Genomic DNA, 60948 nt, shown 5'->3' on the forward strand with positions numbered 1-60948 from the left:
ACGGTTTATACATGCGCTTCGGCTCGGAATAGACTCCATTTCCATTCCCATGACTACAAACTTTCATCATAGTTGTGGTAAAATGATGTTTCACAGCACACTCTCAAGGCATACAGCCCAGATGTCCTTTTTTTTCAAAGAGCATAACATGATCCCTCCTCTGCAAGACCCCTGTCCCGGGGAGACCCAATAAATAACATTATGAGCTCATTGCAAATGGTAATTAATTACAGAAAGGGGATCCCTACAGAAGAAGCCATAGAGTATCATGACACCCAGTCGTCCCTCAGGTCCCACTGTCACCTGTCAGGCCCATGCTGGGCTTGTTTTCCCACCAGTAACCTGGTTAGTGTTTCCTGCTGGGATGTAATGGAACCAGAGAGGTGCTGGACAAATCAACACATTAGAGACCGGAAACAGTGGCTGTCCTGCTAGTGTCTGTCTTTTTTTTTCCTCTGGCTGTTGTACAGACTTTAGCGGTAAATCTGTTCACATCTGAATGTGTTTAACACAACATTTCCTCTACTCTGAGTTCAATTAAAGATACATAAACTTCGAAAGCATGCTGGTCTTATGGTTGGTGCACTTATTTCTGTTCTGAGAATATTCGCATTACTCTGTAACTTGCGTGTGATCATTTTCAACAGCTACAAGTTGTTCTGAAATTTCATACCTGGGTGAGAATCTTGAAATAGTAAAGCATATCTTGTGTGAAAATGACATCCTCCATGATAGATTTTCATAATGATCGGTCACAACTAAATAAAAATATACAAAATAAACAAGATAAACAATTTTAAATTATATAAATATATAATTTAAATATAATTTAAAATATGAAACAAATTGGACAATTCACAAACTATGCTTTCTCAGTTAGCTATATGGTAAACTATACCTATATTTAGCAATAATATTACAATCATAACCCACCCTCTGTCATTAAAGCTCTGTCCCTCTCCTCCCAATCCATTTACTACAAAACAGGAACCCCACAGCAAAATCAACACTGCCGAACTAAACACAACAGGTGTCCTTGTGGGAAAACCAACGAAGGTCTGTTGTCACCACCCAGGGAGCTAAATTTACGAGCAGCTCTTTGAGAGTGTGAAAAACAAGTGTGCGCTAAAGAAAACTAAGGCACTGGATTCAAAACAGAAATTTCCAATTATATCCAAATAAAATCATTTTTTTGGTTCTCTTTATTCCATGAAACTGTTGCCATGAAGAGAAATGTAGCAGAGAGGAAACGTGCATCCTCTGTATCTATCTCCAATTCTACAGAAACCACTTCCTTATTACCCACCAAAAAACAAGTGTTTTCCTTCTCTTATTTGAGCCTCTTGTTGCTCTTGACCCAGAGGGCTTGATTTCTCCCTCTGAGGCACACAGGAAACAGACCCTTCACCCTGAATCACCCCTCTATATATCCCATCCCTCAGCATGATCCTTCTCTGTGTTTCCAATGATTTCATGTGACTTGAGTGAATGGGCCTCTTGTGGGGTGATTTAGCCGTGAATTATTCTCTATCTCTCTCCCAAACTCTATTTATCTTGCTGTTCTGTATCTCTAAAACTTGCACTGTTGTCATTTTAGTCTCAGATAATCTGAGTGGTCCACAGAGTCAGACTGCGGTTTACACCGGGTATTAAAGAAACACTTTTTTTGAAAATAGGCTCATTTTCCAACTCCGCAAGAGTTAAACTGTTGAGTTTTACTGTTTTCGAATCCATTCAGCTGATCTCCGGGTCTGGCGGTAGCACTGTTAGCGTAGCTTAGCATAGATCACTGAATCTAATTAGACCGACCGCAATGATATTACACAGCGCCTGAAAGTAGTCCCCAGCTAGGTAACTAGTTATGATATAGCTGGGGACTACTTTCAGGTGCTACGTAATATCATTGTGCCTGCTGCACCCATGGTACGGCAGCAAAGTTCCTCGATTATCGGCCTGGATAATCGCAACTTTTCATTTTCCGTCAGTCTCAGTACACGATGTAACTACAGAAGAGTCAAGTTTTAAATAGGAAAAATATTGAAACTCTTTGGTCATTTTTGAGTGAGATGCTAACGGTCTAATCAGATTCAATGATCTATGCTAAGCTATGCTAAAAGTGCTACCGCCAGACCCGGAGATCGGCTGAATGGATTCGAAAATGGTAAAACTCAACTGTTTAACTCTTGGGGAGTTGGGAAATGAGCCTATTTTTAAAAAAAGTGGAGTATTACTTTAACAGGGATCTTAAATGCCTCTCCTGTGACTGCATGTGGTCGGATTTCACCAAATCTGATTTTGTGTTGGTAATCAGTCACTACATCAGCGTAGTGCATGATGATAAAGTAAACAATAGCATAAAATAAAATGTTCATATTCGTTCCAAGTACACTTTTTGTAAATTTTCATCTGAAAAGTACAGTTTTAATCTGAAAAGTTTTTTTCTCTGTTTTAAGTTTTAAGGAACCATTTGGGTATTGAACACACTGGGATGTGTTATCCTTTAACAGAGTATATTATCTCTTATCACTGAGCAACTCTTGTGTGACTCGGTGGTGACCTCTTACCCTGCCTGTATCTTCATCTGTCCATCTTTACCTCCCTTAGTTGTTGATTTGAATCCATTATCATCTTAAATCACTCAATAACACTGTCTAGCAACCCTTGAGATACTGAAAATCCTCCTTCTAATCTAGAGCGTATCACATGTCAGGTAAACTAGCTCATGTGGTCAGACATGAAAGTCAGAAATGACAGCCACAATCATCTACCCTTTACACCCAAACTGACCACATTCACCCTGATGGTATGAAGGCCTTCAGCAACCCTGAGAAACTAAAAATCTACCCTCACACTTTCTCACGATAACGTCTTCTCATGAACGCTTCCCCCTCCCACAGATTCTCCCTCCTAATTCGTCTTCTCCTCCCTTACAGAATGATCAAGGCTTGATCGACCGACATCAGCATGTTGACAGACGTTTAAAGACGAGATCAGCGGACCAACAGGCACAACAGTCTCCTTCCCAGCATTCCCTTTACCCATATCTCTCACGCAAATGTGCAAACGCCCAGCACTCCCTTTCTATGTGACCCCACAATGCAAAGCTCTTCATGCACTGAAATTATTTCATGGCCAAAGCATTAATGAGATGATGTAATTTCACACAACCCCCCCACCCACCCACCCACTCCTCCCAAAACTACATTTGGCAACACCGGGGTATTCCGCTGACATCAATTCATGTCAGACGAGGCCCCTGAGCACCCAGATGCACTCAGGTCCTGTAAATAGAAGAGTGTTGAGCTAATTTGAAGTGTATGTTGAAGAAGCAACAGATGCAACGCTCATGACAAAGAGTCTTCAGAGTACCGCAATGGAATGCACACACATGCATTGTGGTTCTCTCGTCAACGCACGATGAAGACTGACAGAAGAGAGGAAATTGTTGAATAAAGTCATCTTTTTTTCCCCGTTGTGCACAAGAAGCATTCCTGTCGCTTCATAAAATTAATGATGCCCTTACTATGTTTCTGGGCCTTGAACGTGGTAGTCTATGGAAGGTCAGAGAGCTCTCGGATTTCGTCAAAAATATCTTAATTTGTGTGTAATTTGTAGGTCTTACAGGTTTGGAAAGACATGAGGGTGAGTAATTAATAACAAAATTTTATATCCCTTATACATAGAAACAATCCCTTTAACATGTTTTTTTGTTTTTTTTTTACTCAAATTGACTGTTAATTATTGCCATAGCATTTTAACATTTTAGGTCAGCTCATGGAAAAGTAATTTCACAGCAACATAATGACCAGGACTTTGAGTTAAGAAAGTAAATCATGTTGATTTTAAATTAGCTTTACACAGCTCGGGAGAGTCTGATAGTGTTGCTGTTGGTCGTGTCTCCTGAGGTCTCCCTCTAGCAGACCATAAAAGGCCCGGGGCATGACTTCCACCATACTGTAGCTAATTACATACCTCTCTGATCATTCATCTGCATGATGTCAGCACGTCCCTTCTGTGTTCAGGGATCTACAGCAGAGTGAGTTGACCATGATATGTCTCCCAATTTGAAAAGGGATTATGTATAAAATAATTCGCTTTTTCATGAAAAATGTGAGTGGGCGAGTTAGATTTTCTTTTAACATGTAATTTGCTGTGGCCTTCTTTGTTTTCCTTTGGAAATGAAGATGTCATTTGTTAGGTAATGTAAAAAATATTTGGAAGAGATTACAGCAGTATTGTTTTCAAAAGGCACTTCAGCACCACGAGTGTTTACATATCAGTGTTGTCAGAACAATGGGAGGCACGGAGACTCATGAAAAAATACAAAGAAAGAGATGGCCGGGAATAAAGATGAAAATGGATATGTGAGGCAACTTTTTTTTCCAACCAGTGAGAAATGGTTAGAAAGAAGACCTCTTCCAAGCAAGGTACAATTTACACAAGAATTTACACATTTGGAGCATAGCAGGCAAATCCCTGAAAAAAGTCAAACTTTAGTTTGCAGTGAGAGATATAAAAAAGATAATAAAAATCAATGTGCACTTACTATAACACCTATTTATGCATTTTAATGCTGTTATAGTGAGCATGTGAATCTTGTTTATAAACTTAATATTTTTTACTATGAATATGGTTGACTCCTGTGACCATTGTCTTATTATTTTCCTCAGGTTTAAGTCACTTTGGATAAGAACATCTGTTAAATGAATACTTAAATGTAGTGTAAATGTTTTTGGATGTGTAACATGTTATTTAATGATCAGATTAAAAAAAGTATTTAAAAAAAATTGTACTAATGTATTACAGTAAAAAATAACTTATTAATTATAAAATTATATAATTATGATAATAATTTTATTGGAATCAAATCAGACTATAAATACAAATTATTTGACGTATTGCATTACAATAATTTGAATTTGACAGAAAAAAAGGCTTAATTTTAAATCAATTTTGAACTGAATGATCCTATAATAATTTTAAAGCAATATATATATATATATATATTTTTTTTTTTTTTTTTTTTTTTTTTTTTTGAATGAATGAATGAATTAGTAGAATGAATGAATGAAATATGACCCAGAGATGTTTTTGATAGTTTTTGTGAGATTTATCCTTTCACACAAACTCTTCGCTATAAACCTATTTTTCTTTTAAAGAAACTTTTCTTCAGCTGACGTGCAGCTGTTTTCTGGGTCCTCTTGGAACAGCTTGACTATGCTGTCATGTTCAGCCTTTGTTAAGTTCCTCTCTTATTTTCCTGCGCGATGGCTGTGCGCCTGCAAATGTATGACATAATTGATTTCGTATGGTTCTTGCTGTATGGTTCAATAGTACCTCTGCTGCATCGCATAAACATCTCTATAGGGCAAAGACCATTTTAAAATGTATACTGTAACATAATCAATGGTAAGTTGGAATTTGATGTGCATATTTTTGTCAATAATGTGACAGAAACTCCCCTTGTGACATGTGAGGGTTCAGTGCTCCAGGTCAACCACAATTTACATCATATGGGTGGATCTTCACTGTGTGATTCATAGATCTCCCTCTGCCTGCAAAATGAGGAAGTACATTGCAACAATATCTGCTTCTAGCCCCTCTTCTGCTCCCACAGAACAGAAATCTTCTTTAGAGAAGGAAATGTAACTTACCACAACTTCCTCTCACAGCTCCCTTAGCTTGCTAAGGGAATATTTATGAATAAATATACACTCAGAATTTGGATTGACACTATGTGTGACTTAACTATATTCTATTTAATGAACTGCGAGGAAATGAAAATTCTAACAACCATGTTTTTCATCAACCACAGTTACTGTGTTGCTATAACCACAAGGAACAATAAAACAAACAAAGGAGCAAATGGTTGTTAGAGGCTAAACTGTTTACTCATTCAGAATGAGTCACAAGCACAGTTCAGTGCACAGTACTATATGTCCAACAGGTTTGTCTCCACTCACCACTGTTTCTTCAGCTGTCATGGCAGCCTTTGTGTTGTTTCCTCCTTCATTTGGAACAAGAACATGAAGTTGTTTCCGTTACCTGTGAAGAAAACTTTCTAAGTTCCACAAGAAGACACTGAATGGAGAAAGGCATGTACATATGTACCTTATTGAGTTGTTCAGACCAAAATCATTTTTAGGAATGGTTCTATCATCAGGGAATGACAAAAGTTCTGAGATGTTGCTAACATGTCACTGTGTGGTCGCTATAGGGTTTTCTGGATGGTTACTATTGTCTGGTTAAAGAACCAATGCAAAAGTCGGAATAGATTAGATTAGATTAGATTCAACTTTATTGTCATTTATGCAGAGTACAAGTACAGAGCTAATGAAATGCAGTTAGCATCTAACCAGAAGTGCAAGAATATAGTGTTTTATATACATATAAGTGCAGAGTAAATGAAGATATGATTTACAGAATGTACAGTGGAATTGCTATATACAGTATTGAGCAGAGTATATACAGAATATAAATAGGAATGCAATGTAGGGATTGTATGTACATTATGAACAGAGCAATGTAGGATTATATACATTATGAACAGCAGAAACGTGAGAACAGTGGTAATAAATACAGCTGGATGAGTGTGCAAAAATATTGATAGAACAATGTATTCTATGCAAAATAGCAGTAGTGCAATATTTTATAGAAATAGTTTACTGTGCTTTGTATAGTAACAACTTTATACAGTTTATATTGTAATAACTTTAACAATGTGCAGTCTGTGCAAAATATGAGTAGTGCAAATGCATGTGTGTAAAGTACTGTGATCAGTGCAGTAATAATAAGCAGGTGCAGGAGTTAGATTAGTGGTGTGGCGTTCAGAAGTGTCACAGCCTCGGGGAAGAAGCTTTTCCTGAGCCTACTAGTGCGAGAGCGTAGGCACCTGTAACGCCTGCCGGATGGAAGGAGGGTGAAAAGTCCATGGTTAGGGTGAGAGGCATCTCACCCTAATATATATAATATAATATGAATATTCATATTCTCTAAATATGGCTTAATTACCTCTTTTAATGCATGTCTGTGGTATTGTTTTCTGGTTTTATTGTTTGCCAGGTCATCATAAATCAGATCACTTATAAAAAATACAAGCATACCTCATCTCGATAAGTGGCATGATTTGAGTTATCATTCACGTCTCTACTTACTTACAGTGTGAGAATAGTTACATGCTTAAGTTTACTAAAGATATATTTAGTAATGTAAGATCTATTGTAATAGTGATTCTTGCTCTAGCCAGTGTTGTATTGTTAACTTATACAAAAAATAATAATCTATAGTTTTAGGTAAATAAAATAAGGCTCAAATAAATAAAATAAAAAAATAAGATTAAAACTTTTTTTTTTTTTTTTTAAGTGAAAAAGTGCGAAAGCAGCTGGTACTTGTCTATGTTGGCTATTTTTGCTGTGCGTAATGCTCTGAACACAGCAGAAAATGTTGGAATGTGTACTAAATATCTACACAGTATTTTGCAATGAATGCCTTTGAAAGCAACATAAAACATCACAGCAAACTTGTCTATTGTTTTTTTTTGGGGGGGGGGGGGGGGGGGGGGGCTGTGGCACGCGTGGAAACACGTATATTCAGATATTTGGCTTTAGTTAATTTCCATCTGGATGTAACTGTGGTTCCGCTCCTAATCATGTAAATTAGACATGATATGACAAGTCTGTTAGCATTTTAGTCAGTCATTTGAATAATAGTTTGAATGAAGGTTACTGATAGTACTTTCTAGGGCGGTGCGCTGGGAGGCCACGCCCACAGTGAGATCTCATTGGTCCAAATGAATGCTCCACTAAACAATAAATGTGTTCTGATTGGATGTCTTCGTTTCAGGTTGCCTTGTACCTTGTATATTAACCGTTACAGACAAATTAACCGGAACTGAAAAGATATTTAAGAGTTGTTTAGCAATCAGTTTAAACAAATAAAACGACTCACATTAAAATAATAATAATAAAAAAAAAAATTTTAACAAACAATTTTTAACAACAAACAGTGGTAAAATATATATTTAGGAGTCTTGGACCTTTCCAACGATATATAGTTTGTCATGATTAGATTAGGATTTAATGGTGTTATATTACCATTAAAGTTAGGCGTCCCGTATACGGGACGGTGACAGTTAAGGGTTAGATAAAAATAGGAAAAAGGCAGGAATTCAAAAATGTCAAGGGTCACAAAGCCAATGACCTTTCCTGTAAATGTAATACATTTTAAGGCTGATGCTCTGAATCATTTTCCCCCATGCTTCTGCCACGTCATATTAAAGGATGTTGTTAATCCACTGAAAGCATTATTTGTGTTCCTTACGCATTCTTCATCTTATCTACACAAACCTGCTACTGAATGTTCAAGTGTTCTTATTCACATCATACTGTTTGGTTATTCATCAAATACATGTGAACACTTTGGCATTTCCTTACTGTTGCATTGTACTGCACAGTCATTGGTTCTTACTCTATCTGTATTCCTTCAGCTCTTCCAGCTTTTGGAAGCGACACAATGGTGAAGCCAAGCCTGGAAGTGATGGATGACTGACAAATCTCCCTTACCGCTTCTTGATTATTTCTCAGATCCTGTTATGTGCTGACATATTAGTATCATACATGCAGCAACATTATGAGCTATGTGCCGGCAGTAGCCTATTGATGATATTAATAAATTAAATAGATAGAAATAAGCTTTAAAAAGCACAATAACTTCCTTAAATAGTTATAATCAAAGATTTGCCATTGTATTCTTTCAGAATGAAACCAAGTCAGTGTATTACATAGATGTATGATTTGCAAAAACCCATCAAAATCATACGTGAAAAGCAAATAGCAGTGGATGGGGACATCCTTAAAGGACAACACAACATTTCAGCAATATTTTAGGCTGTGTGTGGCAATGTTTTCCACTGCTAACGCATACAGGAAGAGACACCCCTGAGACAAAGAGGCATTTGGTCACTGTACCCACCAAGCTGTTTCCTCCCATTCAGGGGATAAAGGAAAATGTCATTGTTCTCCAGGCAAAGCATGAAGTGATGTTGAAAAGTTGGTTGCAATTTTATTAGCGGTCGCCAAAACAGATACAATACAGACTTAACTTCAATTTGCATGATTAACAGACACTCGCTTAATGCCCCCCTCCACCCTTTACTAAAATTAAAAATGCACAAGGCATACTGAATGTTTATTATAGGCCTGGTCTTTCCCTAGAAGCAATTCCTCACCAGGATGTCAGCAACTTTCCTCAGGCCATCCCTTCCTCTTTCATTCTGAATAACTGTGTGGAACATTAGAGACGTTCATGTGTTTATTGAAAGCCCTGTATGGTTTCACAGCATGTCGGTGATGATATCATCGTTACTCATATTCTTGAACCAAAAACAGTCTTGTGCGAACATTAACATGATAAATGACTAAAGGTGAGAAAGCTGAGCAGAAAGATGGGGTTTCTGCTGGTTTTTCAGTCAGCATCGTGTGAACAAACAGAAGATGACTGCAAACAATGAGGTGCTGAGAATCTTGGGATGGCTTGGTAGGCCTAATTTTTGACAGAAGATAGATAGATAGGGGAATCTGGCTTTGTTATCAAATGGACAAAACATGTCAGGTAACATTGAGCTGCGTCTGAAATATAGATAGATAGATCTGCAGTTCATCTACAAATACGTTTCCCAGAACTACCATGGATTATTTTTGGGCAATAGCAAAAAACAAGGGCAAGGAGTGAACAAGACAGAAAAAGTCATCCCCTCATGCAGCATAAGGTTGCAGGTTTCCTCCAGGTTTGCCAGGAGCTTGCTTAGATCTGTTCCATTCATGGGAGAGTTTCGCCCTCTAGTGGAACGGAATGCTTTGTGTTAGATGCAAAGTTTAATTTATCAAATGTGGTCTTCTTAAAAAGCTTTACTCGATTTTCTATTAAAATGTGATTGTTTTTACTAAATATTTTCAATTAAATTACCTCAAAATTGTCAAAAATCATAGCATGTGATATGTAAATAAATTACGACTGAGCCTGGAGAGGATATAACGGACGACTTGGAAACCATATTTTATATGAATGTCGGTTGGTAGGTAGGAGATTGTAGATAGTGTCAATGCTCCATTTGAGTGCTAGGTGGCGGTAAAGCACTTATAAGTTTGCGATCCGCCGTAAAACAAGAAGAAATTTACCACAAGTTAACAGGTTTCATACTTCGACACTGTAAAATGTGTATTTTAAGGTTATTTTCTGTGATTATCACTGTCGGTTGAGTTTGTATTGAAACAGGACCATTCCTGTTCTGCAAGGTAATTTTGATTCCGTCATGAATACTGTTAATATATAATTTCATGCAGCTCAACAAGCTCACATTGAAGATGGACACAGTTGTTTTATTCATTTTATATTTTATTTCACTCACATTTTCATATAAAACTTTGTATGTTTTGTCTCTTCTGTGGGCAACAGTTAGCATAAGTCACTCTTACAGCGTAGAATTCAACTCCATTCAGCATTATAATGAAGCGCCTCTAACACACAAACATAAACGCATACAATCATAATGTAAATTGGTTTTCAGTTACTGTAGTGGTCTCAAATCTGAGTACTTAAAAAGGAGGTGACATGGAAAAAAAATATATATTTGACTAAAAGATACTTAGCGTTTTAGCTACAGGTACATTAGCATGTGCGACATTCGGGCCTCCTTTTAAAGCCAATAGTTTTTAGACCACTGGACTTGTGGATGTTCATACATCAAAATAATGAACTACAAACAAGACTGACTTTCTTCCATGTTTTGGTCAATAGCAGGCCCTTAGACCACCATTTTTAAGGATACGTCAGTTTCTAGCTCAGACACTGCTACAGACAAAACTAATTTGAGTGCAGGAATGTGTGGAGGTGGCATATTCTTCCACGTGTTCAACACAAAAAAAGACCAAACACACGTAACCAATACATCAAGATCATTCAGTAAACTGAGACATGCTAACATACAATGAGGCAAAAAATAAAGTAAGAAAAAAACACTTTATAAACAGTAACAGTATAAAACAAAACAAAATCCTTCTTGTTTGATTGGTCATTTGCAAAACACTTAATTATTGCAGATTAGGTCATAATCAAACTTAATTCTTGGAGCTTTACAATGCTAAGCCATATGAGGGTGCGCAACCATGCTAACAAATTCATGATTAGCCTCACATGCTCCATTTTAGCTAATGTAATCACATAATGAAGCATCTCCTTTACTCAAGACTAAAGGGTGTTGTAAGGGTGAGAAAACTTGGAAGCAGAGAGATAACAGCAACATTTGCATTTACAACCAACTGTGGATTTTTAACATTTCTTTTTTCTTTCTCTACATAGACTCTACATATAGTGTTAATTTGAATATGTAAAAACTAAAATAAGAGCACCTTTTGAAATATGATGATCCATACTGCAGTCACAAACATTGGTTCATCTGACAAATCAGCATGAATCTTTCTGGCACACGTGCAAACATTCACACATACACACACACACACACACACACACGTTGGTTTTTGTGGTTTATGGGGACTCTCCATAGGCGTAATGGTTTTTATACTGAACAAACTGTGTGTGCTATTGCCCTACACCAACCCTACACCTAAACTTAGCCCTCACAGGAGACTTTGTGCAGTTTTAGATTTTCAAAAAAACACCATTTAGTATGTTTTTTAAGCCTTTTGAATTACGGGGACATAGGCAGTGTCCTCATAAACCACCTTCATATTGTAATACCTCTGTCATACCCATGTCATTATACAAATTTGTGTCCTCATAAACCACATAAACATGCACACACACACACATACTGCAAAATGACGAATTTCTTGGGTTCCTTACATTTAAATAATTTAGCAACATCACAGAACTCATACTATTTGAAGACATTTTTTTTTCATGTAACCATTCAAATTATTACTTAGTTTTTAATGTTAAACAGAAGTGAAATAAAACAGCTTTAACAAAGCATCTAAGTTAAATGTTCATGAACATATTCTAAAACGAGGGATGAGAGAGGGATGGACTATGAAAATGTAACAAGGAAGAACAGTAAGGATACAAAGGCAAGAAAGATGGTCTTCACAAGGTGTAAATGAGGGTTTGGACGTAAAAAATTAGGTGTTGCTTAAATATCAGGACTGGTTAAAACAGTGACCTAGTGAGTTAAATTAAAAAGGCCAATGTGTAAATCAAAATTACAATATTTAATCTCCTTGTCAGTATATAAAGGCCAACATGACGTATAAGATCACCTTGGATTTGAAGTACTGGATTTAAAGGTTGAACTTATACAGGTCAATCTCACAAAATATGTTAAGAACACACCTTTGATGGTGGTAAAATTGTAAAAATATATACTAATACTAAAAAATGCTATTTTTTTTCTTTTGAAATGTGACCTGGATGTGTTTTCATGAGATTCACCCATAAAATATCTTTTGTAATCTTTAAAGGCTTGATGTGCAATAAATGTGTATGATCTCATTCACTCCTGAAAAATTAAAACACACCCAAAAAAAAAAAAAAAAAACCCTAAATGATTGTAGATGACCATATTCACACACATTGTCCTCGCCCTAACAATACAAAGCGGTGGTAAATAAATAAACGTCCACGATCTGGGACGGTATAGGCTACAGCTTCAAACGGTGTCAGGTCAAGACTACGATAAATCAGTAAAGAACTGCTGTGCCAATGGCTTGCACATTCATTCATCCTCCTGATTCCCTCTCAGCAAGTTCAAACGAATCAAGATTTCAACGTGCATACAGAGAACAAGCAGCTTTTTCACTCATCTTCATGCTAGCTCTTAGCAAAACACTTTTACAGTACATCAAAACCAAGTATTTCCAGGATTGTTGGATCTATTCACAGGAAGGATGCTACAAACAACACCCTCTTCTAAAATTAGCAGCCCCTTTTCTTAGCGTTAGCATTAGCCATATGCATTACTAATGTTGCATTCACGCCATGAAAGAATTACCATAATTACAGGATTCTGAGTATTAGAAACCATTCAAGGCCTTCTTTTTTTTTTGCAATAAGTAACAAAGCTGTGCGTGGATACATTTTGACGTTATGAGCATTATCATATAAACTGCGTATATGAACTGCTAAGATTTGTCATCTCATAATTGTGGTAATTCTGACAAGACATGAACATAGTGTTAGTATATACCCTCCTGACAGTGCCAATAGTTGTTGGGGTGCAGTATCGGAAAGTCTACAAACTGGAAAGACCATACAAAGCGCTGGATAATCCTGAAAATGCTTGCTCCTCGACATAAAGGCCACTTTTTCCCACTAGTATCAAGTAATAAACTTATACCATACTGGAAAAACAAACACTTGTTGTCAGATCAGGATCTCTGCTTTTCTTGTTTCTTTTTTTTTAAATAAATTATTCAATGTTTTTATTTTTAATAACTTATTTTACCACGGACAACCTACTTCAAACACAGTACATGCTTATCTCCAGCTAAATTGGATACAAACCCATGAAGGTGACTTGTTTCTTTAACATTTAATAACATTATGCAGTCTTGTAACATCGCACTGTGTGGAGTAGGCTTTCTTTGAATTTAACGACTAATTTGTGCAAAACATCTGCAGAGGTGATGGGCTCTACACTTCTGGAGGAAGTTGTACTACCTTTTCATCCAGTGCCAGGCATGTCTCGAGGCATTCCCCGTCATTTGAGGCCTGTTCTGGACAAAGTTGTTCTTCGTCCCCATCCTTGAGAGGTGGAGGTACTTCGACAGACAAGCTCTTGGCCGAATCCTGCCCGCAGGTTTCTTGTTTTTGCCGATCGCTCTCCATATCTGGATCCCCACCTTCGCTCACCACCTCCTCTACTTGTGCAGGAAGCGTCTCAAAGGCTGCTGTCTCTACATGACCTACCTGATAATAGAGGACAGAAGCAGGGTCTTTGAGCAGCCTCTGCTCGGTCTGTTCATCCGCATGGTTCTCTGTAATACACAGCAGGGTGGCACCTTCAGGAAAAGGCCCTTCTAGAAGGACTCCCTCAACACCTTCCATGCCCTCCATTCCGGCCTGGCTGGTGAGGGCATCCTGCAGGAGGCAAAGGGTCGGGTCAGTGGTCTGCGCCTCCTCAACCTGCTGCTCTTCTTGTTCCAGTCTCCTTTCCCGTTCCTCCGCACTCTGTAGGTGAAGCACGGCTGTTTCGTTTTCACGCTCCAGGCTGTCACATTGCTCCTCTTGCAGCTCCTGAACACTTTGGCTTTCCACCTCCACATCCGAGTCCAAGGGAGAAAGAGACAGAGATGGAGAAGAGACTAACTCTGTCTCTTCCCCACAATCCTCTCCAGACCTTACACCCAACAGGGTTCTCTTTTCCAGGTCAAGTTTCATGATCGTGTGAAGATAGTGGGTACGCACACGAAGAGGGTTGAACTCAATGCGACCAGCTGTATTACCACAACCGTCACGGGTGCAGCCACATGGGAAGGACATCCGATCCACCTTTAGAACAAGGTAAAAGGGAAAGAGCATGTATTTTATTTGAATAGCCTAATAGGCCAATTCAAGGGTGTCTTATCCTGCTTCTGGAGCACCACCTTCCAGCATAGTTTAGCTCCAATCCTAATTAAACACACCTGAACTAGCAACTCCCAAGGTCCTTAGGATTACAAGAAACTTCCAGGCAGGTCTGCTGGAGCTAAACTCTGCAGGAAGGTGGCCCTTCAGGAGCAGGATGGGATACCCCTGGGCCAACTGGACTCATCTTAAGTCTGACTTTTAAGAATACCATGTGCCCTACCTGGCACTTAATTCCAGCTTGGCTGCAGCCACAGTGCCGAGGGTCACAGTAGAAGCGGCAGTCACAACCGCACTCCTCCCGGGACACACGTATGGCACGCAGCTCAGTCTTTTCTCTGGCATCTATGCGGGCAATACCCGAGGCCCTCAGTAGTGCCCGACGCCTCTTGGTCGGAAGAGGCTGCAAGAAGAAGCAATCGTCCACTTCTACACTCTCAACATCCAGATCCTCATCGGATATGTCATCCAGGGTAAGCAACTCTGCTTCGGGACAATCCACAGTTCCATTCCGTGTCAGCTGGGAAAAGTCAGGTAAAAGAGATCTTAAAATCAAAACAAAATGGCTACCCTACTGCAAAGCAGAATCCATGACACACAACTAACCTTTAACTTGCGAGCATTGAGCTTTTCTTGCCGTAGGTGTTGACGCAGCACATGCTTGTGGCTGCTCTCTTGTTCTCGTGCAAACTCGCCAAGGGTGTAATGTCGTATAGCACAGTGATGGCGCGCCATGCCCAGGGAGCTGCCACCCTGACTGGGCACACTGGTGAAGCCCTGCCTTCTAGAGAAGTAATAGACTGTCACTGCGTCAAAGCGTACTTGCTTACGACCTAAAGATGCTTTGTGTCTTCTAAGAATGGAGGGGGCTGCAGAAACAAGATAAAGAGGCACCGTAAATAATAATGTTTTGGTCTATTGCTTTAGTACTCAATCTACGCCTCCTTAAATGACAATACTGTGGTTCAAACCAAGTCTCAATTTATCCCAAAAGAGTTTTTTTTATCTCAAGGTTTGCTCCATTAGCCACAATGCCCAAGTAGGACATGTTCCTGAAACAACATCCTTTGTTGGTCTTTGAACAACATTTCTATAAAGAAAAAACTAAAAACTTAAACTTAATATACGAGCCCTATGTCACCTTTATTTATATATATAGCGCTTTTAACAATACAGATTGTGTCAAAGCACTTAACAGTATCAAATTGGAGGATAGAGTGTCAGTAGTGTATAAAAATAAGATTATACACTCAATTTTCAGTTAAGGCATTTCATTATTGAATTTAGAGATGTCATTGTCTAGCTCAGTTTAGTTTAAATAGTATCTGTGAAATCAAATTGAAGATAATCGCTAGAAATTAAGTGTCCCCTATCCATAACCTATCACTGGCATCTGTGGGAAATAATTAATTGATAAGAATGTAGTTTTCTATAGCTATAATACTAACCCTAACCTTAAATCTACTCCTAAAATCTGATTGTTTAAAAGCAATGTTGCACCAGAAACATCATGTGGCTCTTACAAACAAAATAAAATGGCCAACTTGATTGCAGAACTGACTAATAAGGTTAGCATGGTCCACAGACTGCCTTCATCGTATATTTCTGAAAGGGAAATGTCTAAATGTGTACCTATGTGTAAAACAAAGTAAATACAACAGCTGTCACACTTAACACTGAAATGTTCTGATTTTCAACTGCTGCAGTAGTGCAAATGTTATATGTGGAATTAGCTCAGGGGCTAGGAACAAAACAAAACACAGGGAAATTATTTGAGCACCTTAATAGACTTCAGGAAGTTGATAGAATAGTGAAATTAAAAGACTAACTTATGATGTGTTCTTACGTGTGAGAGAGCTGGAGGGAGCATTGAGACTGTCGCAGCTATCAGCGCTGTCACTGCTAGAGATGTCATCATCCGAATCTTTGGGTGTGGAACACTGCGAGCCGCTGTCCACCTCCTCGAATCTGCGCTTCAGGCCACGAGATGACACTGTCTCCATGGAAACACTGCGTCTGGAGGCATTACAGATAGGTACATGCTTTGTCCAACAGACTGACTGGCAAAATTTAAATATGAACAATCATGACAAGAGTGTACATGGCAAGTAGGATATGTATCTGTCCAAGAGCAGCATTTTACTTAAGAAATGCTTTTGAATACACTTTCTCATACAAGTTATATAACACAATCAAAAATACTGGATGGATACAAAAAAAAAAAACAATTGTACTTTTGTTAAAACAAACCTAAAGCTTATTCCAAAATCTACTGACAATGAACAGTGTACATTTTCGGACTCCAAAAATTTTTGTGAATCAATATGGTGCATATCTTTATTGCCAATAGATAGAAATATTAGATAGATAGATAGATAGATAGATAGATAGATAGATAGATAGATAGATAGATAGATAGATAGATAGATAGATAGATAGATAGATAGATAGATAGATAGATAGATAGATAGATAGATAGATAGAGTTTTGACATTAATATTAATAAAAAACAAAACCGTAATTCCTCAATTAGTGTTAAGTTACAAGATTTCAAGTTTTATTAAATTAAATAAATTAAAAACATATAACACTTAAGAGGAAAAACAATGTGAAACCTGGCCAGTAACAGATTAATCAACAGCTGCAGTGCTGAAAATACCTAATTCTGAAGGTCAAAGTGACCAAATGTAACACAAAAATGCAACAAAAAAGGCCACATCATGAGGCTTATGCAATATCACCTATTTTACTGCCTAATCCTTGACATTCACTTTCTCCATCCAGCATGAAAGTCCTACTTAAAAATCATGAAGCCTGCAAACATCACCATGGTAACTGGTTTAAAGCAATAGACTTGGAAACACTGCATCCACGTTTGGGGTCTCTTTCACCCCCGTTGAAACCTTACAAACAACAAGCCCTTTGCAGGCTGATGACGAGACCAGTTCGGTCAAACCAGAGAGGTCACACAAGGCCGAGTCGGGACGTTTGATCAGACCACCTCCTTAGCCTGAGGGAGCGGTGTAATACGACTGCTTTGAGCGGCTCCATGCCTGATTTTCTTCATGATTAAACACTATTTTTAAACAGTCAGTGGCTTTTTGCTGGGTTGAATGAGAACAGTTTGGCGGTGGCTTTGAGGAAATGTCGGCTTTTTCCATGTGAAGGAGAAAAAAGATGGCTTATGAATTATGGCTGACAATTAAACTCAAAGCATAATGGATTTAATCCCACAGATTTGTGAAATCCATAAAAACTGGATTAGTTTTATGAACTCTGATAATGAATGCTAAGCAAATAGCAGTAGCCTAACTCAATTTGAGTATATGAATGACTTATCGATTCATTTTTATAATCATTCATTCAATAATCAGGGCAGGTAGCCTCAAATTCAAGACACATACATGCCAATCACCTATCGCCAGCAAAGAATGCGTTACGACCTTGAAACATCAAAAACAACTGCGAAAAATAACAGGATGTTGAAATGAGATGAGATTGAGTATACGCTGCTTTACGCATCAGTGTCTGACACACAGTGTGCTCCTCTTGAATGAAACGTATCCATAGAAACAAGAAATGCTAAGAAACGAGTCCATTTTTGCTTGCTGTGAAACCGACCTCACTTTCATGTGTTCCTTTTATAATTAATGCTACCGTGGTGATGCAGTAAAATGCACAGAAATTATGTGGTGATGTACAAGAAGCTGCAAGCAAATAATGCAGTACGTCTGCCAATTACTGTGCGTTCAGTGAAGCGTGCCAAAATTTCTCCTCAGAGCCAAACTTAGAGCACGTCACTACTATTGGACACCATCAGGTACACTCATAGTGTCTTAAAAGCATACGTTCTAACACATATATATATATATATATATATATATATATATATATATATATATATATATATATATATATATATATATATATATATATATATACACATATACACATATATATATACACATATACACATATATATATACACATGCATATGGTAAAGCAATACAATTAGTGACAACAGAAAGCTTTGCAATCCTACCAAACCTACACAGCAAAGGTTTGTAAGGTAACGGATCTCATTCCAACCCAAAATGGTTGAGGTGTTTAAGAAGATTTCATGTATATAAAACCTAAATAAATGGTAACAAAACAGCTGAGCAAGATGGTATCATCATGACCGGACATAATAATCTAATAATCTTCATTTTAAAAGCATTCATTTTGCAAACTGAGACTTATTTTATAGATGCTATATCATACGTCAAGTACTAAAACTAGTCGGATATGCAATTTCCTGGCACTAATCCTGGGTAAGATCAATTTTAAAAACATGTAAATAGGTCATTAGTCCTTGATTTGTGAGTTATGATTGTTGGCAAATGGTAAGAGGCTTTTAAAAGCACTTTTTCACCCTTTTATCGTGCAAAACTGGCAGGACTAGATATGGGCCTCAAACAGCAAATGTAACTCAATGCACATTAAATAAGTGCGAGACGAACATCATGCAGAGGTATACGTAGGATAGTAGCATGTTTGCATATCCCAAAGATGTCAGCAAGAAGATAAGTGGTATTAATTTCTATGCCATACAGGATCCAGAGATGCTCCATCTTTATAAAAATAGCAGAAAAGAAAATCCATCTTCGATAGCATTGGCATATGATGCCAGAAACTGAAGGAGTAGTTTCTGAATGCAACACAGGTCATTTAAAAACAGGGATGCAACTGCAAATTTGAAATATGTTTGCAGATACCCTGACACACATCCTATGGCCTATTTGATGTGGACAGAAAGTGTGAATAATCACCTTACAGTACTGACTACACATCAGCCTGTTTGACTGGTCTGCACTGAAATAGCCCATCTGAGACAAATGACACATAAACGACGTCTTTCATTTCCAGCATCGACGAACTCTGCGTAGGTGACGTTGCAGTTTCTTAAAATGCGAACATTATTCCCATTCTTTAGATGCATCCATGCACCACTTCCATCCACAACCAGCAGCTGGGAATTTAAAGAGGTCTAGCGATACAGAAAGTGGAAGATTTATTACAGTATGACATCACACTTTGCACTATATAGTCCATGTTAAATAATTATTTTAGCAAAAATGTACATCTACAAAACAGGTACATACAGTAAGGACACTATTATAAAACATGACTGCATCTGCCATGGTATCATTTAATCCTATAAACTAGCTAGTATATCATTTTAGAATAATAGTACTTGTTTAATAAATAATAGTGAAGAAGCAAATATTTGTCAGTTATTTCTACAGTAATCTATAGTTTAGTGTTTTAATGGAATTTGAACAGTCATTTGTATTCATTAATTTTACTGTATTGTAATATGGTATTTATAGTAGTAACTATTCAAATAATTAGGTACTTCATGCAATGGATATTATTTATTAGAGATGTAGCATGTATTCCAATTGTTACTAGTTGTATCTTAATAATACTTGCCATTTTGACTAGACATTACCCAAAAATCTATTGTGACTAGTGAAATAAATGTCACTTGTATAGGTGTAGGTATAGGTGAAAGTGTCTCAAACTAGCAAATATGTACTAGTAAATCTAGTGCAGATACTAATAACAAAATACCTAATGAATAAGTACAAGCAACAAATCTAGTAAAATACTAGTCACGGGTAAATAAATAGTCAACACCGAACCACATATTTCACCAGCACTGGATTAATGGCTAGTAGCAGTGAAAAAGAGTGTAATGAAACACTACTAGTAAAATAAGTGCTAGTGAAACAATTAGACACTAGTTAGTTTAAAGGAATATGCCTAAATTTTAAAAAGGCTTGCCACAATGTGACCCAATATGATTGGGATGACACATCACATATGGTCTGTCCTATGATTTTATATTCTTTACTGGAAAACACAGACCCCCTGTCTTGTCTTATGACAGAGCAGAAAATGGCATGCTGTGTTGCAACCGGTCCAATGATCAACCCGTTTTTCCTCGTAGGCTGAGCTGCATGGGAAAGACAGGCAGAAGTGAAACACAAAACCTTTCTCATTAGCTTACCTTGGGCAGAAATAGAGAGCCTTTAAACCGGCGAAGCTGTCGCTCGATTCGCGCTTCCTTTATTTGGATGGTTCTTTTCTTTGGGGATTTTGAACCTATTTCAGCTTTAGACTTCCACAAGGTTACAAGATGACAGACAAAAGCGACTTCAGCCCATCGAAATGGCCAGACCAATAAGAAATTGCAGTTTATTCACGAAGATATAGTGATGTCCGAACATTAAAGCATCGTAAACAATGAATATTAGTCTTGACATAGACTACCAATGGGGCTATACGAGCATTCAACGTTGCAGTCAAGCTCTGTAAAAATTAAAACGGGGCAGACGAAGGCAGACAAGGACCTTATTGATTGAAAATGACAAATCCCGGCGCAGATGCATCCAATAAGTGCAGATAAAATCTTTAGGTGATCCTTTAAAATGCCTGCATTCAAAAAGAACAAATAGAGCCGATCCTTCGGGGTTTTTTTTCCCTCCGAATAGGTGGTTGTGTTCTGCGCTATGTTTAGACAAATCGCAACGTTATATTTCCACCCCGAAGGAAAGACAAAAACAAAAATTTTGTGTAGTATTCGTCGGCCCGAGGACCCTATGGGCCTCTCTTCTGCCCCGGTTTGTTACAATGTAACAATAGAGGAAGGAATGCCGCACGGGACACATATATACTTATTGTGACGTCATCGAAGTGCCGGCGTAGAGGCTGCCGGGAAATGTAGTTTTAAAGAGCCTATTGTTAGCATTGGGAGCTGCGTTTTCTTCCTCGACAGGAAAACGGATATTGTTTCTCAGCGCGGTTATATTTGGGATCAAGGCGTGTGAAGCAATAAATAGCAACTGTTCCTCAAACAAACGTCCCATCTGTGACATATACACTAGGCTAGCTGGCCCTATTTGTAGTCTTTGTTTTTTTTTTTTGACAGCTCGGTTTCCATGGAAACTAAATGGGGTTGATTTTAAACTGTACTAGCGAGAGACTACCAATGAAAAATTAATTACGAATATAAAAATATAGGTGGGTAAATTTCACAAAGATTTAAGAATTAAATTATTCATTATTATTTTGTCATAATAATAATGAAAAAATACTGATTAAAAATCTTAAAAATGCTTTTCATTTCCTTTATGCAAAATATAGTTCTGAAATGTTATAAGGTGAAATGCTACCCAGATACATTTTTGTGAAATTCAAATTCGTTTCGAAGCATTTTCACGCCATAAATGCCCACAAAGTTCTTAAAATGGTTGTAGATATAGGGTTGTATGAGTAAAAAAGTTAATACAACATAAAACAAAACAGCTCATTTCAAGGTAAGTCATTTTAATCATTGCAATGACAAGGTAAAGGGTCACAACAGACAATACCTCACGTCTTTACCATCTTGGTCTAGTCTGCGTCTAGCACTAACCACGGCCACCATTTCTCACACAGTGAAAGGTTTTTCCCCTTTACCCAACCTGAAAGAATATAACATCAGTGGTCATATCCAAAAAAAAACAAAAAGAAAGTAAAACATGATCTCTCTTTTATACCATAAAATAGTGCTCTGGTAAGTCTGACATTTGTAAAAACTATTCTAGTATATGCAACGATGAAAATGAAAGGGGGGAGATGTTTTAAGCACAATGTTAAAAAAATAAAATAAAGAGATGCACATATATAATGCCCACTGCTGCCATTCATCTCCTGCCTGTAAATAACGTGCATTTACAGCAACACCTGAAAAATCATCAGGGATCCAAGCTGCAGAACCTAATATCATGCCAAACAGTCATAGTTGCATGCACAAGGCTTAAGAAATCAACAATTAACTTATACAAAACATAAATGATTCGCAAAGCAATGCGTTAGTCACACTGCTCGCTGTGAACCTGCCAAAAAAACTGAACTTGATAATAGTGGCAGTATAGAGCAAATTTCATTCATTCTGTCCCTCACAACATCTGTGATCACGTCAACTGCTAAGAGTGAGGGGGACATTATAAGAACGGGACTGCCTACTTTTTCCTCATAGGTGAGAGAACGGACGATAATGTTCATCATGAACAGAGGCAATTTCATAATCTCTGGGCCTACCATGGATCTCTGTGACATATCCTTCTACTTAAGTTGTTTATAAAGCATGTATTCATTGAGGCATGTGGACTGCACTTCACATGGGACTCTAGCATATGCAGCTAAAATACTCAAGGGGCGACAATCAGGCAGACAACACCAAATAATACTGTATTTAATGCCAGCCAATTCTCTCTGTTTGAGCCGGTAAGGCCATAGTAAATTATATAAAAAAAATATTCTGGTAAAGCAAATCGATGCAAAGAAAGTCAGTACAATAGAAATTCTGTGATTTGTTTTGCGAGTGTAAATGGAAAGTGGTGGAAAAAGGCAGCACACCCTCCATGAATAAAATAGTAAAGGTTTCAAAATGGGTCAGGTGCCTTTTTTCCTTTCCCATGATCGTCTCCATTATTATTCCAAGCCAAGCGATCTTCAGTAAGGTCCAGGAAGTGTGCAGGGAAGGGGCTGTGGGTTGAATCTTAAGAAAAACATAAGGGGCCTGTTCACTCCCCCTCATCCTTTGTTTTCACTTCAAAATGATGTGATAGCCATCATTTGTTTCAGCTGTAAATTCAATCGAAAGAGTGCAAGTTATAAAACAGTGGTTACCTAGAAACAAAGACATGTGGGTTGAACTTGTCAATACTTCAAAAAAACTGGCTTGCTCATACCTTTCATTGTGTCCAGGACAAAACACATCTCATCTTGAAAGTTCTGAATCATCTGTTCGAATGAGAAGAAAGATTAAGTTAGAAAAATAAAGAATAAGAGATATTACTTAAAGTCGTGATAAAACAGAAGTAGCATCAGATCTCAGTTTCGAGACATACTTTGGATTATTGAACTCAAAAAATGTAGGTTGGGGACTTGTTTCTATTTATTGGCTGTTACTTGGATTTTGAACTCAAAAAGTGAATGTGTGCGAAGTATGGCTAAAGTCTTACTTTATTTTCCTAATACACGTTCCTGGTCTTAAGGCCTTTTCACACTGAATACGAAAGTTTGGCGCGACAATGCTTTTGAATAAAAACAATAGAACCCTATGGGGCTAGTTACACCAGGCGCGATCATTCGTGGCTCAAAAATGCAAGGATTTTGGGGGGTTTTTTTCATCCTGTGTGTTGATTTTTCCCACTTTGGTCTGCAACAAAACGGGCCGTCCAATAAGATTTGAGCTTATATCACATGCCCAGAGCAGCTGCTGTTGCACAAAAGAGTAAGAGTGCTGGCGCTGTTGTGAAAACCAGTGTAAACAAACACAGAAAAAGAAAAGAAAAGAGTATTCCAAGAGAGAAGAGAGTGGATGAGGAGTTCTTGTTATCATTGATATCCGAGAACAGATTTATTCTCACATGTTCTTTATATAGATTATCATTTCTATTAATTCTCCACTGAGTAGAGAGTGCGTGTCTGCATATTATAAAATAAAAAACAAATAAATCACATTCATTTTTCAAGTGTAGCTTAATTGTACTTCCAAGATGTACTCGTGTTTCTGATGTAGAACCAATCTTTATTTATCTTAATTTAATGCTGTTGAACAGCGGACGAGATGCATATCTGAAGAAAAATGCATTGTTGGTCGGCACCACCTAGCGTGCAGGCATGAAATAGCAGGAGAAGGCAATCAACTTTTTCGAACTCTGTGTGAAAGCACCATTCGCCGCGATTCGCCTTGCTTTTTTTGCATTGCGCTCAGTGTAAAAGGCCTTTATTGTGCATGTAATAACATTATCTGCCTTTGAAAAGGTTTTAATTTTTAACACCAAGCCTTTTTATTTTCCAACCCTATTATCCAAATATCATGCTCAATTCTGGTATGTAATGCCTATTTCTTAAATCTAATCGATATTTAATTAAATAGCATCGTATTAAATTTTTGAGAGGAATGAAAATTAAACTGTGAGGAACATAAGTATTGTGTGTTAAATGGATTGTACTGTTGTTTAACAAAATTGTTCTGCTGATGAAACATCTTTATGAAAAATAACTTTCAGTAGACAAAAACTCTATAAAACAGTTTTCAAAACTGTGAGTTGGCAAAAATTGTGAGAACTAGGACCTTTATAGAGTGCCTGCCATTGTAAAGAGTGTAGATCTATCCCTCAAAGCCTTGTTTTCATCCACGTTAAATTCAATATGCGGTCTATCCTGACTAAGTTCTATTACTAATTGATAAAATCAAGTGCTCTCTCTTATTTTCCACACTTGAGCTTTAGACACAAACCTCAATGCATTTGGGGTTGCAAACTCGGTTGCACAGAGTCCATGTGGACTCCAGTATGGTGTTCAATTGGTGTGAAAGCAATCTGCTCTTATTTGTGAAAATGAACTGCTATCGATGATGGATTGATGATGAGCGATGCACTGCAAGCACAGCAGCAAATTCTGCAAGCTCTGCAGAAATGGCCTTCAGCGAGTGGCTCACATCTCTTGCAATGCATCTTCAGACCAAACATTCGAAACCGTGTGAAAATAGCTTTATGATTGCCTTCTATTAGGCAGCAATAGGGTTAACGTTGCACAGGAAAATGGAGGGTCACAATCCTGGGATTACAATCATGCCTCATTGTGTCCTTGAATAAACTACTGCCTTCTAGGGACAGAGCCCAAAGGGACAACTTTAACAAATGGGTTTGCTAGAGGATGAATTTCAACGTTCAAGTAAGCAAATTTCAACAGTAAAGTGATCGTTGCCACACTTGTAAAGTGAAGGAAATGTTTTTATAGAGAGCACAGGTTGGTGCAAGGAAATCTAAACAAATACAAGTTAAGTACATTGGGGTTCCTAAAGTTTTTTTTGTCAGCCAAACTACTTGTATGTAAAACATTTACTTGAAGAAAAAATATTTCAAAAAATTTACTCATAAATAGGGCTGCACAACTTGGCCAAAAAAACTACAATGCAAGTATTTTCTCATGTATGGCCATTTTAACAGTAATATGATTTAATCTCATATGTAAATATCTCTTAACTGCTACTGCTGAAATCAGCTAAGACCTTTTTCAGAGTCTTTCTTCTTATTATTAGTTTGAACTAATTATTAAAGTAAAGACAGCAATATATTACTGTTATAAAGTACAGTTGTACTGTAAAATAACAAAAATATTTGATAATTATACAATTATTTTACACTACAAGTTACCAATACTACGTCTTAAATGGATAGATCACCAAAAAAATTAATTCTGTTGCCATTTACTCATCCTCAAGTTGTTCCAAACCTGAATGAATTTCAACAGCTGTTGGTCCCCACTAACTTCCATGGTATTTTTTTCTCTATACTATGAAAGTCATCAACTGTTTGCTTACCCATATTCTTCAAAATATCTTCTTTATGTTCAACAGAAAAAAGAAACTCAAACAGGTTTGGAACAACTTTAGGATGAGTAAATGACGACAGAATTTCATTAATGAGTAAACTATCCCTTACTACTTCCCTATCAAACATTCAAACTCTTGAAGCTTTTAACATTTCAAACCTTAAATTTATTTTGGGCAATACTGGTGGAATTCTGTGAACGTCTAGCTACAGAAATGTTGGAAATTATGCAAATTATAAATTAAGTGAACCAAGGGCACACTGGGTTTCCAAAACCTACAACAAGGTGCGCGCTGCACAAAAGACTGCTTATTTAAATCATAGCCTTTAATTTGATAATTGCGCTAAGCTATATTGTGATTTCCATTTTATTTTCATTAATTGCATAGCCTAATTTATTTTAATTTTACATTCCATTTAATCATTAGCTTCTCATCAACACACAAACCTCCTACAGTTACCTTACGAATCCCTAGGATTTTACGAACCCCACTTGGGGAAACTCTGGCCTAAGCATTGAAGAAAAAGAAAGCCTGTGGAAGCCCTCACCTCATCACTGACTAACACATGGATACCAGTGGGTCCCTGCTTGAAGATCTGACTGATCTGGCGTGGAGAGATGCTGAAGAGCTGAGCCAACTTTTCTGTCAGTTCCACAGCTGTTAACTCCTCCAGATAGATAGCATGATACACTAAGATGGGGGCAAAGAAACATGAGACTTTAACCAACAAACCACTGCAGAAAAAAGGGAAACACTCAAATAATAGCAGGATACAAGGGTCACAAATCTGGAAAATTAAAAAAAAAAAAAAAACACCTGACAACATGAAATCAGTACAGACTTGATATTTATTATTTGACCCCATTTACCACATCTCCTAGGTCTTATTATACAAGATTCATGATTCGTAAGTGCAAATTATTCTAAAGAAAAAAAGCATTACTGCCTCTAAAAAGATTTTCTATTTTGCTGGAAAAAATTATTACCTAATAATATCACAGCCTAACATTTCATTTCTACAAATACTTTGAGCACAAATGTAATCGCGTTTGATCTTAATATATTATGTATATATGTCAAACTCACCAAAGAAAGCGTTGCTAGACCCGTCTCCATTCTCATGTTTCTGGTGCTGTTCACGAGCCTGTTGGGACTCCTGGCACACATAGATGGTCAGCCTTGGACGGACCACCCTATACAGAAACATACACATAATACAAATGTTGGTTCATATGTAAACATCAACAGCCAAGAAAAAAAGGAAAATACTGAACAGAAGAATATTATTAAAAGCAAAAATGTAATGAATCACGGTTTCCAGAAAACATAAAGCAGTATAACTTGCAATGGCTGCTGAAAATTCAGCGTTGATATCACAGAAATAAATTATAATTTAAAAAGTATTACAACACAAAGCAGTTATTTTAAATTGTAAAAATATTTTACAATATTACAGTTTTTACTGCGTTTTTCTCTAATAAATGAAGCCTTTAGTGAGCATAAGAGACGTCTGTGTGTGTTATATTTATATACACATTTAATTTTGTGTTATTCTAGTATCATTGAGATACTAATATATATTTTTTTTATTTTTGAACTACACTGCTGAAAAGAAATTAAAGGAACACTTTTTAATCAGAGTATAGCATCAAGTCAATTAAAATTCTGGGATATTGATCTGGTCAGTTAAGTAGCAGAGGGGGTTGTTAATCAGTTTCAGCTGCTTTGGTGTTAATGAAATAACAACAGGAGCACTAGATGGGCAACAATGAGACGTCCCCCAAAACAGGAATGGTTTTACAGGTGGAGGCCACTGACATTTTTTTCCCTACTCATCTTTTCTGACTGTTTTTCACTAGTTTTGTATTTGGCTAGGGTCACTGTCACTATTGGTAGCATGAAGCGATATCTGGACCCTACAGAGGTTGTAGGGAGTCCAACTCCTCCAGGATGGCACATCAATACGTGCCATTGCCAGAAGGTTTGTTTGCTGTGTCTCCCAGCACAATCTCAAGAGCATGGAAGAGATTCCAGGAGACAGGCAGTTACTCTAGGAGAGCTAGACAGGGCCGTAGAAGGTCCTTAACCCATCAGCAGGACCAGTATCTTCTCCTTTGTACAAGGAAGAACAGGATGAGCACTGCCAGAGCCCTACAAAATGACATCCAGCAGGCCACTGGTGTGAATGTCTTTGACCAAACAATCAGAAACAGACTTCATGAGGGTGGCCTGAGGGCCCAATGTCCTCTAGTGGGCCCTGTGCTGCCTTCCCGGCACCGTGGAGCTCGATTGGCATTTGCCATTGAACACCAGAATTGGCAGGGCCACCACTGGTGCCCTGTGCTTTTCAAAGATGAGAGCAGGTTCACTCCAAGCACGTGTGACAGATGTGAAAGGGTCTGGAGAAGCCGTGGAGAACGTTATGCTGCCTGTAACATCATTCAGCCTAACCGGTTTGGTGGTGGGTCAGTGATGGTCTGGGGAGGCATATAAATGGAGGGACGCACAGACCTCTACAGGCTAGACAGCCTTGGACCCATTGTCGGAACCTACACCAGTGCAGTGGGTCCTGGGTTCCTCCTGGTGCACGACAATGCCTGGCCACATGTGGCGAGAGTATGCAGGCAGTTCCTGGACTATGAAGGAATTGATACCATTGAATGGCCTCCACGCTCACCTGACCTAAATCCATTAGAACACCTCTAGGACATTATATTTCACTCCATCCGACGCCACCAGGTTGCCCCAGGACTGTCAGACTGTCCAGGAGCTCAGTGATGCCCTGGTCCAGATCTGAGAGGAAATACCCCAGGACACCATCCATCGTCTCATTAGGTGCATGCCCCGACGTTGTCAGGCATACAAGTACGTGGGGGCCATATAAACTACTGAGTACCATTTTGAGTTGCTGCAATGAAATTTCAGCAAAATGGACTAGCCAATTTGGCTATGGACTAACTTTGATTTTCGGGGTGTCTTTGAATTCAGCCCTCTGTAGGTTGATAATTTTCATTTCCATCAAACGATGTGGCATCCTTTCGTTCCTAACACATTGCCCAGTCCATATCTGTATAGATATCCAGCATGATATTTTTCCCCATTGAGATCTGATGTGTTTTCAAAGTGTTCCTTTAATTTTTTTGAGCAGTGTAGCTTTTATTTTTATATTTCTGATTTTTAAATTAATTTGAGTTAAAAGTCTTAGTAATTTTGGGTGTTTTCTCAGTTTTTTTTTTTTTATATTTCTATAGATTTTTATTTTTCATGCAAGTTAATGTTTATTTAATGTTAATAGTTTTCATTTTAGTTATCGCTGTAACGGACTCTTACCGTCCTTTGAGTGCATTAAATAGCCGAATACCATCAGCAGGTCCACAGATCTGGATGACATCCTCTCGGGTCAGTTTTAGCATATCGGCCCCTGAGTGACATCAAAGGACAGTTAACACACTTACACCTGGATTTTTTTCATACTATTCTAAAAGGTAATATGAAATCAAGAGGTATTTTAGATTTTTCTAAAAACATTATGACAAGAGAATGAGATTGGAGAGCATGCGTCAACTCAATGAGAGTGATGTAAGGAATGGTGGGGCACTGTATGGTTGCTGAGTGAGCAGAAGCCTGATGTGAGAGCTGAATGTGATACACATTTATGTAAGCCTGATCGTCCCTTTACCCGAGAAGTTTGTGAAGAGACGGCAGAATGGTGAAAAACGGTTTCTATGGAGCCACTGCTGTGCTTCCTGTGGCGTTGCCGTTGGCAACAGATTCTGTTCGTTCGGGGGCAAAGAGAAAGGACAAAATATGCCTTAGCACACTGACCATAAACTGATCATAATTAGTCTGTTTTTCCATTGTACAGTCCCTGTACTGAAGTCAGACACTCCTCCTTAAACTGTCCGGCCTGAGTTGAACTGAGTTCATAAACAAATTTAATAAAACCTTTTCATACCAACCAAGTGTTACCTTTGGCAAATAAACATTTCAACATATTCAAATTAGCAAATAAATTCATGTACCTGATTGCTTTCACTGTCTCTTCTAAGTAGGTGGCACGATAACTGTAAGGCAGAACGTCTCTCAGTTTTAAAATCTCAGATTTGTCTCGAGTATTATTATCTTGTTATCAGGAAGCATGTGGTGACTAACGGGGCTTATACGTTACAAATGAAAAAAACAAACAATGGGCTAAAACCTCACATAACATCAGCATATAAACTAATGCAAAAATAATACAATGTTTGGAGTTAAATGTCTATCAGTCTATCAACATATAATCATAAAAAGCATGAGGAAATCAAAATAGATTTGTTACAGGAAAAGGTGCCAAACTGAATGATGTTGTAGATTAGCCTGTAAAAGTTGATTTAAGGCTTTTCACATCTAATTTGGTCCCTGTATCTACACACTAATTTTCAAAAGTTTGGGGTCAGTAAGATTTGTTTTTTAAGTTTTTGAAAAAAGTCTCACCAAGCCTTCATTTATTTGCTCAAAATACAGTACAAACATTATATTTCACAATATTCCTATTTAAAATAGCTGTTTTCTATATTATTATTTTTAAAAATGTAATTCAATCCTGTGATGGCAAAGCTGAATTTTCAGCAGCAATTACTCCAGCCTTCAGTATCACTGATATACATTTTTTTGTATTCTTTGAAGAACAGAAAATCATTTGTTTGAAATAAAAATCCTTTGTAACATTACAAATGTCTTTACAGTCACTTTCAATCAATTTAAGGCATCTTTGTTGAATAAATGTATTGATTTCCTTCACGAAAAAAAAAAAAACTAACTTAGCCCAAACTTTTGAACAGTGGTGTATATGTTTGTTTTTTTATTATATAAGGGCTGGGCAGTATGATAGATATATACTGTGTAACAGCAGAAATGTGTCAACCTGCAGATAACCTGTTTTAAATATATAAAAATAAAATGAATTATATTAAACAAATATAAAATAAACATTTTTGGGTTGAATTTCCAGTAGAAATAACTAATATTTAGGTCATATTGCCCACCCCAATTCCTATGCTATATTATAAACTATTAGTTCTAACAAAAAAAAGCTACAAAGGGCAACATACACACTGAAATGTGCTAATGAACATGCAAAAGCAACAAAAAAGCTTTTTACAGCAGCTGCAATGATATGAATGGAAACAAGGGGTCTTTGATGAACTACTGTAGTTCTACTAACATTAAAAATGAACATGGAAGCATGGAGCATGCCTTCACACACACACACACACACACACACTATACTGAAGGGTAGCTTTAGACCATTCCATTTCCAGTACAGCTCAACTACTTAACTAGTTCAGCAGATAGTAAGATCAGTTATAAACTAAATCCCACACAAATGCAAATGGAACACAGATAAATTCACTTGTACAAACATAATACATTGTTCAAATGATAAAATGCAGAATGCATAAATGTTGTAACACACAAGAGAACACTGGAATGAATCTATCAAAGACCATGTCTTAGTGTGAAGTAGTTTGCCTTTCATATCTCATGCGTGTATATATATGGACAGAGTGATGCTGATCCTAGAATGCCACTAGAAACGTTTAATGAATGTTACTGAGAGCAGTAAATCTCAAATATGAGAGAAGATAAACACAGACACACTCACATCTGCTAACTGTACCACAGGCTCTGGCTGGTGATTGGGTGAACCATTTCTGCAAGACAAAACCATAAGCCATTAGATGAAAGTAAATGTGATTCCAAAGACGACAAATGTTTGCATAGTCTTTAATCGAAATATGATCAATTGCTCTATTTTCCTATTCAATATTCTATTTAGCTTTAGCATTATAAAGCTCAGACAATGTTGATGAATGTTTCTTACCCTTCACTCACAGGAAAGCTGTTGTTGGAGCTGTTGAAACCTGGTGATGGGGAATTGTTGACGTATGTAACCTCAGGCCACGGAGAGCACTGGATAAATACAAAAAACCAAATATCATCACACACAAATTCAAATGGGGGAAAAAAATATAATATTATAATAAATGTAAATAAAACATAAAAATAATAAATTAAAATCTCTAACTAATAACAGACAAATTAAATATTTCACATAAATATTGATATAAAACCCATGCTTTCCAGGCAATAGAGAGAACTGAACATTATCATATTAAATATGAATACATATTAAATAACAATTTTTTAAAAATACAAATATTAAAATAATGTTATAAATATTAAGTATAAATGTTTTATAATATTATAAAAATATGAAATTAAAATCTATAATATTAGAAAGAAATCTTTTTTTTTTTTTTTACTATTCATGATGAACTCATGCTTTCCAAGGAAGCAGATACACACCTCAGTGAGAATGGTGGTTTCATATGAAGGCTGGTATTTTTCCTTTTCCTGAGGTGCTCGTTTCTCCATTTTTTCTCTGTCTGTTTTCTGCTTTCTGTCCGCACCTTTAGGCTGAGTACAAGGTTTGTTTTGTGTTATCTAATTTCCTAAGATCTTGTTTCAGTTGCAAGATTGCACAAACATTATGCTGCACTAATGAACAGTACTCGCATTGAAACTTGCATTGTCACATTGTAAATGTTAATCAGAAGAGGCCTCAGCACACCTTGAAAACTTTGACTTGGCAGCTGGCGGAGTGCAGATGCTCAGTGTATTCCCCGGCCTCATTCTCCTTGAAAGTGTCGATTTGAATACGGAACGGCACTCCCTTCTCTCCTCCATGCTTACGCATGGTGAACTCTGTGCTTATACAATGGACCTAAACAAAGAGGTCAATAATAAGTAACAGTGAATGATATTTAAAAATAAATAAATAAAAAAAATTGAAAACTGTCTGTGTCAATGGATTCCAGAGTTGTTTTAGACAGATGAAATATTCCTCAAAATATCTTCTTTGGTGTTCCACAAAAAGAAAGAAAAGTCACACAGGTTTGTAATATCATGAGAGTGAGTACATTTTAACATAATATTCATTTTTGGATAAACTATCCCTTTAACACAGTCAAAATCCTTCGTAATGTCAATGACAAAGCACATTGAGTGTGTATCAGTGGATAAATTAAAAACACAAATATGAAACCTCATGTTGGGATTTTTAAGGCTCCACTCACAGTGTATGGGAAAGTTGTTCTTGAGGTCAGCAAAAGCAGTCTATGATACCTGAATAAACACAGAGGTCCTTTTCGAGGGGTCCCAGAGGAACTCCACAGTGTTGAGCTGTGTAGGGTTTGCCCTGGGATCGACCACCCCTACCGACATCGGGATATCTGAGGATTTCAGTGCAAGCATGTTATTAATGTCTGATAGAGTCCTGAATTTCCACAACACTGACATATTGGTAGCAAATGTATCTTTAAGTGCCAATTATTCACAGTCATCTTATTATACTACCTATTTTACACTTTGTATTAGCAGTGGGTTACAGTATTTACCTAAATCAAGGATTCTGTCTCCTGGCCTGTTCCAGCGCCAGCCCTCCAGCTGCTGGTGTTCAGTGTACTGAAGGCGGCGATCGTGAAACACGACACGGATGATACTCTGCAGGGAGTAACCACAAGAAAAACAGCGGTAGAGATAAACCACGGATAGTCAGAAGCAGCACATATGATTCAGCAAGCTCTCTTCACATATAAAAGAGGAAGAGCAAGATTAAGCAAAACACTTAAAGGATTCTCAACAGCTAAAGTTATTCAGCCTTGATGCACGTATAATCCTGTATATGGGAAGCATGACTTATGGGTGATGAGAAAGAACAGCCAGCAAATCCTCACCTTCACCATTTTCCCATTGATCTCAGGAAGCTCCCCCATTTTCCGATTGTCCAGCATTCTAATCTCATAAGACTGTCCTGCAGCCAATGGTGGAAAAATTTAGCAATTCCAGTAAAAACATTTTTACATCTGTTTGTTGTTATGTTTCTTATAATGCTTCCCTCTGTAAAAGTACGGAACATAAATATTCCATCATAACGGATGTTTGGAAGCTCTTACCTATCATGCATCAATGGGAATGTATCAAATCAAATAAGTAGTTCGATTTTAAACAGAACAGTCTTTTCCATACACATGAATTTGGACAGACACTGTTAAGATATACACTATATTGCCAAAAGTATTGGGTCACTCCCTTCTAATGAACATGTTTGACTACTTTAGTCATTTCTATGAGTACAAATCTTAATGTTTAAGCATATAATGATATTCTAGGGAATTGTGTGCTTCTAATTTTATAGCAACAGTTTGGACAGGACCATTTTCTATTCTAACATGACAGTGCATCTGTGTATAAGGCACGGTTCAAAAAGGCATGGTTGATTCAGTCAGTGTGGAAGAACTTGACTGGTCTGCAGAAAGCCAAGTCCTGATCCCAGCTGAACACCTCTGGTGTGACTTTATATACAGACCTTGAGCCAAAAACTCATCACCAAACACCAATGACTTGTATAGACACTATAAGGACAAAAGTGTTGGGACACCCCCTTCTTTAGAACAGAAAAAGGCACAAACAAAATTGTGGCAACAAAGATGGAAACATAATTCATGTATTTAAAAATTGTATTTGGACATGTCTAAAATGTATAAGTCATTGGTGTTTGGTGATGAGTTTTTGGCTGAAGGTCTGCATTTAAAGGCACACCAGAGGTGTTCAGCTGGGATCAGGACTTGGCTTTCTGCAGACCAGTCAAGTTCTTCCACACTGACTGAATCAATCATGTCTTATTGAACCGTGCCTTATACACAGAGGCACTGTCATGTTAGAATAGAAAAGGGTCCTGTCCAAACTGTTGATATAAAATTAGAAGCACACAATTCCCTAGAATATCATTATATGCTTAAACATTAAGATTTGTACTCATAGAAATTACTAAAGTAGTCAAACATGTTCATTAGAAGGGAGTGACCCAACACTTTTGGCTATATATATATATATATATAATTATTTTGTTTTAATAAACTATTAACATGAATAATGCATGCTTGTGTATTACTGTGAAAAAATATTTTTCAAAGTTATAAATAAAACAAAGATTATTGGAGCCCATTTTACAAGAAAATACCATTTCATTTTGTCTACTTCAAAATTTCATGTGTAAATCAATGCGTAACTTGCTATTTCTTTGTAATTGTGAAATTTATGCCTGAAAAATTGTTTCAATACCATTTTTTTATAGATTTATATTGACATTTAATATAAAGCTATGGAAAGTTCAAATGCTCTTCATCCAATGTTGCTGAACAGACCTTGATTGAGGTAGGTGAGCGTCTCATCGTGTAGTTTGACAGCAGGAGAGGTGGCGGCACACAGTACATACTGGAAGGGAAGAATCTTATTGTCACTTTCCGGAGGTAAATTAGACTCCTCCTGTTTAAAGATGGGTAGAGCTAGCACATCACTGCAAAACAACAAGAGAAAGAAAAAAAGTGAAAAATTATAGATTTTATAATTTTTTATTTACAATACAGGGCATTTCAGACAAGCTCAAAAGGCACATTTCTAATACTACTAAAACATCTGGGAACAAATAATCACAGATGGCAAAGCAGGACTGTAACGTGGTTTATAACACACAACTATTTTGTTACCTGGACACTAACTAATGAGGCTAGACAGAGTGACTCTATCTGCCTGTCAACATGGGAATGCATTTTACTTAAAATCAAAGATTTTTGTTTTATAAACTAGCAGAACAAAATATTAGATGCAGGCTTCAATCATGTCATGCAGAACTTCAAATTAAAACATGTTTAAAAACCACTTGAAACCCTACATACCGTAGTCATAATCATAATCGTAGCCTACAAATGATGACATCGACACAAACAGACCTGTTCTTTTCTGAATGGTTCATTTTCTGCGCAATAGTTATGTAAGGGAATACAAGACACAGAGTGTGCCTGTCTGGAAGGTCAGACACAAAATGTGCCAAAACACATTCATCATGACATTCTAAACAGCCCAGCAGAAGAGGTTGGCATAGACACAGTAAGCATGTAAAACATTAAACAACACTTCTCAATAAAGCAAAAACGCAAATCAACCTAACATACAGTACTTTGAAGAGCTATAATTCAACAAAAGATGACATTTATCAAGCACCACAGGTCTCAGAACACACCAATAACCAGAAATGACCTAAATATCCCTAAACCAAAAAAGAGAATAAGTTGGTACACAAACAGACCTCATGCTGTAAGCACCAGCTCCAAGCTCTTGCCCGATCCCTGACAGACTGGCATCAAAGTCCTGGACCAGACCAGACTCAATCACCTCATCGGCCAGAGGTAGTTTCAGAGCCCAAGCCATGACTTGACGTTAGAAGTCTAATTCAGGTGAATTTATGAGCAAGTGAATCACAGTCCTGCCAGTCTCCCTTTGAGTTTAGGGATGATCACTGACACTTGTCTAAGAAACAGAGGGAAAAACATGGATTAGGTGTATATTTTTATGGTAACATACAATATTAATTGTGAACTGGAAAATACGTTTATAGTTTTCCCATTTAAGAAAGCCCTTAAGTATTACTACTAGATTAAATATGATGTTAAAGACAGAAAATTGCATCACAAATCCTCAGAATGACTTTAAATTCAGAAGTATGTCCAGACCTACACATTACAAACACATTTATTACATTAGCTACATAAATCAATGGGGGCAAAAACTTAACAGATATCACAGTTTAAAGTAAAGTGTTTGTTTTATCATAAATTGCATAATAAGAGTGTGAATTACCTCTGACAGCAGTCAGATAAAGAATGCGGTAAAGCTCATCGTTTCACGCCATTTTTCCACCCATCGTCCTTGTTTTGGCAACACAACTTCGTTTTGCTCGAAAGAAGATTAATTTCTTTCACCGGTCGCTGTAAAAAGTGACAAAGCTGCGAAAAACTCAAATAAATTTTTTAGGATGAAGACAGGATGGATTTTGACTGAAAAATGTCTAACGTGTAATATTACATGTTTGTTTATCTCTTCTACTCTGTAATATCCGCAGTAGCCTTCCTCACTAACGGCTGGAACACTGAGGGCTCGAGAGTACTAGCGCCCCCAATCGCTGTGGAGGTGAACTGCCTTTTTCCCACAAATGACAACAAACAGCCAGAAACAGCAGTGCTAAAAAAATATATTTCTACGCATGCCATAAAACTGAACTTTTAACAAAATAATTTAATAACAAATAATATAACACAAAAATATGTTTATCAATAAATAAACAATAAAACTGAATTTGTAATGGTTTTACTGGTTATAATAGGATTTGTATTGATTTGAATGGAAACTGCAATGGACCCTGTGGGCTGCCTTTTATTGGTAGCTAAATCCCAACAGAATATGTCCCAAAACACACTACAGGTCCAGGAAACCATTTTTTAATGGTTTTAATACTTAATAGTTGATGGTTTGTGATGTTGGTAATGGTATTTGTAGTGGAAACCATTAGATTTTTTTTTTTCATCAGGGAAATGATGTTATTAAATTATAAAACTATAGATGAAGATTCAAATTAAAGATACATTATTAAGCCACTTCATAGTCATTACTATAACCTGTATTTGCTCTGCCAGGACCCCTGTGTGAATTTGAGATGGACTTCACACATTCACTAAAAATCACTAAACTTATGAAATTCACTAAATAAAAAAGTGCCCACGTTTGGTGTCACTATTAAGTTCAGCTAAAATACCACAGGTGTTGCAACAATAAAACTGGCACTTGACATTAGTCACTGCTCTGTTCAAATAGATCAATTAAAAAAATAAAACAACTAAAGAATTTTGAAAGCTCCTTACAATGTTTAAAGATATCATATGTATGATGATTTCAGGGAAGGCTATAAATGTAATGATGGCAATTTGGTGAAAAATATAGTTACCATGGCAATGGCAATTTTATTTCTTGCATAGTAACAATAAGTATATGAGTGCTATTTTAAGATCGCAGAAACCATGAAAAACCATGGATTGCTCCTCATTACCATCATGCTTTCTATCTATGGTATTGCTAGGAAAAATCATTTTAAACGCAGAAAAACACCATTTAGCATGATTTGATGTTGAAAAATCCACATAGATTTTTTTTGATAGTAGTACTGTGGTGGTAAAGGCTCTAATAGTGTTGCAACTGTAAAACCAAACCCTACGGTCTACAAAACATTTCTTGCAACATATTACCTTCAATGCACATACTTTGATGTCTACGGGTTACTTATGTGTTCTGAGAATTAATTTGTTAACTTTCTTTGTAGTCTGAGAATAATGAATATAATCATGACTGGCAAGATGTCAAATGGTACTCGCCAGGATTCAAGTCAAACACAACAAGTCTGTTTAGTGTTAATTTATTCAAATAACAAGTTAACACCAAACATAATTGATACAAAATAAATATAGTTAATGAAGTACCATACAATTGTTTATAATCTGTAAATTCATTTATGCATCATTTTAAAATCGATAAGCTCTGCGCAGATTAAACTGTTGAACAGATGCTGCTTTTTCCTGTTTAGTCTATGTATAACATTAGTTAAAACACTATGTCTCATATCATTCCTTCTTCACAACATTAAAATGTAAATGTATGGTACTGTACCAATCAAGATAATCCATTACATAAATACTGAAGGTCCATAAGAACAATATAGCTTTATGCTTAGAACAAACATGTGAAACATGTTACAACACACGTCTGTCTGGACTGTTTTACTAAATGGGGAAATGTTCAAATGACCTGCGAATATTGCTGCAACATGAGTACACATGAGAGCACAATCCAAATTCATAAATGAAGAATTGCATTTATAATAGTAATATCCTTTAACACTTGTTTGATGGCTCATCGATCAACATTAAAACAAACATTAAGCTGTTCAGTTAATGTTTCTTACGTGCCCCATATAGATATAGATGTCTCACTTCAATAGCATCTCCTAATATTAAGAGTTGCTTTACTAGACTGATTATGGCAAAAACAGTAAAATCCATAGGACATATTCTACATCAGTCAATGTAATCTTTGATACAGTTACAGTTTCCTATTTGAATCAACAGATAGACATAACAGTTGAAATCATACAATTCTGAATATGAAATTACAATGACAGCTGAAATGGAATAATTGGATTTAGCCACATAAAAGCAGGGCATGCTTTCTGATTCAGAGTACTATGATTGTCCATTGACCAAAACACATCTACGGTATTTAAGCACAAAGACGGGGAACCACTTTACTCATGGAAACTGAACTAAAAATTTTTTTTTTTTATTCTAAATATAGGGCATATTTAGATGGACTTTTTGGAAGGTTAAAATGACCAACTAACATTTTATTTGTCTCAGGCAATGAACATAGCTTTAAGTTTACAGCAAAAGACGAGGAAAAAAAATAATAAGTCCAATTCAGTCAAATGATTAAAAAAAACCTTCTAAAATGTACTATACGTAGTCAAAAGCCATAGCTGTTATTGCTACAGCAAAGAACCATTTTTAGTTGCGCAAAAAAACAAACAAACAATAAAAAAACACTAAATGAGGGAGAATATTTGAGATGTTTTCTATTTTATGTTAATGAAGTGCTTCTTTTCATCTATAAAAACAGCCACTACAGGATTTCGTAGCCTCTTTCATATTTTAAATAGTTCAGAAACCATTTTAGTATTGAAAATTGTGGTGGCACGGCAAAAAGTCACTCTGCATGCAGCATAACGGAAACAAAAAACCAACAGAAAGAGTATGTTTGGTACTATTCTAGGACCGTACACAATTTGACTGACGCTGACTTCATCACAACAGCAAGTCAGTCATTTTGCAACTAGCACCAATACATCAAGGTCCAAAAAGTTATTCTGTTGCACTCTAAGAGACGCACTGGATGTAGCCCTACTGGACCTGAAACACGTTGATCTTGCTAGTGTTTTTCAGAGTCTGTCGGCGGTTACAAAACCAGACCCGAACCACCTCGCGGTCGTAATTCAGCTCCTTGGCGATCTCTGTAATCTCTTGGCCAGTGGGAAGGGAGTTTTTCTCAAAGTAAATGTTGAGGACCTCGATAGCCTGCGGGGTGAAGCTGGTTCTCCGCTTGCGCTTCTTGGAGGGTTCTCCACCCACAAACTCCATCAAGTTCTGCTGACCTTTCTGATTCCAGAGCTCAGCCTCTGCCAGCCAGCGCTCCAGCACGGGTTTCAGCTTCTGGGCACTTTTAGGAGTGATGTCAAGCTTCTCAAATCTTGAAACAAGAGGCACACAAGATAATGGAGTGTAATATGTGTATGTGAGACATTAAATGGACATATATCAACCATTCATAAGGGGTGTGATGGTACAGTACACACATTTGTACTGAAAATTTTCAGTACAGAAGTTGTGTCATGCATGTGTACTGAACAAATACAACACTACAAACTTTATTCATCTCCATTTTGATGAATCAATATCAATTCTTCAATCCCAAGATTTATATTTTAGGCTATGCTGTTTCAGTTGATGCGTGAATAAAAATTCACTAGACATTATATTGTGCATCCAGTCCAATAATTGATATAAGCTTTGTGTTTTGTTACTTTCAGTAAGAAACAAAGTCTTATATTTCAAATTCTGTCCATTTTAATAGGATATTCAAACAGTAAATGTTTTGACTCTCTATGATGTGATGTGACATATTGCTGTATATGCACCTCAGTTTTAAACTACGACTGGGTATTGATCCAAATTTCACTATTCAATTCGATTAGATTATTCTGGATATATATCGGGTACATTACATAAAAACATGGATTTATTCAAACAGAAATTGAACATTCAAGACCAGTAGAACTTATAATGAATGTTATATGGTGCATATATTTAGCAAAATGCTCATCTCTAGAGTTCTTTTTTTTTTCTGAGGTAAATGTAACGTTACATGACATTGTTTACCAGCTGTTATATTGACGTCTTTCCGTGGCTGAAACACTGATTGAGCGATTACATGAGACAGGATATGGGTTTCGGTAAGTTGTACTCTTTGTGTGGGGTGGTGATGGCGCAGTGGATAAGACACATGCCTTTGGTGTGAGAGACCCGGGTTCGAATCCACTGTGAGACACCAATGTGTCCCTGAGCAAGACACTTAACCCCCTAGTTGCTCCAGAGGCGTGCGACCTCTGACATATATAGCAATTGTAAGTCGCTTTGGATAAAAGCGTCAGCTAAATGAATAAATGTCAAATGTCAAATGTCTTTCTTTTAACACACCTTTGGATGTTCATTCATGTTTATTTTGTGCTGAAACTGGTATTAAAGCGGAGGAGACGATCAGATCACGTGCGCTTTGCGTTTCCTCTCCACTTGAACTCAGGAGCTACAGCAATCTGTCACTCCACATTAAACAGTGCCAAAACGGCATTTATTGTTTGAATACTGTAATAAAATGGACAGAATTTGAAATCTGAGACTTTGTTTCCTATCAAAAGTAACAAAGAACAAAGCTTATTGCTATTGACTGAAAACAGGCTAGATTAATCAATTCTTGGGATTTAAGAATCAATATCATTTCATATTGCATTTAAAGCAATATTTTTTTACCCAGCCCTAGTTTAAACGGCAGCAAGGAGTGTGAGTGAATGCGATCATCCCTTCCTCTTTACTTCTAATTAGAATAAAATAAACATGAATGAACATCTCATGTCCTATGTAATTGCTCAGAGTCATTACATGGTCCACAGGTCATTAGTTCACCTGAAAAATTCTTGAATATTCCTTATATACTTTCTAGTTTCAAATCTAGAGAAGAGCATTTCACTAAATATATGCACTACCTTAGCCTATGTTCATTTTATTTTACTTAAGCTGTTATTAATGTCTAAATGTTTAAATAAATGTCACGAAAACAAGTTATGACAGACACTGTGTAAATGGTTTTATTTTTTATAATTAGATTTAAACTAAAACTGCAATTTACATGTTCACATACAATTTTTTTATTTGAGTGCTGATTATTAGAACTAAAAAAAAAGGAAATTTAATGTAATAATTTTGGCCCTATTGTTAATTGTAAGCTAAGTGTGCAATTAACAGGGTTCCCTATATAGTTTACAACATCAGTTGAGAAATTTAATTCTAATTAAATTTAAAGACAATATATTTTAAGGCCACAATTTCTTGACTGTTCAGAAATGTATGCCCCCCCCCCTCCACCTCACACTAACAAAAAAGTACAGGACCGTGACGTCAATTCTTGAGTACCGTTACATCCCTAATAAATAAACTTTGCATAAACTATGGTTCATGACAAAAATGTTGGATACAAAGAAGAGCCTTATGTATCACTAGTTATTTTTTCTTACTTTAATGGCAATATTTACACAACCTAAATGGAGTGGGAGTAGTCCAATCAGTCCTGTTAAAACAAGTAAAAAAAGACAGAAACAAAAGAGAAGATAGAAAAGAGAATAACCTGCAGATGGCTGACTGACTGTAGGCGGGACCCTCCGTAGCGGTGAGAGCCTGACCCACTTGAGTCTGTGTCAACCCCAGAGAGAGCCGTCGAATCTTAAAATTCTTGGCAAACTCTCGGATCTCCTCCAGATTAATGGCCTCTTCTTCATTCACAGCAGACTGTGGCTCTAATGAAAACAAAAATTGAATTAGGACTTCTGGATCCTCTCCAGATCATAAACAACATGAGTAATTTACCCACGAGTCACTGAAACATCAATCTTCAAAACTGAAATCTGAACTAAACACACCTTACAGAATTGCTCCTATTCAATTATGTGACTGAAGAAGCTTGTAAATGCAATACTGCAAACATAACATAAACAGCAAAGTAACAGAAAATGTAAACCTACTGCTGACAAGCTGCCCCAAGGTAGGCATTTCTCCACAGGCGATGGCACCGGTAGAGGTGAGGGATGTGACAGATTTAACCACTTGCGGCTGGGGAGCAATAATGACTTTAGATGGAGCCACTTTCCCAACAGGACCCTAGAGAACGAATCACAGTCCATTACCAAATATGACAATCATTTTACAAATATTTCACATTCTGTGAGTGGCGTTAAAAGCTTGTTCAGTTTTATATGAAACAGATGAACATGAATCCAACATTTTATTACATTGCGTGTTGTATGCATCACACCAGTTCAGAAATGAAATGTCTGCTGAGTGACGCTGAAAGGATAAGTGGGAAAATAGGTCTTCATTAATCAATAATATGGCCCTACAACCATAATAAAAGTTGGCATTTTAATGCCACAAGTGTTCATTTCAGCTGGAAACTGGGGTTAAATGTATGCATGGATACATTTTTGGAAACACATTTTTCAATGATCCTACGGCATTTTAAATGGATGATAGGACATTGCTAGATGGATACCAAGCAGTTGCTAGGGTCTTTTTAGGTGTTATGCATACAAAAAAGATGTATTTATCCTTAAAGTACAAAAATGGTGCACAGACTGCACAAAATGTTTATTGTGTGTTTACAGACTAATGAAGAGCCACAGTGGCACTTCAGTACCGTTGTGCAGGTCTTGGTGAGTGTCAGGGGCACAGTGGCTTTGGGGAGGACGGAGGCGGCAGATGGGGCAGCAGCTGTTGGACCATTTCCTATCGTAGCAATGATCTGGCCCTGGGAGTTGAGGAACAGCTGTGGGGACACAGTCTGGACCTGCAGGCCTTGAGCAGGTAACGCAGAGGCTGCCGCAGCTCCAGCCAGTGATGCAGGGTTGACCAGCAGGGGAAGTGTTCCAATTACCTGAAACACAAGTATGAAAATAATGAAACTGATGTGTGAGAAGGCTTTCCTTTAGGAAGAATGTGTCTATTAAATGAATAAATACATTTAAATGTATTACTAACCTGGCCCTGTGCATTCGTAATGAGTTGACTTGTGAGTCCTGCCACATTAGACATGGCACTGGTGATGATGGGAGTTGTAGTGAGAGAGCTGATGAACTGAGGCTGAGCTCCCAGAGAAGCTGCACTAATCTGAAGGGGAAAAAAAAAAAAAAATCACTCCTGATTAGATTAGCCTGAATTCATTATGAAATTATCTTTAGTAATTTAAGACTAGATGCATTTCCTGAAAGAAACGCCATTACTTTTAAAGCAGCAATAGAGTGTTTTAGATTAGGTTAAGTTTAAGATTTTAGAATATTTCCATAAACTTTCTATCTAGTGTGCATATGATTTATTAAATATTTCCCTTTGTTTGTTTTTCTTCTTCTTATATATAATCTAAAAAAACTATAAAACAATAAATTAATAACGAGTAACAAAAACTACTCTCATTATTATTATTATTATTGTCTATATAAACTATAGTCAGTCTCCTCAGAAATAAGATTTATATATTTCTTAACATAAATATTCAAATATAATTGTAAGTAATCAAGCCCTGGAATACTAAGGGCCAGCAGAAACCATCTTTTGGCGTTAAAAGAGTACTGTCCGGATTTACTAAAGACACACAGTTATTTTTGCGCCTGACCTTATTAATACATTTGTAGGAGTTTCCCTTTCAGACGCAAAATTTATGGGAGGAGAGTATTAAAATGAATGATGCAACATGATTTACTAACGTTTGCACTCGTCAAATTACTGGTATTTGCGTAATTATTTAACGCCCAAAAAAGCATGTCTTAAAGCAGCCGGTAATTTGTGCTGCTCTTGGTAAACAGCGCTGGTCATTATGGAAATGATCTGGCTGCGTCTGTGTTCTTTAATGTGCGTATTTGTCAGTAAATCACCTGCAGAATTTTCCCCTCCCATCAGCGCTTTTATGCAATTGCGCTATAACGCTAATTTGCCGTTTAGTAAATCTGGCCCTAAAACTTTACTCAACTTTTGACTAAATAAACAAAATATGCTTTGTTTTGAAGTTGGACCTTTTTTGGTCTTTTTTCCAACGCACCTATCAATTAAAGGTGTGTGAGGGTGTTTTTTGTTTAAAATAAATAGTGAAAATCCATTCTATTTCGTCTACAAAAAAAATGCAATAAATGCTAAAATCAAAACCTGTTTTTAAGATGAATTGTTGATATGAAAGCAGTCTTCAAGAAACTACATCTTGAATATCCAATACATTTTTAAAATTGGTTAGTACCCCATATTGTCCCAATATATTGCACATTCCCATTTCAAAATCCAATTTTCCTCATACATGATACAACTGAACCCAATTACATGTTTCTATCCACAACAGAAGTGTTCCCTACTCACAATAGCAGGGTTGATGGACAGGCCTGCAGTCTGAAGTGTAGCGACCGAGGCACTGGGCTCCGACACCTTCTGAACAACAGACGCAGTGGTGGCAGGCGTGGTCTGCGTTGGCTGCAGAGCAGACACCTGGGGCTGCAGGACCGTCTGCGCAGGTGACTGCAGCTGCGTCTGGACAGAGTTCAACAAAGTAGCGGCTGGAAAAGAAAAAACAAGCTGTTATAAGTCAAAAACAAATATTTTTTTAAATAATTGTCTGCTCAGTAAAACACCTTGTACCATTAAAATATTCATTATTCTGAACTGCTGACTGGCCTGAACAAGTCACCATTTCATATAAACATAAAATGCTACCCTTATTCCATGTATTTTAAATTGAATTCCATGGCAACAGAATTAAAACAAGCACTTTTTAAAGACATTTTGCGGAGGATCAGTATGAAAAATATGTATGAGCACCATACCTTGTAGTCCTGCAAATGGCAGCTTCAGCAATCCTCCGGCAGGGCTGGCTGCAGTGAGACCAGGGAGGGTGGCGACAGTGGCGGTGGGCAAGGTGAACACTGCCAGACCCCCCTGACCCCCCACAGATCCAGCCATACTCAGAGGAATGAACAGGGGCTGACCCAGAGAACCCTGCTGGGCAAACATGCCAGTCATCAGAGAGGCCAAACCATCCTGAGTCAGGACCTGGCAGGGTAATGGCATATAGATTTAATTATTCCGAGAAAGCTTTTTCAAATGTTTTGACATTTATAGGTATTTTTCTGACATTCTGCACCAACGTTGTTATAGTCACTTAAAATTATTATAAATCAGTTTTGTTAATCGAAAAACTGAAGTAATATTAAACATTAGATGGAAAAAAACAATTCACCATTGCAACTAACTGAAACAAATAATAAGTAATTTACATTTTAAGCAGGGCATCACACACTAACCAACTTTGTAAATGGTTACAAAAGATAAAAGATGCTGATGATAAAAGCATCGACTCATTCAGACTGTAATCAAAGCCAAAAATCTGAGCAAAAGTCATAAAGTGTATTTTAGCGTTAAGATCCCTGCACACAGAGTACAAAAATTTTCATATGCGTTTTTCCGTTTTTTTTTTCGTATTTGTCATCCATTCCTATCAAAATGCTTGCTACGGATGTGAAAACTGAACCTTCGGAGTTCGAAGTTTCGGAGGTAGTGTGTAAAGGTGATTGACAACACGAGGTCGTATTTATTTTTTAATGTGCAAAAATTTCGGATGAGAATTTTGGGTAATTTCAGTGTGCAAAGACCTTTAAGCTGAGGTACTAAAACAAAAACAAAATAAAGCTAAATAAATATGCACTAAACATAAAACAAACACTAAAATCACAATACACACTGAAGAAATACCATTTTTAATTTAAAATATTAATAAATACTGTAATGGTATATAAATAATAAAACAATAAAGACCATTGCACACGGAGTCCAAAATTTTTGCATGCGTTTTTCTGTTTTTTTTTCCACATTCTTCATCCTTTCCTATCAAAATGCATGCTACGAATGCAAAAACGCAGAAAATCGAACCTGATCCGAATTTTTTTGGACGGACGAAAGTTTCGGAGGCAGTGTGCAAACATGAATGACACAACGTGAGGTCGTATTTATTTTTTAACGTGCGAAAATTTCGGACTTAGTGTGCAATGGCCTTAAAGGAACAGTCCACTTTTTTTGGAAATAGGGTCATTTTACAACTCCCCTAGAGATAAACAGTTGAGTTTTACCGTTTTTGAATCCATTCAGCCAATCTCCGGGTCTGGCGGTAACACTTTTAGCTTAGCATAGATCATTGAATCTGATTAAACCATTAGCATCTCGCTCAAAAATTACTAAAGCATTTCAATAATTTCACCTGCTGCACCCATGGTACCGCAGCAAATTTCCTTGATTATTACGCCGGGACGAGAGTATAGTTCCTAGCCATATCAGCCTAGAAAATCGCAACTTTTCATTTTCCGTCAGTCTTAGTGCACGATGTAACTACAGAAGGGTCAAGTTTTAAATAGGAAAATTATTGAAATGCTTTAGTAATTTTTGAGCGAGATGCTAATGGTTTAATCAGATTCAATGATCTATGCTAAGCTAAGCTAAAAGTGTTACCGCCAGACCTGGAGATTGGCTGAATGGATTCAAAAACGGTAAATCTCAACTGTTTATCTCTAGGGGAGTTGTAAAATGAGCCCATTTCCAAAAAAAGTGGAGTGTTCCTTAAACACTGATTTACACTGATTTGCTAAATTGGGGATGTTAGCAAAATTATAAATTAATTCATTTAAATCAGGTGTTTTTAATCTTTACAGCACTAGGTACCCCTCACTAGAGCTGCACGATTGTGGATAAACTGAGAATCATGACAATCAAATAGAGATCATGATTCTGAGCCAAGCAAAATAACACGTAAATATGAATTGCCTTAGTTCTATTAAAAAATGTTTAATTAATTTGAATGAATAATTAAAAAAAAGGTTTGAATGATTGATTCAATGACTCAATCATAAATACTTCACTTGTTCCATTACTGAATGAATCAACATTTTTTAACAAATCTCTTGAATGAATGATTTAAATCACAAAACAATTTAACAGTAACTAAGTTGCCACCTAGTGGAAAAACAATATAATCAATATTGTAATCAACTAACGTTATTTGAAGCTGCAATTTGAAGCAAAAATTGCTTTCAAAAGATGATTTGCTCCATTTTGATCACTACCATACACAATTTATTTCAGCATTTATTTATTATTAACATTTTTGCACAACATAATGCTTAGTGGATCACTTGTAAGTGTTCATTTCGAAATTTAGAAATGTCATGATATGAACATCCTTGAGTACATTCAGATATGAAGACCAGAGAGTCAGAAATGATCAAGAGCTTGCGGAAAAATTACACTAAAAGTGGCCCCTAATGTTTCAAATGGCAAAAAAAGGAAACTGGAGTTCACCTGTGGGCAGGCCTGGACAGTGATGGGCACGCTGGTCTGTGGCTGGGCCAGAGACACACTGATGGGGGCTTTGGAGACCACGGTCTGTACTGCAGGTGCTGAGACCTCCACAGACACTACGTGCAAAGAGAGGTAGATTTGCTGAAATCTTTAAAAAATATTTCCATGCATAGGAAACATGATCAATGGTGGCGTCTCTTTCAAGCCATGCATTTATTACAATTATGACAATAAATGCCTCTTTGATGGTGGTGGCTTTGCATACTGGGTTGCTATGATACCAAACTAATGTGGTTATTTATATCAGTTAATTTGATTAGTCTCACCAGCTGTGGTAGTGCTTGTGATTACTGGACTGTCCAATGGAGCCTCCTCAGCTACATCCAGGGTATGTACAGCAGCCTCCTCGCCCCCTGACTCCACCTTCCCATCAACCCCCGAAGAGGACAAGGCTGTATCCACCTCCACCTCCAGCACACGGATGGTCTCCTGTCCTGACATGACAATGACCTGGAAGAAGGGGTGTTAGGAACTGGTTATAAATGCTCTCCTGTTGGGGGTAACAAGGGGCAGTGTTGACAAGATGAAAATGGGCCATAGTCTGTTATGGAGTTTACAACTGTGTGTATATTCTGATCTCTCAGACATTTTATTAAGTTATTTTTTGTAAAGTCTAATAAATGTTGAAATTGATAGCTCACAGTTATACTGTAATGTTGAATGGTCATAGCCAATGGTTAAATATTAGGAGTATTGTTATCAGTGATACTCGCCTTCAGTCATAAATAAAGATGCCATTAAATAAATATTCAAAATATAATTGTATTTAAAATTGTAAATATTTCACAATATTACTGTTTTTACTGTATCAAACAAATGCAACTTTCAAATGGTAGTGTATTATAATATAGCATGATGCAGTTTTGAAGCTTTTGCTCAGCTAATGTTTGATTTTTATTAAGAACATTCCTTGATCGTGTTTCAGTCAAGATCAGAGAAACATCACAGGAGCAAATGCAGGGCTCAGGCAGAGAGGGAAGCTCAGCTCAGCGCAGCACAGAGAGCAGTACAGACACAGGAGAAGGTGCATACCTGATTGTCTTGTGCTGGGAATTTCAAAGTGCAGGAACCTAAAAGCTGAGAAAACACTTCTGCAGTCAGACAGTGAATGGCTAAAGAGAACAGAGATGCCAAGCACATGTTAGGACACAAAGAACCAACCCAACAAGGACACATGTGACATGAGTACAGCAAACAAACGAGAGCATCTGCCCAAAAACCGGCATAAGCAATGCTTTCTGCAAACACCTCACCACCAGATGAGAATTGCTTGAGCTGTGAACATAGACCGAACACTCACACACATGGGGCATGAGGCTGGACAAGTGATGAAGTGTTAAGGTACATCTGTGTTTTGGTAACACTTCATGAAAGTAGTGAGAAACGTTATGGGAATTATGAGTTGAATACCTGTTCATTGACAGTGAGTGGCGCATTGTCTGCAGGGAGATCCTCGGTGTCCATGATGAAGTCTAAGCTCTGAGGAGATCACTGATTCTGCATAGCGGTTGAAGGGAATGTTACCAGCTCCACAGTACCACCTGAGACAAAGAAGCTGGTCAATAAGGATTCCTGACAGCACTTTTGTCTCCACCATGATATAAAAGTTGACCCCATTTAATTCAATTCAATTACATTTACTTTTCATCAAGAGCTTTTACATTTTTTTAGCCCCTCTGCTATAAACACCTGTCGGAGACCATTTTTCACTATTCAGAGAATTGTAGGACATTCCATCCTACATTATTTAATGACTGAATATCCCATTTTAATTGGAAATACTTCTCGATATAGAAGAAAACTGTTTTTGTTTTTTACATTAAGCTATAAAAAAAAGTTATTTAGTGCAGCTAAATCTGACAAATATCCTATATCAATCAGAAATACTTCACAATATGGACGAAAATGATCATTTTAAGAAAAAAAATGTCAGATTTAGTTGCACTGAATCACTTTTTTAACTTAATATTTAAGTTAATATTAAAATGTTCTTCCATATTGTGAAGTATTTCTGGTTGAACTAGAATATTTATCAGAATTTGTTGCACTAAATCACATAAATATCCCATTTAAATTACAAATACTTCACAATATGGAAGAAAAAATATGATTTCAAAAAAATAAAATGTTTGATTTAGTGCAACTAATTCTAACTAAATATTGAGAAAATCTCCTTTAAAGTTGTCCAAATGAAGTTCTTAGCAATGCATATTACTAATCAAAAATTAAGTTTTGATATATTTACAGTAGGAAATTTACTCATGGAACTTAATGTCCTAATGATTTTTGTCATAAAAGTAAAATTGATCATTTTGACCCATACAGTGTATTTTTGGCTACTGCTACAAATATACCCCAACGACTTAAGACTGGTTTTGTGCTCCAGGGTCACATATTATTAAGGTAGAAACTGATATGTGATTTAGTTGCACTAAATGTAACAAATAAGTTACAAATAAGGATAATTTTATAGTTTTCTAAAAAGAAAAAAAAACACATTAGAGTCCTTTACCTTTAGTTGTCTCACAAGGTTATCACAAAATGAATATCAAGTTTATTTAAAATGTAAAATATGATTGTGACTAGCAGCAAACCCTTACCCTTATTCACCATGGTAAAGTTTCTGCTATAACACATCACTGTCACAAAAAAAACAAAACAACAAAGGACAGTTTCTGCATCGTTTCAATAACATTACATATTACATTTTGCATTCTTTTACAGTAATAACATCAGGCATTGTAAATACTGTGGTGTTTGGCAATAACTATGAATACCATGGTAAACCTTTGCAAGGCATTGAGCAGATAATCATGACGTAGTGAAGTGTGTAACGTCACGTCTATGACGCCTCTCCTCAAGGTTGACAACTTAAAATATTACAAGAGAACCTAATCACAGTTCTGAAGAGTCTGGTGCATTGTTTCTGAGTATAAATGGACCGAGCATGTTCGAATGCCATCACTGTGCAAGTGATGCATTTAAGATGTATGTAATTATCCTAAAAACAATAGAGCATTATGTAAGCCTTGCGCATTTTCACATCAAGCAGCAGGCCTGTGAGGTACTACCCTCCCAACACATTCACAATGCAATAATAAAAAGTCTCCTCACGGGACACACACTTCATCTACTGATCACACTCCTCACATGCCAATATGCCACGACTCGGGACGGCATTTGACGCATTTCCTTTCTCTTTATCATAAATATATAAATTATGCTAATTAAGACCATTGCATATTAACCAAAAACTCATTTCGAGTCCGAGACTTCGAATTGCGTTGCAAGCTGTGGTCATATTCACGACTTACCCGCTGAAAGGTGGGATATTTTCTTTATTTCTCCTCCTTCGGCGAGCTTTGCCACAGTTTGTTTTAAATATGCATAATTAAAAATTCATCTCACATTTTCCGACGCGTGCTACGAATGCACACAAAAGAGCTATTTGCATTGATAAGGAGGCTCGGGAAAGCGCTGGTCCTCTTTTTAACTAAATATTTAATGACGTCTTTCCGTTAACTGTCGTGCTGGTGAAGCAAGCGCACCTTAATAGCCAAGGTAAACCCTTATCTGCAGAAAAGTGCCGAAAAATTAACACAAATTTGCTCTTTTGCACTACGTCATGAACATAATTTATGCAGGCCGAGTCTTGCATTGAAAAAATGGCGCTGGCTCGACAGAACTGGAGCGATGGCCGTCTTAAAGGGACAGTACACAGTGTTCCTGCAGTTCACTGCACTTGAGTCAGACTGCAATATTGCTACAGTGTGAGGTTATGCTTTCACAGGAAAATTACTAATATCAATAAAGAGATCGATTTATTTTGTATGAATTATTATTGCTTATAAAAAATATATTATTTTAATATTATATAATCATGGCGATAAAAATAATATTTTTCATGCTTATTATTAATATTACTACTATTATATTGTTGTTGTTTCTCAAAAACAATGTTTTCTATTCATGCAGTTTTTAACTTTTAAAAGAAATCATAAAAGCGATTTTTATTACATGATATGAATGTAAAATATACAGGTTAACAAAACAAAACATAAAATTAAGTTGTTCACTGCACTATTCAAACCCTTGAATCCAACTATAATATTGCTACATTGCGAGGGCACTAATACTAATTATCAATTTATTATTATTATCACTTATAAAAAATTATGACATAATCATGACTACTATTACTATTGCTGTTTCTTCAAAATAACAATATATATATATTTTTAAGAATTTAAAATATTGATATTCATGTCCTTATACCTCTGTGTCCTTGTACCTCTTAAATCTAACACATTAAATGAAAACATACAGGCATATTATGATTCCATGTAAAATATTAATAAACAAAACAATAGGGGCAATTAAAATGTTAAATGCAATTATTAAAACATGGCATCTTAGCACTTACAAAACTGTATTCCTTTAGCAGATGCTTTTATCCAAAGAGATTTACAAATGAGGAATACTTGGAATGGAATGATAAAGAGTTTGGCTACAGCCCAAGCAGTTTAATCTTCAAGCACAGTTTTCCCTCTGATTGTTCCCCAGAGACGATCATTTTAGGGCACTGCAGACAAATGCATCTGTTGCATTGTTATGAGAATCTCTGTTGTGATGATTGCATGCATTTTTGAGAAAGCGTCACACACACCATTAAATGCATTCAAAATGAGATGTTCTTTACTCATGTCCTTTTTTCTAGAAAATCAGATGCATATTGATGTATATTCTTATATGTGATTTACAAGTCACATGTTTTATAATGAACTGGCTTATGAAAGAGACACCGTGTCTCTGTTGCCAAGCCAGCTGGCAAACACTTCCATTTGCATGCATTAGCAGCATATTGCCATGGAGCTCAAAGGAGTACTGGGATTGCTGAATACAGACGACTCTGTAATTAGGTTCACATCCAGTATACAGGCCCCAGCTAATACAGAGAAGTTCCATTTTAGATGTTCTAAATGCATCTTTATACTGCCTAAGGAGCCTGCATTTGGGCCTAGCCATAAAAATGCAGAAATGACATTTAATTTAGTCACACAGGTGCAAAACAAAATTTGGATCATCATTCCTATTCAAAGTCTGATACGTAATATATTGGGTTGAATACTGCAATTAAATTGAACAATCTTAATGAAACCTCTGCTCTGCTTGGCATACTTCCCAGGGTCTAATTATGCAATATTAATTTAGGATCATCAAGTGTGCAGAATTGTTCCATACTATCTAATCCTTTGAGTAGACAGGAATTCAGATTACATGCTGATATCAATAGTAATGTTAAAATTAGTGCTGTCAAACGATTAATAGCATCCAAAATAAAAGTTTTTTTACATAATATACGTGTGTACTCTGTATATTATTATGTATACATAGACACACATACAGCACATATTTTGAAAATATTTACATGTATATATTTATATTCATATAAATTATCATGTATAAATTTATTTAATATATAAACATAACATTTTACTTATATATATACAAGCATGTATTATTATTATATAAATATACATAGTACACTCACATATATTATGTAAACAAAAACTTTTATTCTGGGTGCGATTAATCATTTGACAGCACTAGTTAAAATATAATAATATTCACATCAAATATTTAAGCCAATAGACAATAAATAATTCAGAACATAAACAACTTAAGTAATAGCAGGGCATGTTGTCACACTATAGTATTTGGGGTGAGATGTCACAATGAAGCAGCCTGTCATTACAGAAAACTGTAATGAATTAATGGAATATTAAATAGTGGCATGTGAAACCTTGCCCTGATCTGACAGCCTATTTATTAAAAGTACTCTTGACCTGAAATCGCAGTCCAAAATTTTAGTTAAAATCTACCTTGTCTGCATGTTTGCTAGTGTAGCTTTATTACAGAAATATCAAGAGCTCTTTGAACTAGGCGTTTGAAACCGACATGAAAACCACTTGAGAAAATACATAATTGTGAATAACTGATAAAAGTATTGCCTTTGTGACTGTGATACCTGCCCTACGTCTAAACACAAGTTTACATATAAATACCTAAAATTCAATATACATTCTGTAATTTTATAATCAATACAATACCGTTTATTTTTACAGTATAAAGTGGGGCTTTCGGCGACTTTCGTTTTTGCGATAATGAGTCATGAGTTTCTCTTTAACAGGGAGTGGCGTCCAAAAACTGATGCGTGCGTGACGTAGCTCCTCCCAACACAAATATACTCAAAGCGTAGCTCGACGAAAACAAGGAAGTAACGAGGAAAAAAGACGAGGAACTTTGAGTAAACCTTATATTTATTGCCATATAAACGCAGAATTCGGTCTGTTGAAATTCTCGTCCCCTAGAAAATATTACCTACAGTGAAGAACAATGAACAACAAAGGTAAATACACGATCTTCTGCTATTTTGCTTAGCCGCTTCCTAGCAACTACCAATGGAGTTAGCCAGCATAACTGACTTACATAACAAACGATTTTACATACTGAACGCTTATTGATTATGTGCCAAAAACATCTGTCATCGACTATTTCCTGACGGACACTGTAATATGTAATGCGGTAGTGTGTTTTTATAGCGGACAGGGTAATGTTTTGGACAGAAAACGGGTAAAGGGTGACTAGCGTTAGCTTGGCTGCTACAGCGCGATGACGTGATCGGAAAGGTGACCTCATTAACAAAGCGAGACGCTCACAGCATCAGTTTAATCATTTAATTAATCTCATTTAAATGTGCTTCATCAATACCCTGTGTGGTATTTATTCAAGAACCGTTTGTCTTATTTTTCTATTGTAATTAAGCTGCCAGTGAAGACTGGCCTTTTTGTCTCTGGTGTGTTTGCGTGCGTGCTTCCACATCTATATTTCTTATAAGTAATTTGTCAATAATCATTTCTGTTTTGGTCAATATCACACACCTTTTAATAACATATCTGGGTCGCTCCAAAATTATTTTTATTCTTTTGGCAATGTTTTTTATTAAAATTATTTTTAATTTAATCCACATTTCAAGCCAGGCCACTCTGGTTTAAGGAAAACCACTGAATGGTTTCTCTTGGTCAATATCTTTAGTACAAAACCAAAATATTGCTGGCTACTTTATAGTAAATCAACTTAAGATTTTGTTGTGCTATTAACTTTAAACCATTACCTGTCTTTTTTGTTTTTTCCTTGCAGGTTCATATCCACAACAAGCTGTTTACCCTCAGCAGAGCACAGCACCCGTTTATCCGCCTGCTATGCAAGTCCCTCCTCAGGTGTCTGCATATCCAGATGCCCCTCCTCCATACTCTGAGGTAACCGGTACTAATTACTCTTTCTCTGGTTATATCAATGTACAATATCTCATTAAAGCATTCAAGTGTTTTTTTTTTTTTTACAATGTCACATATTAATCTAGTACCATAAAAAAAACAACTTGTTTTGGAAGCACTTTCAAAAATGTATGTTTCATTACTCAAGACTGCATGCTAAAGGTTCCCGCAAGAGATTCTTCTGAGAGCATGAATCATTTTTGGAAAATGCGCTTGATGAATCATCTGTTGTGATGCAAGTGCCACCACTCAGACAGAGAAAGGCAATTTTAGCAATGTTGTCAACATGAAACTCCAAGAGGAAAGAGGTATTTTATCTAGTATGATAGATTTATAATAAATTAATAAAGAACAATTAAGTGGTAAGTCAGAAGAGGCGGTTCATTAAAGGGTTTTTTATCATGAGTTTTAAAACCTTAATAAAACCCCTTAATTTTATATACAATTGCAGGAAAAGTGATATAAGGAAAGAGACACTGTTCAATAAAATGTTAATTTCACTAATTATAACTTTAGGCTATTATACGGTTGCAGGTTTGTGTTTAACTGCATTTTAAATTGGCTTTGAGTGCAGCTAATTTAAAAAAAAAAAAAAAAACTTTTTATTTAGCCTAAATTCTGTTTTATTCCATACAAAAATGATTAGAGTAATTTACGTTTAAAAATTTTGAAATGTTTCCATCTCGCAGGTTTATCAGCCCAGGTATATGGCTCCTCCCCAAGCCCATGGACAGATGCCCCAAATGACCTCAGCTTACCCTGGTGCTCAGATGTACATGCCCATGCATGCTCAGACTGTGCCAATGGGGGCCATGGCCCCTAGTGTCCCAATGGCATATTATCAGATGGGACCCATGTACCCCCCTGGTTCCACCGTCATGGTGGAAAGTGGATTCGATGCTGGAGCTCGCTTTGGGCCTGGCACCAGTACTTCCATTCCTGTGAGTATTCCCAGTAAACACCCAGGAAGAACTATGCATTTAGCAACCTACATAGTTTACCCTAAAATGGAAATTTGCTAAAAATCTACTCACTCTCAGGCGATCCAAGATGTAGATGAGTTTGTATCTTCATCAGAACAGATTTGGAAAAATGTAGCTTTATATCACTTGCTCACCAATGGATCCTCTGCAGTGAATGGGTACCGTCAGAATGAGAGTTCAAAACAGCTGATAAAAACATTACAATAATCCGCACAAATCCAGTCCATATATTAGCGACTTGTGAAGTGAAAAGCTGTGTGTTTGTAAGAAACAAATCTATCATTAAGAAATTTTAACATCAAACCTTTGCTTCCAGCTAAATATGAGACCATAATTATTAATAAAGCCTCCAGTGAAAAAGCTGTCTTGTCTGAATCAGGAGAGAAATATGCACACATCAAGCACAGTTTACAAGCAAAAACAGTTCTGTGGATTTTGATGTGAGAGGACAACAGGGATGGACTTTTTCGCTGGAGGAAGCATTACTATTGTATTTTTGTCAGACACAAAACATCTTAATGGATTTGTTTTTACAAACATGTAGCTTTTCACAAGATGTTAATTGATGGACTGTGATCTTTTATCAGCTGTTTGAACTCTCATTCTGAGATGTGGTGATTCTTTTTCAATGAAGAAACTATATATCTCGCATGGCCTGAAAGTTTCACTAAATTTTCATTTTTGGGCAAATTATTCCTTTAAGCAAATTCAGTTTATGTTGGAGGATCTGATCTGGTTTGATTCATTGAGATGTGGGACAAAACATTTTATGTATACATTTATTAGGTATTTAAGATGTATTTGTTGTATTTAACCATGCCATCATAATATGTTAAGAAGTTATTTAGGATTTTTAGATTATTACAGGAAAATTATGTGATATGGAAAAAAAAAAATTGTCAGCTGTCAACCTGTAAGACTTTTTTGTGAAAATTATTTTAAGTAAATAGAAGCAGGAGGTTGCACTAAAATTTTACACATTAATTAAAAAATAAATAAATAAAATCACAATATGTGATGTTTTTTTTTCACATTTCTGTAGCCAGTTTTGTCCCTTAACTCAACAGTCAGTTCACACAAACTTAGTGTGATTCCTTTAAAGGTTCAGTCTGTTTTGAGATATTATAAGTTATGACTTCAGATTTACTCTTGGCATAGATGTGCCTGAAAATGCAGCTGATGAAATATGTATTTAATTTACATATTCGTCTTCACATTCAAGCCTGCACCTCCTGGACACCTCCCTAACGCGGCTCAGATGGCAGCCATGCAAGGTGCAAATGTGATGATGACCCAACGTAAGGGCAACTTTTTCATGGGCGGCTCCAGCGGCGGTTACACCATCTGGTAACAGAGAGCACCCCCCTGGGACTGGACCGAAGCCCTCCTTCCTTCTCCCTGGTTCCCTTTACCTGTTCTCCCACCCCTGCCTCCTTTGGGGCTGCTTGGCTAAGCCACAATACTGATTTAATCTAATGGAATGTAATATTTTAGAGCCCCTTACTCAAGGTACAATACGCCGCTGTTGATATAATTGTGTAATATCGCAATTACATGATGTATAACACAATTATTGCGCATTCACAATTAAAAAGCGCATGATAATTGTAGGTTGGAAGTTTTAGTGATCATATGTCATCTACCATAATTATCGGTTGGCTAATTTAGAGAGTAAACAACTTTAAGGTGAAGACCAGGTCATTTTTACCTTTATTGACTCTTACAATTCCATTTTTATAGTACATTTTCTAGTTTTTGGTTGTCGTCTTGAGCCAGAGATCATGCCAAGAGAACTGCCGAGTCAGTTTGATCATCTGTGTCAAGTAGCTATGCACTTGAAACTTTCTCTTTGAATAGTATGCTTAACTAAGCCTTTCATTCATATTATTAAGGTCTTGTCAGATATGTAAAATGCAGATTTAAGCACTCTTAATCAAAGAGAAAGATGTGTTTACAACTTCAAACAACGGTGGCGTATCGTACCTTTGGGCAAGCTTACATAAATATTATCAGGTGCCAAAACTGCACCATTATTTAAAAGCAAAGGAATTTACATGTGAATGAACCTAAATGCAGTAAAAGAGAGAGTGAACAAGATTAACTAAACTGGTTCAGAAAAGTAGGATTTTTTTTCAATATTTTCCCTCCAGTGTCGGATACCCAGAGCTGTACATATAGCAGTTTCACTTAGTTTAGCGTGTGTTATGTGTGTTCCAGCTATATGTGCTTCTACACAAAATTTTTAGCATTTTCCACAAAGGTAAAGTTGTTTACAGAGGTCAGGGCTTAATCAAGAGACAACTTAAGCTCAGTATTTTAAATGATTTGGCACATCAAGCTTTTTTTTTTTTTGTGTGTGGGGAGCTGCTTGTACCAAAGATCTGGACTAGAATGCACTAAAAGCTTTTCGCTTTTTGTAAGTCTTCTGTCATAGTACATCTGCACACAGATTCATACTGAAATAAATAAACATATCATATTTAGATGATGGTGATTGCTTTCCGGGCAGAGCACACCACTGCTGTGACTGCATTTTCTAGGGGTTGTGTTTTAAAAATATATAAATGTTTCCTAGTTGCATCTTGATGTTTCTGCATGCACTTTTCAGTAGTTTTGTTCTTAATAAAGAATTTTCATTGTAAAAAAATTTAGGAGTACTACAAGATTAATTTGTGCACTGTCAACCAATTCTGAAATGTTTTTGCAGATTTCTTTTGTACATATGCTTTTAAATACGAATAGCATCAGTTTTAATTAGTGCTGCACTGATGATTTTCAAAGCAGTACGGTAATGCGTAGCAGCAAATACAACGGCTGAGAAATTGTGGTGTTGATTTGTAAGTGTTTCGCAAGAGATTAAAGTTTTCCTCTCTCTAGTCTCTGTGATTTAGAAAAATACCTGACAAAAAAGGAAAACCTCACAGAATGCACTGAGTTACACCAGCAGTTGTCTCCACCGCTTTTTGCTCTTCTAATCTATTTAATTGCTAAATCTTAATTTCTACTCCCAACAGTGATAGAATGACCTTCAAAAGCAGCCTTTTCTTCTTAGACACTACACGCTTAAGTTCTGTAGCAGTTATCTGTATTAGATGTGACTGCAATTCTAAAATGCTGCTTATTTTGCTAGATAGCACAGAGGTGAAATGCTGATAAATGCTTACTTGGGTTTATTCTCCGTACATTCACTGGTATCAAATAATTTGTTGTCACTATACCATATATTTTATGATTGAATTTTAAAATATAGGAAATTTTATGCTAGCCTGGCAAATGGGGCTCAATTTTAGGCTTTACATGTATCAGGTGCATCACTGGGTATCCGACACTACAGTACCGTTCTAAAGGTTTTGCCCATTTGAATAAAAAAGACCATTCAGGTAGTATTTCTCTCTGCAAATAAAGGAAAAAAAGTTGTTTTGATGTAAAAAAAACAAAACAAAAAAAAAACATGCCAAGTATGCTGGCATTGCCTTAGCACCATTTCTATGATTTTCTGTGACGTGGGCTTCTGACCTGGTAGTTTCCTAACCTGACTTTATGCCATTCCTTATTTAATCCAATTTCATTTATTCTTACTTTGCAAGGAAAATAACACAAGGCAGAAAACATGAGGGCAAAGCCTTCAGAACTCAATATCCGTTTCATCTTAGCGCAGCATTTTATCATGGCATGTGGCACCGTGTGTTTGTGTATGCAATGTAGCGGATACACTGCTTATCTTGAGCCTCAATACCATGACAGTCATGGATGGTATATGTCTATGTGGGTACTACAGTTCAGGGAACCCTTTTGATTTTTTTTTTCTATATATATATATAATATAAAAAGATTGTGATGGGTTAGAATGGATACACACTGCAGCATCTAGGAACCGAGGTCCTTCCTAGTTTGCTACATGACAAAATGGTCTCCAATGAAAATGTGGTGCACTTAACTTTTTTTATACTAAACCTTAAGTATAAAACTAAATTTAGAATAAAAGTTATTTTGAATTTTGACAATCTGTGTTGTAATGTCTTCCAGTGGTTCATGTTTATATTTGTTTTGTCTGCTGGGTTGTATATTTGGAGGTTTTATCTCCAGATAATTACAAATGTTTGTCAAAAATCACCAATTCACTCCAATGCAATAATGACTCTAGATCTTGGAGATGATGCATTATATTTTTGTTGATCACAAGTCTTAAAGCAAGTTAAATATCTTGCAAAATATAGTTTTTGCACCGACAAAACTATTAGCACAGAATTCATTTCAAATTAAATCTTAATTTTGGTTTTACTAGCAATTTTCAACTGGCTAGAGACCTGTATTTGACATTGTATTATAATCAATAACTGCAGTATCATATTGATAGCCCAATTAAA

At 36.6% G+C, this 60948-nt stretch overlaps 4 protein-coding genes across 10 annotated transcripts; 1 reads left to right on the top strand and 3 right to left on the bottom strand.

The window, feature by feature from the left end:
- Nucleotides 1-11345: 11345 nt before the first annotated feature.
- Nucleotides 11346-21320, bottom strand: csrnp2 (cysteine-serine-rich nuclear protein 2). Its single transcript, XM_079401076.1, has 5 exons — nucleotides 20633-21320; nucleotides 16424-16593; nucleotides 15184-15446; nucleotides 14801-15097; nucleotides 11346-14502 (listed from the first exon to the last, which is right to left on the bottom strand). The coding sequence occupies exons 2-5, from the start codon at nucleotides 16578-16580 to the stop codon at nucleotides 13645-13647; spliced, it is 1575 nt and encodes a 524-aa protein (XP_079257202.1). The 5' UTR covers nucleotides 16581-16593; nucleotides 20633-21320; the 3' UTR covers nucleotides 11346-13644.
- Nucleotides 21321-21932: 612 nt separating this feature from the next.
- tfcp2 (transcription factor CP2) lies at nucleotides 21933-37045 on the bottom strand. Of its 2 annotated transcripts, XM_079400805.1 has the most exons (17): nucleotides 36755-37045; nucleotides 36204-36424; nucleotides 35263-35414; nucleotides 33793-33869; nucleotides 33454-33559; nucleotides 33182-33288; nucleotides 32628-32780; nucleotides 32363-32473; nucleotides 31878-31966; nucleotides 31659-31707; nucleotides 30037-30078; nucleotides 29694-29787; nucleotides 29345-29435; nucleotides 27101-27207; nucleotides 26562-26704; nucleotides 23361-23412; nucleotides 21933-23253 (listed from the first exon to the last, which is right to left on the bottom strand). In XM_079400805.1, exons 2-17 carry the CDS (start codon nucleotides 36323-36325, stop codon nucleotides 23216-23218), a joined length of 1533 nt encoding a protein of 510 aa, XP_079256931.1. In that variant the 5' UTR covers nucleotides 36326-36424; nucleotides 36755-37045; the 3' UTR covers nucleotides 21933-23215. The 2 variants fall into 2 exon arrangements, with proteins under 2 accessions (XP_079256931.1, XP_079256932.1); XM_079400806.1 differs by lacking the exon at nucleotides 33793-33869 and having other exon boundaries at nucleotides 36755-37008.
- Nucleotides 37046-38351: 1306 nt separating this feature from the next.
- Nucleotides 38352-51953, bottom strand: pou6f1 (POU class 6 homeobox 1). Of its 6 annotated transcripts, XM_079401433.1 has the most exons (13): nucleotides 51576-51948; nucleotides 50862-50900; nucleotides 49672-49802; nucleotides 49294-49338; nucleotides 48528-48711; nucleotides 48202-48317; nucleotides 45681-45906; nucleotides 45220-45413; nucleotides 43858-43986; nucleotides 43517-43753; nucleotides 42846-42981; nucleotides 42452-42620; nucleotides 38352-40243 (listed from the first exon to the last, which is right to left on the bottom strand). In XM_079401433.1, exons 3-13 carry the CDS (start codon nucleotides 49723-49725, stop codon nucleotides 39898-39900), a joined length of 1836 nt encoding a protein of 611 aa, XP_079257559.1. In that variant the 5' UTR covers nucleotides 49726-49802; nucleotides 50862-50900; nucleotides 51576-51948; the 3' UTR covers nucleotides 38352-39897. The 6 variants fall into 6 exon arrangements, with proteins under 6 accessions (XP_079257559.1, XP_079257560.1, XP_079257562.1 ...); XM_079401434.1 differs by lacking the exon at nucleotides 50862-50900; XM_079401436.1 differs by lacking the exon at nucleotides 49294-49338 and having other exon boundaries at nucleotides 51576-51939.
- Nucleotides 51954-54470: 2517 nt separating this feature from the next.
- On the top strand, nucleotides 54471-60583 carry LOC306859973 (DAZ-associated protein 2-like). The gene is made up of 4 exons (XM_079401439.1): nucleotides 54471-54670; nucleotides 55462-55580; nucleotides 56288-56539; nucleotides 57804-60583. Exons 1-4 carry the CDS (start codon nucleotides 54658-54660, stop codon nucleotides 57930-57932), a joined length of 513 nt encoding a protein of 170 aa, XP_079257565.1. The 5' UTR covers nucleotides 54471-54657; the 3' UTR covers nucleotides 57933-60583.
- The last annotated feature ends 365 nt before the right edge of the window (nucleotides 60584-60948 follow it).

The sequence above is a fragment of the Barbus barbus genome, assembly GCF_936440315.1.
Source record: "Barbus barbus genome assembly, chromosome: 40".
NCBI classification, from domain to species: domain Eukaryota; kingdom Metazoa; phylum Chordata; class Actinopteri; order Cypriniformes; family Cyprinidae; genus Barbus; species Barbus barbus.

Bases quoted from the DNA above. Each gene is read 5' to 3' on its own strand.
- pou6f1 (XM_079401432.1), bottom strand. From the start codon at position 49,437: ATGTGTCCTTGTTGGGTTGGTTCTTTGTGTCCTAACATGTGCTTGGCA. The intron at 48,318-48,527 runs GTGAGACTAATC...CTTTGCACGTAG, and splicing joins CACAAGCACTACCACAGCTG to TGTCTGTGGAGGTCTCAGCA. The intron at 45,907-48,201 runs GTGAACTCCAGT...TTACCCTGCCAG, and splicing joins CTGTCCAGGCCTGCCCACAG to GTCCTGACTCAGGATGGTTT.
- tfcp2 (XM_079400805.1), bottom strand. From the start codon at position 36,325: ATGGCTTGGGCTCTGAAACTACCTCTGGCCGATGAGGTGATTGAGTCT. The intron at 35,415-36,203 runs GTCTGTTTGTGT...GTTGTTTTGCAG, and splicing joins GCTGGTGCTTACAGCATGAG to TGATGTGCTAGCTCTACCCA. The intron at 32,474-32,627 runs GTGTGCTGAGGC...CCTTGTACTCAG, and splicing joins GCCAAGTCAAAGTTTTCAAG to CCTAAAGGTGCGGACAGAAA.
- csrnp2 (XM_079401076.1), bottom strand. From the start codon at position 16,580: ATGGAGACAGTGTCATCTCGTGGCCTGAAGCGCAGATTCGAGGAGGTG. The intron at 15,098-15,183 runs GTTAGTTGTGTG...GACTTTTCCCAG, and splicing joins TCAATGCTCGCAAGTTAAAG to CTGACACGGAATGGAACTGT. The intron at 14,503-14,800 runs GTAGGGCACATG...CTTGTTCTAAAG, and splicing joins AAGCTGGAATTAAGTGCCAG to GTGGATCGGATGTCCTTCCC.
- LOC306859973 (XM_079401439.1), top strand. The intron at 55,581-56,287 runs GTAACCGGTACT...TCCATCTCGCAG, and splicing joins CCCCTCCTCCATACTCTGAG to GTTTATCAGCCCAGGTATAT. The intron at 56,540-57,803 runs GTGAGTATTCCC...TTCACATTCAAG, and splicing joins GCACCAGTACTTCCATTCCT to CCTGCACCTCCTGGACACCT.